The sequence below is a fragment of the Struthio camelus genome, chromosome 10 (assembly GCF_040807025.1).
Source record: "Struthio camelus isolate bStrCam1 chromosome 10, bStrCam1.hap1, whole genome shotgun sequence".
NCBI lineage: Eukaryota > Metazoa > Chordata > Aves > Struthioniformes > Struthionidae > Struthio > Struthio camelus.
The window spans coordinates 9,894,085-9,966,173 of NC_090951.1; positions in this window are offsets into that span (position 1 = coordinate 9,894,085).

A 72,089-nucleotide genomic window follows, 5' to 3' on the forward strand; every position below is an offset into this window, starting at 1 on the left:
GATGTGTTAATTTGGAAAAAAAAAAAAAAAAAAAAAGGAAAGCAGGAGGGAGAAACCTCTGCCAACTAAGAAGATCAGGGAATTAGAGAAGCAACTCAGCTGGCTGCACAGTGTTTGCTGGCTGCATTGATTCCTTGATTGATTCAGTTAGTAGCTCTGACTCCACAGTCACGCATTACTAACTGGGTTTTTTTAATGTTATCACTTACAGCATCCACATCTGTTGGTACCTAGTTCATCAATACTGCATTACTTGAAGAGGAAGAGGTAGAAATAAGGTGTTTTCAGTCATGATGACCATCTCAGATGAGATAATCTGAGGTCCATCTCACATGCAGTCCCAATTTTGATTGTGAACTGTTAGATTAGAAAAATTCTGCAAGTCTTTCCCTTCCTCGTTAGATTCTTCGGAAGTTTACAGAGTTTTGCTGTTGGTCTAATTCAAATACTGCTTTCAAATCTAGCTATTTTTAGTGATTTTGTGGTTTGGGGTAGATTTTATTGTAGCTCCAATTCAGTAAAACTTACTTCACTCAACGTGAGGATCGTCGTACTGAATGTGGTTAAAAAACAAAGAATTTCACAATGTGTAACCCCAAATACTTCATTAATCCGTGGTAAATAGTCTGCCTGTAGGAGTACTTCCATTAAATCCTTATGTTGTTGCAAGCATCTTAAAACTGAAGGTGAGTCCATCAGTATAAGTTCGTTTTTCCAACCTTGTTTATATTTTCCAGGAAATACTATTCCAATATGCTGCAAAACTTGAACTCTCTCAGAAGCTTGTTTAAAAATACTTCATAAGATGCAAAATTAACCTGCAGAGTTCATTGTTACAAGTTACAATTCACTTCTGGGAAGTGCTGTGATTTAAAGAAGAATATGATGTCTATATGACTGAGAATATCTGTGTTACACATGAAAAATACTAATTTTCTAAAATACTAAATACTAATAGAAATATAAGATTAAAGGAAAAAATAAAGCTAGAATAAGACATCAAAACTGTACCTGTTATAACTTGCTTTATATATGCATACAGCTGCCATCTGATTGAGCTATATCTAAAATAAATAGTTGAAACTTTCCTGACACCTCTGATGTGAAAGTCCTAACAACCTATAATATATGTGCATGTGCGTTCACATATGTAGGCACATATTTGCAGGCCTATTTCTGTACATATAAAATGTATGTGAACTTCACTGGTCTTGATGCATCTGTTTTGAATTGGGAATAATGAAGACTGGGTATGATTTGAATGTTGATGTTAAAGTGCTTTCAGTATTTGTCTTCTTGGAGAATAGTGATTCAACTAAAGTGTTCAGGTCATTCTCCCCAGAGGTTTATAATTAGGTTAGAACACAGCAGCACGTAGGCTTTTCAGATGGTTTTCCTCCAGAATGACTTTTGTTGTATTTGTCAACTTTACCGTGATAAGCTACCTGTAGGAACAGGGATTTAATTACATTTCTAGATTTTTACACTGCATAGTTTTACATTGTAGATATAACTGCATTTCAGAATTGATTTCAAATGAAACTTTCTGTCTCCTACCATCCGTGGTAAAAAAAAAAAAAAAAAAAAAAAGTTTCACATCAAGCTGGTGCTCAGTACAGAGTTCAAGAACTTCAGTTCTGATTTGGGTTATAAAATGAGATCTGAAAGCAGGTGTGTTTCAAGTGGTTTGAGGCTTCCTTTACAAATCCACAGCGCTAAGCAGTTTCACCTCAGAACTCTGGCAAAGGATTTGCACATATCCTCTGACAGAAATACAAGCATCTAAAGACACTGTATGTGTTTATGTGCCTCGGGTCATTCAGCATTTAGCAAATCCTGCGAGAGGACAACCCTATGGATTATACTGGTTATTGTTTTGCATTATTCATTGGTGTACTTGGAACAGTATGAATCTAGATATGCTAGACACAGGTAATTTGAGGAGAAACCTTTGTATTAATGTATCTAATATTTGTTACAGGTTTGCATTCTCATGAGATGTATTCTCATCCACATGAGAATAAACTAAAGAGGGCTCTGAAGAAGGATATGGAGTATGTGTAGGAAACGATTCAAATTACAGACCTAATAGCTCTCCTGACCTTGATAGAACCGCACAAGTATTTACACTTAAAATAACATTATGTTTTTTCCTAGCTTATTTGTAGTTTCTTAGTATGTGAGCTCCTTGATAGTATTTTACCTGAAAGATTGTTACGTTAGGATAGATCACATATGAGTAAAGGCAAATTGTTGTTTCATTTCAAATGAAGCACGCTTTGTGCTCTTTGTAGCATGCTGGTTTTAAAGGGTAGCTTCATCTATATGAAGGGAAGCAGAGCAGCAGGAAGTGCTCGCTCAGGATGGATAAGATCTGAGTTTATTCCTGTTGGTGCCCCAGATTGCTCAATAACCAATGATAATGGGGAGTTTCGGTTGTTTATGAGATGGACTCAGTGCGCTGGAACGTTTGCTTCCTTGTGGCAAATGTACCTGAATTGCTCAGTTTTGCTCTTTGAGCATGAGAAGATGTGTTAGTGATTGTGCTGTCATGTCTCCTGTAATCCTTGAATTCTCTTGGGTTATGTCTCTCAGCAGATGTGTGCCTCAGTATTTGATATTCCTAGTTTACAGTCTAACCCTCTACATGTATTTTCCATATTTTTTTTCGTTAAATTCTCTTAACACTTAAAACACTCAGCTATTATACTAATATTTCATTTGGTAGTTTGTTATTATTATTGTTACCACACAGAAAGAAACAGTGAAGATGTGGATAAAAAGATAAACAGATACAAATCTGATAGTCAGCAGGGTTTTCATCCTATATATTCCTTTGACCATTTTCTTTGAGTATGTAGGTCTTTTAACAAATCAGGAGATACAGCTTTTAGTATCAGAAGAAAAAAGTCTCAGGGCATTGGAGAATGAAAAGTTTTATAAAGGCTTCCAGATTTTATTTTCAGGAATAATCTTATTGGGAAATAAAAAAAGAAACAAAGAAAACCCTTTCCCATAGCTAGGTAAGCTGAGAATGGAAGATTTAATGAAATTAAAGTAGTATTTCTAGATCTGGATTACATACAATTTTAATAAAAGACTGTTACGGGGAACCTGAGGCTGCAGCACAGCATGGCTCTCAATTTTATATATAAAGATGCCAGGTAGGTATCCAAGACAGGCAGACTAAGTAGATACGAGTCCTGCCTCAACTAAAAGCTCTTTACATTGCACTATGTAAGATGGAAAGGAACGTAATGATATTTACATCAATTTTAAGGCTTCTTTTTCTAAGAACATTTGTTATGTATTTATATTTTCATGGAACATGAAGTCCCACCAATAAGTCATGCAGCTGAAAGAACAGAACAAAAAAAAAAAAGCCAAACATTTGAGGAACATTCTCCTCACATGAGCAATTTACACGCCAAATATGTGCCCACGTTTCTTCATGCAGCTACAGCTCTAGCTGCTTGATATTAGAAAGTGCAGCTGCTTACATTTTTTCTATGCATCTTACCAGTTGAGGGGAAAAGCAGAACCTTGTAGAGGCAAAATGGATCTTCCCCATTTTGAAGACCACATTTCAGTATTAAAGAATTTCCAAATCCCTAAAAATGATTTTGTTTTAACTTTCTGTTGGTGAGTTTATTTTCATTTATAAACATAACAAATAGAACAGGAATTGTCAGTGCATCACCATCCTTAAAATAAAGAATTTATAACCCTATTTAAGTGATTCAACTACTTGTCACTATCACAGGGAATACTCAGATTATACTGACAAAAAAGTAGTTTTTTGTTTTTTTTTTTTTTACAACAGAGAAAAACAAAAAAAACATGGCAGTAGAGTATTCCCACTCATCTCCACTTAGATGCAATCTGCCCTTCACTGTTTTTTGTCTACAGTAGTTTCTTAGAGCTGCTATTGGATTATATAATTCTCTGGACTAATCAGTGCATCAGAGGGATGCAGGTGCATCTCTTTCTTCTTTTATACATTCCACAGTAGACCAAGAATATTTCCATTTCACTGAAGGTTATCTTCAGTCATCACATATGCATGAAATGCAGTTGGGGTAAAAATCACAGAATAGTTCAGGTTGGAAGGGACCTCTGGAGATCATCTAGTCCAAATCCTCCTGTGCTCAAAGCAGGGTCAACTACAGTAGGGTTACTCAGGGCTACATGTAATTGGGTTTTGGATATCTCCAAGGATTGAGGCTCCACAACCTCTCCGGACAGCCTGTTCCAGTGTTTGACCGTTCTCATGGTTAAAAAAAAGTTCTTTTCTCATGATTAAGTGGAATTTCCTGTATTTCAGTCTGTGCCAATTGCCTCTTTGCTTGTCACAGGGTGCCACTGAGAAGAGTCTGGTACCATCTTCCTTCCATCTCCCAGCAGGTATTTATACATGTTGATAAGATTCCCCTGGGTCCTTAGCCCCTTTCGAAGCAAGCAAAGTAATCATAGCTCTCTCAGCTGGGATGTAATGTAGCCTGGTTACCTTTTAAAGAAGGAAGATAAAAGTGTAGGGAGAAAATGTAAAACCAGGAGAAAATTATTTACATCAGTTGATTTTTTTTTGTGCAGTAGCTATTTGTTCTGTCTTAATTAAATGCCCAAATATATACGTTTATAATCTTCAAATCAACATTCAGGTGAGGAAGTTACCCTCTGTTCTCACACCAGTAGGCATTGCCAATACACAATAATATTTTTTTTTCTTAAGCAGGGACCCATGAGAGAGATGATTTTTTAGTTGCACGTTTTCACGGTTTTGAAAGTTTTCATACGTTTTTGGCCCTATATTTAAGGTTGGTTATATCATACTTTGTCACACATCATCTTGACATCCTGCTGCGACTTAAAAGAAGTCTATTACCAAAAATGAAGTCTCTGTAATCAATATTTTATCTTATTGTAAAGATCTTCGGTCTCTTTTGGCTTTCCTGAAACTGAAATACATTTCAGAAATCTTGTTAGACCGAAGTATTACTATTTTACAAAGTTTTATTACTTTGAAATGCAAGACTACTGAATCTTGATTTACGAAGAAGTTTTATAATGCATATATCGACTCAAAATACCAATAAAAATGCCTGAAAAATAATCAATATAAGCAATTACAAGGAAAATGAATTTTCTGAATTTATTAAAAAATCAGCTCTTAGCACACTGATTTCTCCCAATAGGTAGATATTGACAATATTAGTTTATAGGCAATGTTTTTCCCCTTCTCCTTTAACAGAAATCATCTCTAATAACTATGTTTTTAACTGGGTATAAATCTGTGGCCTGTGACTTGTGATGCTGCTTGCATTTTCATTGGCTGGAAGTGCACAAAGTGAGAAGGTTTATCTTTATTTACTCTATGAGCTATGTTAATCTGTCAGCTAGGCTGGCTTTATCATCGTAAGGGACAGCTGACAGAGACACTTCTATGGGTTTCTTAGCCCTGTATTACTGATTTCTAAACTCCTTAAAGCTTTTCTGTGTATTTATGCCCTTAAAAGTTGGTTTTAAAAAGGTTAGGAATGTTCCATATTCATACTAATGAATGAAATTTGTTAACTCTTGTAATGCTGAAAAACACTATAGGAAAAAGGGAAAGATTCTGTCATCAGTTCATACTTACAGCTGAAAAGAAGGAGCTACTTTAATTACTGATGGCAGAGGGTCAGTGTGATACAAGAAGGTGAGTTGTCATTAGTAGAAATGCAGGTTTCAGTCAGAGGTGAAATCCTGGCCCCACTTCAAAGCTTCCACCAACTCACTGGAGCAGGTTTTTATTGACAGTGTCTGGGGTTATCAAAGACATCATTGTATGTCTGGGGTTATCAAAGACATCATTGTATTTATTTGAATTACGACTTTTAAAAGTCCCAGCTAAATGTTTGAAAACATACCATGTGCTCTTTCAATCTGAAGACTGCATGGTGTCAGATCAAGTAGAAGGTCACTACATGCCATCACTATCTTTTTAGCAGCTGCGCAAAATGAATCCAACCCAAAATATCTAGTGTATCCTCAGAAAACAGGCTATAGATTGCATGTGATTTGAATGCCAGAAAAGTTTCAACTTGATGCTTAGTTATCCTAAAGAATGAGACATATTTTTGAAAGATTAGGGTGCTGAAAGTAAGTGTATGGTGCATATCCTTGAGTAGAGCAGTCTTTTTTTAAACTTGCTGCTGATTGAGGAACCTTTGATCTTTCTGGCTGCGCAATAGCTTGACAAATGAATCTTTTTAATTTTCAGAAGCAAGAATAAATTGTTAATGAGACAACAACAATGGCAATGCTCATGTGATAGCTTAAAAAGAAATTTCAGAGAGAAATTTGTGCTGAAGATTCTGGCTTTTGTGTCTTGATTCCCATGAGATAAGAAATCCTTTCTGCCTTTATTTCTTCTGACTGCTAGCCTCTGAATGATTTAAACCAGAAGCAATGATGTTTTTGAAGGTACACTGTGAACCCTCTTGAAATACACTGAGCAGGTTTTTTGAAAAAAGGAAGAGTTGCAGAGCTGCGGAATACTAAAACTTAGGTCCCTTCTCATCAATGTTGCTTGCACTACTTTTCACCAAAAAAAGAATTAATATATCCTGCAGTATTTCTAAAGCATATTTGTGCAATAATAATCCTCACATTAATAATGTTTTTATTTCTTTCAATTTTACTGCAATGGTACAGCTTATGTAATTTATTAATTATTATTCCATATTAGAAAATATGTGTAGGCTTAGTTTATGTGATCTTTAATCTGTCATTCTCTAAACTAACTTGTAAAAGCAAATAAAAAAGTAGAGATGACATTTACAGTTGTTTTAGAAGATGGAGTAGGTCTATCGCCTTGATGAAATCCACTTTGAATAAATATGATCCTTGCACCTGTTGGGAACATGGTTTTCTCATGAAGTACTGAGTGGTAAATCTTTCTGCCTACCCTGGGCTTGAAGCGCTTACCGTAATGATGGTCTTTTAAAAGGTAGAACAGGTCAGTAGCATAAGTAGCAGGGGCTCTGTGAAAAGAGATGAAACATAATTGCGATGACAAATTTTACTTTAGTAGGAGACCGTTAGCTCTGGTTATGAGGAAGAGTGCAACCAGCAGAACGCAGTGTATGTTGAGGGTTTGGTGAGGTAACTGGTTGTCATGATGCTCTCCAGCTGTAAGGCAGGGTAAGGGCTGTTTTCACTGAACGCCTCCTCGCTCTGCATGTGTGTTTCATGCTCCGTTTTGCATGCTTATTTTAACATGTCACTGGCTCACATCAGCAATTTCAGAAATTATTATACTAAAGCCAGATGTGTGGCACAGTAGAGCAAACTGTGACTGCAGTGTACGCCCAGTGAGTACACAGCGTGGGTCTCCTGCGTGTAGTCACTCTCCATATGTGAGAAGCACAAATATCCTACAGTGTGGGTTTTCCTGGGACATTGTTTTTGTCTCTTCCTCTTGAAAGAGAGTTTATGACTTTGAACTCTTCACCCTATCCCAGAACTTTATTGATGCCATCTGTGAGCTGCAGGAAACTATGCTTTCAAGATTACTTAAAAATTGGTACGTAACACTTGATGCAGATATCAGTGTCCACTCTCTGTTCCTTTCAACCCTCCCGATGTGACTGTGCAGGTGCAGGGTTGGAGCCATAATAAGACATAGTGGAGATCTTCCATCTAAACTGGAAAAGAAGCGAGCTTTTTGTCAATAAAGGAGGGGAAATGATCCCATACATCTGCCTCTGGGTTTGCCATCTCCATGCCTTTCTTTAGCCAACTATCTTTAAATGAGAGGTAGTGACTCCCTTCCAAAAGTGATGCAGTGTATTTGAATTATATTGTCAAGTACCTCACTCAAAATTTTGCTTGATATTTTGCTATATATTTGAATGTATATTAAAAGTCCAGCAGGGAATTACGGAAGATAAATAAGAGTTAATGTGGTTGCAGGCACTCTAATTCAAATTATACTCTCTAAAAGAAAGGTAATAAAATTCTATTGTCACAATAATCTGATGGGAATATTGAGGTGGTTGTGACACATTTATTACCTCTAAAATGACCTTTGTGTCAAGTCCTATGCATTGATTAATTTTTAAGCAAGATTCTTTGGTTTTATTTACCAGATTACTCAGGAGTTCCACTGTACCGCTCATTCTCTTTTATTCAGTTAAACCGACACCCGAAGGGTTGTCTTACTTCTGTGTAGCTTTCACCTTTTGAACGTAAATACAAAGCAAAAACTGGCAGACTTAAAAAGCTGTGGTAGCAGATGGACTTATCAACATCCCTTTGCCTTTTTTCATTTGAACCGTGGCAACAACCATCTAAATTGAGGCTAATTACATAAAATATTTCTGCATAATTATGTGATAAAGATTTCTAGTGGCAGAGTCTGTGCAGTTTTGTATAGTTGTCTAGAATTTCTTGGTTAAGAGGGCAATTTATTCTCAGTGCTAATTGATGATGAGCAAATTATTAGAGTTGGATTGTATGACATTTTTCCTGTGTTCTATTTCATTTTAAATAAGACTGGAACAATTCTGAATGGGAGCTTGGCCCCAGCATTATAAAAGGATGGTGTATAAAACTGCAGACCTTTTCTTACCCTGTTGATTGATAACCACTGATAAAATTACAGCAGTGCCATAAACGTTTTAGTGTGTGTCATAAAGTTTTTCTGTGTATAGCATTAGCCACATGGTATAGCCAGTTTAAGACTGTAGTTTCAAAAACAGTCATCAGATATTAACTTTAATAATAAGTTCTAGATGTTTTAAAAGCTGAAACTAATGAAAGCTACAATGTTATTCATTTATATTCTTTAAGAAATTCTGTTAAGATGTTCTGACTTGACCTTTATTTTATGTCAAGATATATCTGAAAGGTTGATTTGTATGAGTCATACCCATAATTATTAAGCTGTATGAAAAAAAGGGAAGATAATGGATTTTTCAGAAATATTTTGTTTAAAAAAAAAAGGAATTAGAAATACTCTAAAGAATCTTTATCCTTCACTACCTAAAATGTTTCTTACAAGGTCAGCCACTCTATCAATCTATACTTTAAAATGAATTGAAAATGAAATGCGGTATAAATGTATCTTTGCTGAATATACAGTAACTGTAAGTTTCAAATAGCAATTCAATGCGTGCAGTTATGTAGGTACATAGTGGAGATGCATAATAACCATATGAATTGGGCAGATTTACTTAAGTATGAAATGTAGAAACATCTATTCCTGTTCAGAAGTTGACGTTAATGGGATTTCTGGTTGCCTATAGAAAATTTGCCTGCGTTATTTTAATCCTAAAGTCAACACACCCTTTTTTCAGTACTTTTGCGGGATATAGGATTCCAAGCGTTTGATGGATGAAAGGGCTCTTCTAAAGAAACATGTTATTATTTATGCTATATTCTTTTCCTCTTGAGATGTTTGGTTTGGGTTTTCCAAGGAACCTAAATGCGTTAGATTCTGTCTCCCACTCAGAGCTTAAGGATTTTATTCTTATTTATACTAAAAGACTACAGGCTGTCCTTGTAGTAGAAATGAACATTAATTGAAATGTGAATCTTATCCGATAGGTTTTGTATCCCTGCGTTATTTAGGCTCCTTTGAAAAGTCAGCCTAATGCAAGCAAATCTTATTCGTACAAAGAGACGTCCCATTGAAGAAGGCGAGGCTGCTGAAGGTATAAACCAGGTCTATTCATGTAGAATGAGATACTATCTGTCCCTCTTGAGATTTATAATTTGCGGAGTTTTAGCTTTTGCATTTGAGGACTAACTATCTTGCTCTCCTCATTTTCTTCTCAATATACTTAACAACGTTTAAGCTGGTTTGTTCTTTTGAAGCACATTTGAGCACAAAGGAGAGTTGATTTACAGATGAATCTGGATGGTTCTCACCAGCTCTTATTTCTAGGAGCCCTGTTTTTTGTTACGTTTATAAGAAAGATGCAGTTACTCTTGCCGTAGGCTCCTGCCATTCAGTGCAGTCTTAAGGTGTGGGGTTACTCAAGGGGAAATTGCCCATGTGTGGTAGATCCCATGTCAGACTCATTTCATTTCTATGAATGATCTGTGCATGTGATGAAAGTCCTCTTCATGCGCATGCATGCTAGTTACCTGTGGTTAACATGGCTCTGATTCACAAGGATGTATGTGACTCAGTAATTCCAAATTTAGTAACTCTCTTAAATTCTGTGAAGAAGTTGCTAAAGCAAGGAAAATATGGAGCAGACAAGTTTGAGAATTATGGTCTGCTCTTCAGCTTGTGAGCTGAAAAGGACCTTTTTTATAAAGTAAAATAGTTATTTTTATACTAATGCAGACTAAACAGATGCCCATTAGGAATAATGATCTTATTTATGTCATTATTCTTAGAAGGATGTAAGCATGTGTTTGCTGTAAGGATTTATTTGTGCTTCAGGACTGTGGACCATTGATTTCTTAAAGGACTTTTGGATCCTTTTGGGATGAACGTATATGTATACCGGTATTTATTTTTGTTCAGTTTCCAGGAGTCCACATGTTTAGAGAACATCTACTAACTATTCATGCTTTGGCTCTGTTACAATTTAAACAAGGTCAAGACTAGCAGCAGTGGTTTTCCTATTTTATAAAATCATTTTGTGAAGTAAATCACTCAAGGCTTGAGGGTTTTTTATTCTGAGTTTCATCCCTTAGGGAGTCTTTCATACCCATTTTGTAACTTCCTGAAAATAGGGAGATTATGCACAAAATAAATAGCAGACAGCTGTGAGCTATGAGTCTGTAATACCAGTGAATGGATTTGGTGATCTCATAAACCAGAAAAGCAAAGTTTGAGTATCTTGAACCCTGTTCAGCCCCTCACAGTGGAATGAGTATTCTGTAGTTTAGCTCAATTTTTATTTGGTTTAACGTGAATCCGAGTCAATGATTCATACCGACAAGATGGAACCCTGTGATCTTACAGCAGTTCCTGTATCATCTCTAGGCTAGTAGCACTGACCGTTTTCTTTATATTTTCCGCTTCATTCCCTCTCCTCTTTTACCTGCCCTTCATTTTCTAGTACTATTCTCTCATGCAGTCCTTTGTCATGTATTTGCTTTCTGAATGCGTTTCGCATGCTGCTGCTGAGCTGGAGGCAAAATGTCTTGCCATACCTACACTGACTGTGGAGTAACAACGTGAGTTTCCCCACAGAGCACTCGCCAGCAGGCTGGGTTTGAGAGGGACATGATGCCTACAGAGTGCAAGCAGCTAGCTGGGTCTGAGTGAGTGCTGTAGCTGAATGAATAAACTCTCATGGGATCCAGAGTGCTTGAGAGCATGATACAGAGATGCCTTTATTGCCCTGTTAGACCCAGTATCCATTGGCACTTATTAGCCCTGGCTCAGCTTTGTGATGTGGACCGAGGCTAGAATCAGAGTTAGTCAGATTTTTCTGCGTTATGCTTCCAACTCTCTATAATACTCATTTTTTTCCATTTTCTGAAGTTTCAGAGTCTCTCAACTGTCAGTTAAGCAGCTAAAATGCTGGAGATACCGTTTCTCCAAAAAGATATAAAAACAAAAGCCCAGCTGTATGTATTTGTAATAATTTCAGTTAAGTCTAGAAATGATAAAAACATATATATGATGTTGCAGTAATATTTCAGTTCTGAAATGTATATTATTTCTATCTGAATTTCTATTTGTATCTTCATTTTGCAAATGTTTGTGAATGATAGCGAGGTATTGGACAGTTATAAGGTATCACTGAAATGGTAGAGAGAGGAAGCTCTAAACTTTTGGATAAGTTAATAAAGAGTTTGAAAGTAAAAGGCATAAATAAATACTGAATTGTAATTCCCATCAGTTGCAATTCAGACAGATGATTACTTGATATGATGTTAAGTAGTGCCTTGGTTATAATTTGTTATCTCGCATGAGGCATTTGCATAGAATTGTTTCATGCTTGTAAAACTAAGCTTGCGTCTAACTGTGAGAACTTCTTCATAGAAATGCTGCGACTGTATTTGTCATTCTGAGTGAGTACACAGTTTTTTTTTCTTGAGAGCTTTACCCAGATTCTCTGAAGTTTTATGTATTCAGCTGGAATTCTAAGATAAGACAGAAGAAAGGATTGCTAGTTTTTAAATGAAACGTTTTAATACTCTGTGTATCTTAGTAAGTTTATTCTTATTAGGGTTATGATCTGGAATATCCCACTGACCTAAATGAAGCCAAATATGCTCAGCTTCAGGCAGGATTATGGTTTTCAAAGAGGAACACAGTAACCTAAGTTAATTTTTACGAATCTGCCATTTCAATATATTATGCTTGTCTAGGGTAACATTTGATAAGCATTTTATAAATTTCCATCAAATTGTACTATTGTTTCTCACACAAAACATGAACACAGTCACTACTTTGTCTGCTGGGCTCTTGGAAAAAGGACAATTGCTTATTTATAGTATCGTAGTTCACTATAGTAAAAACTATCTTCTGACAGCTGAACAGGGAAATCCTATTCTACTCTTAAGCCAGTTATAAGTAGTACCGGATGGAGATTTTCCAAGAGAACAATTGTATCATCTGAAAGTGTGGAGTCTGTGAAACCCTTTTGAACATGCATGTTGATTTTTAACAGTTAGAATAGCATAGCGCTCTGCTGGAATCGTGCTTGCCAGGCAGGTCTCAGTCCACCACCTGGTTGCTTCAGTAGTGCTAGTGAGTTGGGGAAAAGTCATGAAACATGTAAGAATTTCCTTAATTTCAGCTACCTGCCACCAGAGATTTCCAGGAACACTTTCTCCTTAAAAACACTATTATTTGCTATTATTTCTAAAGCAAAATGCTGTAGGAATTTCATTTTGGCAGTTGAGACCATCTTAGTTGGGGGTGATTTTTTTTTATTTGTCTGTAAACCCCCCCCCCCCAAAAAAAATGTATCACTAAGGAAAAACACCTTTTCTGGGCAGCTTTTGTCATCAATCAATTATGTCTAAACCCACAATTTTATATGCCTCTGTCCTTTGAAACGAATACAGTAATCTTACTAATCCTGTCAGGGAAAGTAAGGATAAGGCAAATCTCTCCTCAGTGGGACTGTTAATTCTGGAACTGTGTTATTCTTGTCAAGGGGTGTCGCGGGAGGCCCGGGAGAGGCAGCTGAGCCCACCTCAGAGCACCCTCGCGCTCGGGTCCCCGCAGTGCTCCACGCTGCAGGAAGGGTTCGGGTGGCGGTAGAGGTGTCCCTGTCGCTTGTGAACGGGTTCACAGTTAACGGCGAAAAGTGAGTGACAAAGTTTAATACATATCACTGGTAACGATAACAATTAAAAGCTAGGGATGACAACAATAGTAGCAATACACCGTTAATCAGTCAGTAACCACACACTGAATTCCCCACACAACACAGAACAGGAACAATTACAGTCATGGCAAACACAAACATGAGCTCAAACCGGTGCGGTGAAGGTACCTGACGGTCACGCCGGAAGGCGCGGGGGGAACAAGCAGGCTGTGCCCAGGGTTGGGGGGGGTTGGTGCCGCTCACGCCCGAGCATTACTGAGCAGGCCGCAGCGGGCGCAGTGTGCCGCCACCATGGGCGCTCTACGAGTAAGCAGGGCACAGCTGAGCCGGCATGCTGCTTCGGTCACCGCTCCCCAGAGCGGGGAGGAGGGGAGTGCTCACGTGCCCGCCAACGTTAGTAGCGGCAGAGGATCCCCAGCTGCCTGACCCGGCGTCCCGGATCAGGGGGCACGGCGGTGCTGCCTGCCCGCAGCCTGCCGGGGCGGAGAGCTTCCCTCGGCGGGGCGGGGAAGCCTTGGACAAGGCTGCCTGGCGTCCTGGAGCCTTGCAAGAGGCCGTCGAGGCTGCTGCTTCTCTGCCGGCTTCAGTGATTTCAGCTCTCGGTGGCTTCGTCGCCGCCGCTTCTTCAGTGAATCCAGCTCTCTTCTCTCCACCACAAAAGCCGCTGCTGGGCTCGCATGTGCCCCTTTTATCCCTGTCCTACTGCGGGACCGCAGGCAAGCGATTGGTTAAATTTGTCTAGACCCCTGCTCTTAGTGGTCTGGTTTCGATCCCTAATTTTAATGCGGACCTGTTTGCAGACGGCTGTGTAGACTCGCCTTCCTTCTGGAACATTCTGCCTGACTGACCGGTCCGGGCTGCTAGGTGACATGTTAGCCCTTCACTAATGGTCTTAGACTGTGGCAGTGGGAGATTTCTGCAGGCTAACCAGGGTTACAAAAGGACAGGGTGATGGGCACCTCATGCCCATTGTTCAGTAAAAACCCATTTTCTTAACTTCCCCTAAACCAAACCTGCCCGTGACAAGGGGTTCTGTGTAGCCTGTCCTGCTGTTGTGAATACCAGCCACAGTATTCCACCAGGTTGTGGAGGCTTCTGACCATAACGTGTGAACTTTGGAAAGCATGCTGCCTAAGTTGTAGAGCGGATGCTCTAATGACCGCGCAGGCGGGCCTCGTGTCCTCTACTTCGTGCTCTCTTAAGCATGAGGAAAAGGCTGGGCTGGAAAGGGAGAAGGCCTTAAAATATTAGTGTATAAGAATGGAGATCTAATCCCTAAATAGCATCTTGCACATATTGCTGTGCTTTAGCTCCAATGAAGTCACTGGCAGCCAGTGTCATGAACAAGGCTCATAGTGGAATACCTTCAGTTCTGCCAGTGAAGGGTCACTCGTGCAAACATTTGTGGGAAGAGTCTAATTTCATTACCCCTAACATGGTAATTAATATATGAGATGGAGGCAAACTTATCTCATAAGACATGTGATTCTGAATCTTGCAATTATTTCTAGCTTGTAATGTGGAAGATCTTTCCAGCTGTTTAAGGGTATAGAAAACATTAAGCCACATGGTTTTGAGTAGCCTGTACCTATACAGGAAAGATGAAATTATGCTGAGTTTTCAGTTACAGGGTATAACATTACGTACTATTTGAGAATCATTGCATCTTCGGCAGGGGTTTCAGGAAGTTGGTGGCCAGAAGCTGTCTTAATGAGACAGCTGGGTTGAAGAGTACAGTAAAAATGACGAGGGAAATAAACAAACATTTAAACAAAATGAAACTCAGATGAAAGCGTAGTATAAACTTGCACAAACTGAAAACTGAGGAGGTTGTTAAACCCCTTTTTAAAGGCACAAGGTCAAGAGAATTCTAATTTCTCACAGAACCTTTAACTATGTCCTTTATAGTGTCTCTTATCAGGTGTTAAGACATCCAGACCACCACACAGGTTAACTAGATTACCACTGAAATATTTTGGCGCAATAAAGCTATGAGAGAGATTGAGTGGAAAAAAAAGTGGCAAAAATCACTGCTCAGCCTCACTGTATTCTTATTCACAAGTATGATAGAGCAGTCACTTAAAATAGTGTGCTGTTTTCCATTAAATATAACTATATACAGCTTTTTGGCTAATTAAAGAAAAAAATGACTGGGAAAGAAACCTGAAACATAGTTCTTAGATTATGTCTGGATGAGAATTATGCCTGCAGTATGTCTGTTTCTTACAAGTATGTATTTTGGTTGGGACGAGACAGTTTGTTGCTGTCCATGTGGTGGAATTTCTTCATTATTTTTTAAATTATACAGACAAATACTCTATATTCTACTCAAAACATTAAGGCTTTGCAATAACATGCTCACAAGCAAGAAAAATTAAGACTGACCGTAGTTATTTTTGGCTCATAGTATGTCATCATGTTGTCTTTATTTTTATGAACGCTTGCACACATACACACATGTATATAGCATTTTTTTTTTTACATAAATTCTACCACACTCAGGGTCAAATCCAGGATTCCTATTGATTTCAGTGAACTTTAACTCAGTTTGTCAGTTAACAGTTACTGGTATGTTCTTATGGCATGTAGTAAGTGACAGAGATACGTGAGATTGCAGGTTAGTTTGTTGTATACATACCTATGTTTGTATTTATTCCATTTACATATTTAATTTACAAATAATTCTCTTTCTCTTCAAATTTGTACTGAGCATATAGTTAGACCTTTGGGAGACGGGATGGACCAAAACAGTGACTGTAGAAGGATTTTGAAGGAAAATGTAAAACCTATCTGTTCAGTTCGGTTGTCAGTGATGAGGTTTGATATATCCATATGAGGTTTTTTATATATATATATAACCTCATATGGATATATCCATATATATATCCATATATATATATATATATATATCTCCATATGAGGATATAGCCACATGAGGTTTGATATGTCCATACATATCACATCATTCATAGCTGCACATTAGTGTGAATATTCAAAAATAATAATTAAGATACTAAAGATACAGGGTGTGGATTTTTAAAGCAGGTCTTATCCTTTTTAGTGCAAAAATGTAATTGGCTGATGTGTGGAAATAGTTGAGTGGGTAGACATCGTAGTTGCAAATTGCTTTAGCAAAAGACGCAAAACATGATTGCAAAAGAAAACAAGACTAGGGACCGAGCCCTTCTGTCTTCAAAATACGATAAAGCAGTGACAGAGAAAGAAATATGGTAATACAACCTAGAAATATTACAAGTTAGGGCATGCCCACAACCTTAGGAAGATAGGACTGAAGGTCTGTCCTGTTTATAGATAGTATTACTCCACAGAGGCATATTTGTAGCAGGTCTGAATCCTTCCTGCTCTGCTCTGTCACCATGAAGACCTGGAGTTCTCTGGGCGGGGGAGTGTTGTGGACAGAGGACTTTGATCTGATGAGCATACCATGCTAGAGAGATTTCCTCTATTGAGGAACTCTGCCAATAATGAATTTCAGCATGGAATCACAGTAATAGCAGGCATAAAAGTCGTGAGTAGGCCAGTGAGACAGCATGAATTACAGCATAAAAAGAGCTTTGAAATAGTGGGAGGACAGGTTCACCATCTGATTTATTTGAATCTTTAAAGATCATGGACAAAAATGACAGGCTGAATTCAGAAGTGACTTGTATGTTAGTGTTAGTTACACGACAAAGGAGCAAAATTTAGAGTAGTTAACAGATACTAATGGGACAAAGCAGAATTCTGCTGCTCTCTGGCAGTCTTCTATCAGTTGCTGCCTTTTAAACACAGAAAACCTTTTTTCTCTGTCCTGCCAGTTGCATTCACTTTGCAATATCGCACTGTTTCACAACATCTCTGATGGCTGCAAATGGAAGAAAATAGCAGCTCCTGGTAAGAGAAACTGCAATGGAAAGAGAGACGGAAAAAAAGAAGCCTCAACAAGAAGTTGCACCCTTATGAAATAATAATGCTTTGCTAACAGTTTGCATTTAAGGAGTTTTTTTTCTTTCAAAGTGCATTTAATTTGAAGGTGATGTGTTTTGCTGACCTCTGCATTACAGATGGGGAATATGAAATTCAAGAAAGATTGCAGCCATATTCTTCAAAATTTATTGATTGTATTTTTTTAATGCCTTAATTCTGCGGTTTTAATGCCTTAATTCTGCGGAATGCCTGATTTTCAGGAGGAATCTTGATACCCGATGAAGTATATTTGTTGTTACTGAGTTTCAAAATACTGACTGTTGCTCAGTGAACCTACAAAGGCTTTCCTCATTGCAAGGTGGGAGCGTGTTGTAGAACAAAAGATGACTTGAAGATTTATAAATAATGGTTTTCTAAATATTGTATTGAATTGTCAATCAAAAGAAAATCTGGCCAGGCAATACACACTGGATACTATTACAGAATTAGTGGAGTACGGGAATACTGTGTGCTGAATTCATTCTCTAACTCTGCTGAGGTCTGGGAGAGGAATTTGTACATCCAAAAGTGAAACTTGACGTTACGTTATACTGCAGAGAATTACAGACATTAAGATAAAAGATAAAATCTTCCTTCTAATCCAAAGCGGATCTATCCTGCGTATCTATTACATATTCTGTGCTTGTCCCAAATACAGGCTCTATTAGAAGGAAAGATACAGCTTGGACTTTCAAAACTGGAACAGGGACTCATTTGGGACTTAGCAGGATATGGAGCAGCAGCTCGTTGCAGACCCCAGTGGAAGGTCTGTGTGCAAAAGAGCTCAGGTTACGCTGACACAGAGACGTGTTCTGGAGTCAGACGTGAGTGGCTGTGAGATCAAGAGAAAACAAGTTTCAGCTGAGAAAATGTTTACTTGGTTTTAAAGACTGACTCTCAAACTTGTTTTTACACAGCCTGTCACCATTTTGACATGTATTTCTGAATTTACACTGAGCGTTGCGTTTGGTGTACAAATATTTATATTTTGATTTTCAGTGGAGTATTTTATGAAATAATTGATGTAGGTATTAAAATCAAATAGTTGGATATTTAAGCAGGTTTTTTTAGCATGATTATTCTAAAGCACAGTACATTACATTAAACATGTACATTACATTAAAACAAAAGTCTGAATACAGGATTTATAAATGACTTAATTTAATCCATTAGTAATTTACATTAAAGCGATGTCATTTATGTGCGAAAAAAGGCCTAGCAGTAGGTTGTAGGACCTTAAAAGACTGCATGCCGTAGATGGCTTTAATTAGTTCATCGTATATGCGCTTTTTAAAACTGAATCCTCCATAGACAGCTAATAAATACATAAGGTTAACAAGAAGCACTGGAACTGAAAAGAAATTATTATATAGGTTATTTCTGAGCTTCACTGTGGGTGTGGAGTTTAGGGGTAGAGATAGGGACAGCTCAGAATATTTTTCCCCACATCAAAGACCCAGAGATGAAGAGTTATCGTTCTCATCACAGGTTTATCTCGAGTGAAACGTATTCTCTCTCACTCTTACCGTATGTAACATAAATATTTTAGACTAATGAATTAAATACATTAGATGCTACATAAGAATAGCCCTTAAACTTGCTCAGCTTGAGATGAATCTTTTGAATTATTTGGTCTTTTCAGTGATACCTCTGTGTCAAAGTCTATCAAATTTTTTATAATTTCGGATTCATCTAGGGTTTGACCTTCAGTACGTTCTTACCTTTGAATATCAAAGTTCTAAAGCATCTGGCATCATAAAATAAATGATACTAAATCAAAAGGAAGAGTTGTGCACAAAAAAAATGTATCTCAGATTGCTAAAAGCTACTTATTTTGTTATTCATTTCTCTAATGCCTTGAAAGCAAGTTCATACCTTTTAAGCGTCAGTCCCAAAATGGCACAGGTAAACTGCAAATCAGATAGAATTTTATTTCTTCAGACCAAAATGCATTTCTCTTAGCAAGACTAAGAGCAGGTTTTTTTCGTAGGTCAGTGATATTCGAATGAAATGCAAATGCACAACTAAGCTGTGTAACACAAATCCTTCTGTTTACTCTCTTGGGCATTACTCTGTGTTTGGTGTAATGTTTTTCTAACATTTTATGAAGTTTTCCAATTAAATATTAATATAAGTTCTTCAAAGAGAAACAAAGATTTATAACCCTAAAGTGAAAGAAAGAGGATGAGAGAATTGATAGCCCAGTTGGGCAGGAGAATTCTGCATCAGTTCTGAACACTCTTTCCTCATTTATTTGAAAAACTCCATATAGGACATAAACCAAAATATGTATCTGTATAAGCTATGCTCTAACTGCATGTGGTGCATGATCATGCGTGTTAAAGGAGAATCTTTGCACTCTAGCTAATCAAACTGTGCTCTTTGTTTTATTTTTAAACCCTTGTTCAAGGTTCTTCTTTTTGATTGCTTATGTTTTAAATTTCTCGAACATTTATAAAAAAACAACTAAATTAGAATCTAAAGCTAAGGCAACTAATATATTTTAGTATTTTAAAATTCAGTTGAACTTGTACTAAATAATTTACTTAAGTAATGCAGAGAGGAAGTGATAACCACTCTTGCCTTTTGGCAAGAGCTGGTATGTGGTAGTGCTGATTCATCAGCACTAGACAGCAGTAACTCATGTATATGGAACAGGCTGTAAGGTTTTCGCGTTTACTTGAGGGAATGAGAAATAGTTAAGATTCTGCATACTCCTAGATATTCTTCAAGGTTACCAGTAGGTACAAAGACACGTTCTGAACCTCAGGTCGAATTCATAGGGAAAAAATGCAGAGAGAAGACCCATTATTTGTAAAGTTCTCATGTATTCCATTGTGAAGAGAGGAAGGGCAGGGATCTGTGACAGTGTCAGCCTGCACTTAAATATTTTGCTTCTTCTATCCTCTTGAAAAAGTATCTACACATGTTAGCAGAGCTAGGAAAAATATGTTAGAGCAATACAAAGGAATTGCTCTGTAGGACTGTTGGCTAAGATGCTGCAGTGTGAAAAATGCTGCCTCCCTGTAGGTCCAATTGAGGCATTGTATGTAAAAAAAGTCATAGAAGCTCTGGTAATGAGCAGTGCTTCTGCCTGTTTTCTTGGGTTTCTTTATATTCATCATTGTTTATTACTTGTATCTATTTAGGTGCAGTTCTCGTATTCTGAGGTTCTCCTGCCAGAGACAGCGGTGACTGTAGCAGTAAAATTCAGTTCTTTCGCAGCCACGCATTGCCTGTTCCACACTTAAGGTAACAGGAGCAGTGGTGAATCCTTGCCTGTCTTGCACTGCTGCCATCATGATTTACTTTCACTCCCTTAATTTTGAACTGGAAAGGAATCATCAGTGCCAAGTGATGTTTGCTCCATGAGATATGTGTATTATAGGAGGAGAACAGCACTGGAACCAATCTAGCACACGTCCATCAAATCCATCTTTATGGGCAGTTGCTTATGGCTGACTCAGCACATTCGCACAACTTGTGTGAAGAGAATGCTAAAAGTGAAACATTTCATAGATACTTGCCTTCAGATGCATTCCCATAAATGGTGGCAGTCATCGGATTTGTGTATTTTGTTACTGTGTTTGCAAAATTTTTAATATTAAATGCATTCTTTCCTTGAGTAGAACAGCAGGAGGACAAGAATGGCTGATGACTTTAACTTCTTTCCCGACATAGGAAGAAACCGTCTGAAAAATAAGTGGATAGAAGTGCTAATTAAAATGGCAGGAAAGTATCACTGTATACTCTATTCAGAGACAGAGTGGGGAAATTATACATTGAGTACATCATTAGATGGGATAGAATTCATTTAGAGGATGGGCCTCTACTCAAAAGTGCAAGAAGAATGGCAGCAGAATCCTAACGATTATTTCTCCAGCCAGTGATTTTTCTGTGTAGTCTTTAGCAATGTTAGAAAAGCAAAACTTTTTAAAGATTTACTAAAAATAAGTCGTTGCAAAATGGCAGAGTGTTTGAGACAGTGCCTCGCTCAGCGCAGAATGATAGGAGTAAAACGTTAGCTGGCTGACAACTAGTGAAATAAGCAGCAGCGGTTTCTAACGTAGCAGAGAAAACATTCCTTCCTCTGCCTTTACTGAAAAATACCAGAGGAGCAGCAGCCACACTACATGTTAAGGAGTCATGCCCAGATCCAGCCCAGGGCTTGGAATGGAAACAAGGTTGCTTCCAGGGATGAAGAGACGGTTCACTTGTTAGTATCTCTTTGACATTATGACCTTTATGGGCAAAGCTCGTCATCGGTAGGGTTATTTTTGCTTCTGCAGGGGAGAAAAAAATTGTTTGAGCAGCATTGCTGACAGCAAGACTGTCATTTTAAAAATTAGGTTATAATGAATATGAGTTTCAGAAGAAGACTGCAGAGTGGGTCCCATCTGCTTCCCTCTGGACTGCAGCATGAAAGGGAACAGATGGGCATGAATTGTGCCAAAATGGCTGGGAGAGGCTCGGCAGCTCCATAGTCCTATTCCACGTTATCATCAGCCTTTCTAAGATGCCGTTTCCTAGACACATCTCACGGAGTGCTGCTGCTATTTGGAGGAGTGTGGGGAGGATGGATATGAATGAAAGGAGGGGGGGATTTGGAACAGGTCATGCGACAAATACAATTCTGCAATATTCAGTCGTAGCTCAGGCTTCTATAAATTAGTACTAATTTAATTGCTAATGCTAGTTTTCCCTCTGGTTCTGTCCTAGAGTTCACATAAACACCTTAATATTCTGAAGAGACATGAGAAAGATACCGTCTTTTTCCTGCAGAGCTGTGCAAAAGGTGAGTGCTCCAGTTAAAAGCTTAGCCTGCAAAATCAATGTCATCTTAACCTACCCTCATGTTAAGTCAGGAGAGCGTACTTTCTGAAGATGTCTTCTAGGGGTTTATCAAACCCAGTCTAGAATGGAGTGAAACTCCATTGCATATGGCAGCCTCAGGAAGATGTCCCATCTCAAAAGCTTCTGCAGATGAGGAGTGCAATTAGTTGCTTGCCAGCTCTGACGCAGGCACATTCAGTATCAAAAGCTTCTTAGAATGTTTTCATATGGTTGGTTTGTGTTTCTCCAAATAAAAAAGCACATTTAGATAGCGTGCATTTCATTTTGGAAAGCTCTGTTTTTGTGATGTGGTGTTACGTTATTAAATATCTGTGCCTGAAGTTTAGCCGTTCAGATGTTGTTTGGGGAAGCGCATCTATTACTACTTACAGAAAGACTGGAGCTCCCATTAAAATTTTGTCTCAGTCTAAATACACACTTTACAATGATGGCTGCTAATGCTGTAAAAGTGTAATAAAATTCCGTTTCCTCCATTTTGGAAAAGAGAAGGACTGTTCTGTACCAATGTTTTGACAGAACTTAATGGGTACTTACGGTGTGGATTTCTGTACTCAGCAAAACAGCGTTTTGAGCTGTAGTTTATTCTATGAAAAATGGGAGGGAAATTATCTTCAGTGTTTCATGTGATGCTTTGTTGGTTGTTTGCTGATCTGTTTTTTGAAAAACTCATGGTAATCTCAGGAGCCCGTTGTGTTCTAGAGAAAGCAAAACTAGGCTTGGGACAGAAATGTTAGTTAATGAACATTTAACAAGTGGGGCCCACGTTCTACATTTCTGTATTTGTATATATGAGAAGTTTGCTCTCTGTAAAGAATACTATTGTACCATGCACCTTTTTTATTTGGAAAAACTGTGATCGGGGGACAGTTTTTCAGGAAGCAATGGGCAGCTGCAATAATTAATCAGTCTTCTTGCTTCTTGTCTTCTGCAGGGTGTGAAGTCAGCATTTTATGCTTTGGCTGCGTCAACGTCTACATGTACTTCAGGGCTTCATTGGACTTGCAGTACGCTAGTGTAGAAAAATAACCCATTTGGGTTTTTGCCATGAAAAATGTGAAGTCAGTCTTTGAACATTGACCAAAATCTCATTACTTTGGTGGCAAATGAGGCATGAAACATATTGTCAAAAATATAGAGCCCAAAATATAGTGGCACTAAATATTTTATCTTCATGGAATGTACTACAAAAGGTTTGAACTCTAAATCAGCCAGTGCACTTAGGCATACAGCGTCATTCGTCAAGTGCGTGGTCTTCGTTGCAAAATTTGTCCATGATGGCAGCTTTAATGAAGTTCCATAATTTCTCTCAACCTCAGAAAACTATTATTTCAGCTGTATGAAGGCATAAATCCACAACCAGCACTCAACTCTGGCCTTGCTCAAGGCTTAGGCTATTGACTCTGTGGGTGAGAATTTCATGGTAATCTTTCATGTTCTCCTCATTTCATCTTAAGTGTTAGATGTGTAATACCGGTTTGCTGTTCACAGACGTGAGTGAGTTGGAGAAAGTATAGTTCCAGAAGTGGAACTGAAAAGACAGTCTTGGTTATTTGAGGCTTCGTGACATGTCAGCAAAGGCTTCCCCAAGTTTTGAGAGTATCTATGTTCCTTTTGATCTCCACAGTAGAACAGAATTGTGTTACTACATGACTAAACCAACTTAACAGGACAATTGTATTTGTTACATTAGATATTGAAGAGTTGTGGACCTGGGAAACAAGTGATATTTGTAGTCAGAGAACAAAATGGCCAACTGAAGAACATAAACAAAGGTAAAACGTTCATTTTCCATGGACCGTGCACTTTGAAGAGTAATGTTTGGTTTATACGGAGCACCCTTCCTCTCCATAGGGGAGTATTAAGATTTACTGCATTCATGCACGTATCGTAGTGCTCAACATACAGTAATTTGTAGAAAACCATACCATCTCACAAGCATAACGTTGACTTTTTTCCACTCTTTTTGAAATCAGGTATGCTGTGAATGGGAACCAGAAATCAGTGTAAAATATATGTGCTTTGGAGAGGGAAAAAATGACATTCTCAACCTCCTGAATGATAATGAATGCATAAAGCCATTTTGCTGTCATGATAAGGAAATAATCTCTTTAACTGTCTTGAAATATGTGTGTTGTTATTTCTCTGTGCTGTTTGTACTCTTCTTACTGTACAGATATTCGTCTTCAAGCATCGTGCGTTACATTTTAAGGGGAAATAGTGTAAATAAAAGGCAAAGGGCTTGCAGCCAACAGAAATTGAAATGATGTACTGGAAATGCAAAAAGCAACTGGAGATGGATGGACTAAGAGGATTTCAGTATGAATAGAAAGTTACAGCTCCTGAAACTGTTAAACTTCTAAAAATTGCAAACTTTTAAGTTAGACAGCTGTATGTAATGTTTAAGTGAACAGACCATTGCTTAGTATTCAAAACTAAAAAAAACCCCTCCATTTGACATGCTTTAGGACAGGCTTCATGCCCAATAATTTAAGGAGGAGTGCTTAATTAAAATATATCTGCTTTCATTTTAAGTGGTGACTGATCTGCAAACTGTAAAGAAGATTCAAACAAATCATCTTAAGCTAAAAAAGAGAACTTGTACTGTTCGTGAAACGGTGCAGCTTTGCGAGGGAAATTGTTATGCTCTTAAGAACTGGTGTTGTCGTAGTGCTGGCATATTTCCCTTTCTCCTTATCTGTAGAAAGACTGAGAATCGTCACTTTTATCACACCTATTTTACAAACCAATTGTATATGTTCTCATAGTAGCTCCTAAGTAGTGGTATTGTTGGGATTGATTACATTCATTTGCCCACCTGACTATGAAGAGGTCAGCCAAATCTAGCTTTTTATGTTAGATCACTTAGCTAATGGCTTTGGAGATACTCCCTCCTGCTGTTTCCAAGAATTATGTCATCCATTCAAGTATGAAGGCCTAACAGTAATTTGAAATGTGAACTGGTGCAAGTCATCTGGAATTGTTCATTTGTCCATGGTAAAAAAGAATGTTGTGCCAGAATTAACTTCCTTATATGTAGTGTGAATTCTTGCATAAAATACTTGTTTTTACTCTGCTTCCTGATATAAGTCAAAACTGCCCTGACTATTCAAGTCAAACGTGTTCAGGTTCATTCCACCTACTGAAGCCACTTCTCTGAGACTCCTATATTAAAAGCTTACTCAACCTGAAGGAGTACCTTAGACAACAGAGAGAGATTAGCACCTCCAGAGAGCAGTCACAGTATATGAGGGCTGAAGGGTTTTGGGAAGTAGCTGTCTTCACTTACTGTGAAGAGGGACTATCAAAGTGACTGTCTTGAGACTTCAGCAATCTAAAGTTAGGTGGGACAACCTAGCTAGGTGATCCAGTGTAACCACGTATGTGATGAAGAGACAAGCAGGTACGTGGTTAGGCCTTATATCTTCACTCTGTACAGCAAAACAAGTATACTTGCCCTTCCACATCTAAAAATGTAACTCTGAGTTTTCAAATGCAAAATACACAGGCAATATGGAAAGATCTGTATTGGACTGAAGAGCAGTTCATTTATATATTGTTCAATATTGCTTTCAGTAAATGTGCATGCAGCTGTCTTGTGTTATTCCAGTTAATTCAAATGTATGTAGGGAATAATTAAAGGAAAATCTATGTCAGGAACAATAAAAGTGAAACAAAAAAAATAGAAGTGAAACAAAAAAAAAATCACAAAAGTAATTTTTTCCTTCCCAACTGAGAAGAAAAGTTGCTGTTTTGGAAAGATAAATTTAACCTATGCAATAAAATTACTGCTGAGATTTCTGTAAAAAACTGCTGTAAAAAAGACAAGTCTATACAAACGGTACATGTTGTGTCCCAGTATTAGCTGAATGGAAAAGATAATTGCTGATTTCTGTTTATCCCGTTTAATATCTTACACTGAAACATTCTCTCTAGAAAGCCAACCCTGCTGTTTGCCTTCTCCCCATAAGGTAATGGGGAGATACAAGTAATCCAAGTAGCCAGCTTTGATTCCAGGAAAGGCAAGCTAGTTATTTGACATCCGTAACTATGATTGTAGAACATAAGCAACGGGTGACATTTCATCTCTGTCTAATCTCTACTCAGCAGTGCTATATTTTGCTCTTTATGCTTTCCTTGGTGTCTAGATACTATACTGATGTAAGGACTCTTTTGTTTTACCTGTATTTTTGTTCACTAATAGGTTTAAAGCAGTATTTCAGCTTTTTATGCAAATACTTAAATTGCTACCAAAGGAAAAGCTTTTTTTCCCTCTTTTCTCTTAGCATGAATAAAATATTCTTCCACTTCCTAGGGTCAACAGATTTAAGTTAATATGCCCTTTAGCATACATGATATATATGGTGCTGCTGTGAAATAATTGGAAGCGATCGTTACAAATGTCAAAAAAAGATAATCTTGATCTCAGATTATTGTGTAGTATTACTGATTGGCATAATAAATTGCCCACTTTTTAAATCTGTCCTGATGCAAACATTCTTCTAATGATGAAACTGCACTGATGAGAAAGGTGCGGTTATAAAGGCAACTAAATTGAGTTCAGACTAGGCCAAAGTTGCCATAAAAATAGTCTCTTGCCATATGTCAATATATTGAATCTGACATAAGCCAGTGTGGAAGGTGGGGAATCAGAAGATACAAGAGCAAGTGTGAAGGGAGAGAATTGGAAAATACAACCAAGGCAGCAGGGAGATCTATGAGCCACTATATTGGCAGCATTTACTTACTGAAAAGCTGTTTCCTGTAGGTTCTGTGGTGCATTTGTAAGACAGAAGTGTTGATATTCCTGTATCAGTGTAACTCTCTGATCTGTACTGGCTAGATACTTACAATGACTCTGTAAGGATCATGGTTAAAGTGTGTTAGGATTGTATGTAAACCGTAGACGGGATGGTGGGAGTTGTTTTTTGGACTGAAGGCCAGGTCCACGCGTTCGGTTGTCCCTTTAAGCGATCAGACCACTGCAGTGGTTTGAAGGCTTTATAAATGTGACCTAGTAAAATATAGCTTAGAATTTGTTCCTGTATTTTTTCACCAAATTCTGTCCAAATGGTGAGGAAGAGTAATATGTCTTAAGTATCTACGGTAATATGTTTCTCTTGGATAATAACCAAACCAGGACAGAGGGCAAAAGTTTGCTCTTTCTCAGTAAAAGAAATATTTAACTGCTTATCACAGTGCTGGGGAAGTTACCAGCTTGGATATGCAAGCCAGCTTTGGTAATGCAAATGCTTCACCTTGTGTGCTTGTACCTGGTAGGATTTCTTTCTTTGTTTCCTGCAGTGCTTTGAGGTTTAAGCACTGAACTGCAATTAGGAAGTATGTGTCCAGTTCTTAACTGTGTAGCATTATATTCATGGGACCTTGGACAAATCCCTCTGGTTTTCACTTTCTTCGGAAAATGTGGCTAAGATTTCTCACAGCCTTTGCCCATCCTGTGTCTTCGGTGCTTAGTCCCAACTTTGTCACAAAACGTGAATAAGTGGCAGTGCAACGTCATGCTTCCATAGGAGCAGTGCGGGGACTATTTTCTGATTCAGAGTCACGGTGTGGTTCTGAGTAATTTTCTTATTTCTGAAAGGAATTATCCACACCACCTCTTTATATGATCCACACTTCACACTTAAGGTGGAGGTGTGTGGAGGTGTTCATCTGCTTTCTACTCTGTGTGTCTGTCTGTCTGTATGCAAGAAGGAACAGTAGCTGCTTGACCTAAGTTTTTGTCTTTTTCTGGTTCACGGTCAGTGGATCCTGCCTGCCAGACAGAGAAGTGGACAAGCCAGACTCTAGAGGTTCCTTCAAGCCTATTTTCAATGGTTTATATGATCATACTGTGATAGGTAGGGATAGTTTATGAGCCTGAAAAAAGGTGCTTTATGAGATAGAGTCCACATTAGCTTGTAAGGTATTTAGCTAGTCTTGTTTTACCGTTATGCCAGTCATCTGCACTTAGTTCAGGAAGGCTGTATTCCAGCTGAAGCCGCTACATATCACTTAATTGCAAACCAAAATAAAAGGAAGTGTAAATGCTGTCTTATAAATTAAGTATTGAAGGCATTATTTTTTAAAGAGGCCTTAAAACCAGTCACTCTGGAGTTGCAATTTTGCATCTTTAGATTTTGTGCTGAGATACGTGCTTTGGCATCTTCCTGGAGGTGTGAGTTTCTGTGTGAGAAAGCAAAAGAGGGAGCACTTAGATGCGGGCTCCCCCCATTCATTTAAAATATTCCATATTTACTGCTAGAAGGTGCATGTTAAAATGGCCCAAGAACGTTCGGAAGGCACAGGCTTCCCCGATCCAGTGCTTCACGCCTGCTGACACCTCGGAGGTGTAAGAGCCTGTACATCCCTTCTGCTGCATATGCAAGAGGGAAAGTTCCTTTTCTGACTTGTAGTTTTTGTATTTTGTGTGTTCTCTTTTGCAATGATAATTATTTATTAATTTAAAGCTCAAATTGCTGTAAACAAGTTTTGCATGATTTTATTCTCTCTTTCAAATGCTGAAAAATACATATGCAATCCATAATAATGCATATTTTGAACAATTAATTATGTATGTCTGAGAAATTGTACAGGATGAAAAAATTTTATGACGCAAATAACCTGTTAAAGGTCGTAGATCATCCCTTGGCAACACTAATACCTTGTTAAGCTCAAGCGTAGGACTATTTAAATGAGACATATTATCAGTAAATGTTAAATGTGCTGACTTTTCAAACAGAAATAATGTACAGACTGGTCTGTTTTTCAGACTAAAACTTTGTGACAAAGATAATTTTTCCCTTCTGAGTGATCTAAAATAACAGTATAAGGCACATGAATATAAATATTGTATTTAATTATAAGCGTAGGCAAGGCTCTGTGTGTGATACAAACCTTAACTCTTATTTTTAATTTGCTATTATCTCTGCCTAATTACTACAGTAAAAAGGCTGTTGCATAAATCACTGTGTGACCCCAATGCAGTTTTCCTAATATCCCTATATCCAATAGATCTTGTTCAATAATTCCCCTGGAAGAAGTGGGGCATGTCAGATAAATTAAATGAAAAGAACAGATGTAGATTAAGAGTGATGTAAATTTCAAGCCTGCACTTTTAATTTCACTAAATATTATTTTCCATCTTCATGATCACATTACATTGAAATGTTGGAACTTCAATTTCCTCTACTATTTCATTTAATAAAACCTTTGTCTCATCTGAGTTCTTGAAGAGATGTTAGCTTTAAATCACATTGACTTCACCCTATCCAATTTACATATGCTGAAGAAATAAAAGTCTTTTCAAGAGTTGCCATGGGGCTTCAGAAGCCTCAAAGGAGTATTAAGACCTTGAGTTTAATGTGAACTGCCTCAAACACAAAACACAAAGCCTCCCAACAGAATACTAATGGTTTAGTGTACAGTTCCATTTTGCATGCAAGTTTGTAAAGTAAATAAACAGTCCACATACAGGGAAAAAACAACTAAATTATGTCTCAGTGTTTGAATATAGAACTGTGCCAGCTGGAAATAAAAAATGCTTTCTGTAGGCCTGTATTACATAAGAAATGTTATGTTGTTTGGCAGATGTGCAAAATAGAACACAGACTAGATTAAAGGTGGAATTCAGAGCTTCTCCATTTTCTCTCTAAGGACTATATACCTGCAGAATAGCATTAGAAGTTTCTCAAAGTCACTGCAAATATGCACATAAAATGTTTTGCTTTAGAACTATATAAACGAAAAGTCTTCCATGCCAGATTTACTTTGTTTGACTTGTGTGAACGTTTTGTATTTATTTTGGTTTTTAAAAATCTCGGTCTGTTTTAAAAGATAAACGGACTTCATTATGTACAATAACAAAGGGGGGAGATGTTTTCCTAATATGACCTCAATCCCGACTCTGTAATGGATTTCTCATTATAATAATTATATCCCATTAAAATGTCAGAACTGGTTTAAAAGATAGCTAAGAAGACATGTCTCTCAGCAAACTAGCAGGCAGAAACCTTGATGTTAATTTACTTGGCATCATTTAAGGGAAATGGAGAAGTGCAGTACATAAAATGAGAATCCTTGTGTGACACAAAACGCAAGCAGATTGACTCTATATAGTATTAACTTAACACTTAAATAATTGGTCAGTCGTAAGTAATTAGAGAGCATTTCAATTACAGAAAGAGAAGGTTCATTTCAAGTGGAGAGCGGGGTGAATGATTCAGAGTGAATACTCCTGCATGACAAATCTAGCCCTGTTTTCTGCTTAGGAATTATCTGCAAGCAGGCAGACTTTTATTAATTTGTTTGGGTGAGACTGCAAACCTCTCCTCTTGCTGGAGTACCTCTCCTCGTACTCCTGGGCTGCTGTTAAGTGCAAGAGCAGTTGCTCAGTGGGAATAGGAGGTTCTCAGTCCCACCCTTGGTTAATAAATAGCATTGGAGCTATTTGGGCCAGAGTCTGACAACCTCTCTGTACAAAGGATCAGCGGCTACCACAAATGATCCCGGTTGCGTCAGTTCAGTAATCTCGTCCTGGGCTGGCTCTTTATTTAGAACAATTACCGTTCCTTGAATGTTCATGCAACAAGTCACCGTGATGGAGCTTCCCGCCTTTTGTTGCCCATTGTGTTGGTGTGCAGCAGACCCTGATTCAGCAAGTTATTTCAGGAAGAACTGAAAGGAGTGCTGTGAGTGGAGTGGGGAGCGAGAGGCACATGCACTGTGCTTTGTTCAGTTAGGGCAAAGATCGCTTTCTGAAATTTCACTTTCCTCACCCATGCTGCTTTACTGTTCTCAGGTCTTCTCTAGTATAATGTCCCTTAGAAAGCACTTTATAAATGGTAAATCAAAACAGACTGCAATAACCAGAAAACACTCAATTGGCTTATATACGTTGATCATTGACAAGTCAAGGCTTTTAATTTTTGTCTGTATACGAGCAGGTTACAAATACAGTTTAAACATATTTGTGCATATTTTTGTAGTAAATTCGTAAGTTGCAGTTGGATGAATACAGATGAAAAGAGTGCCGTTTCCTATCAATATAATTCTGGGGTTTATATTTAAAAAACCCACCTCCTGTGGAACCCGGTCTGAGTTCTCAGGAAATCGCTACTCCCCGTGCGTGTGCTATAGGTGTAGACTATTAGAAAGTAACTTCAGTTTTAAAATATATTGCACACAAGCTGATTTACCGAAGATTAATTGGTAGTAGAGCCAGAACTCATACTTCTGCAGGCAAACCTACTGTTGACTTGAAGTGTATTTCCCTGAATGAATGGCATGTTGAAACTACTGGAAGGAAGCCATGCTGCCAAGATCTAAATTGAATGGGGTCAGAAACAGTCCCAGAAAGCCCCTATAAGCTTGGAAAGCACCCTACTGAATTACATGCCAAATGCATTCTTTGCTATCCCGTTATGTGAAGAGTAGCCTGCTCTCCTACAGAACTGGCTTATTAGTATTTGCCAGTCTGCAGGGTGTAGGCCATGTAAACGGCATCATTGATCCATCCGTCTTGCATAGGCGCATCACATCCAGCTTGTCCCAATATCCTGACCATGCTAGATGCCATCGATCTCTGCAAAGTGTTCTTTGCTTGAATGGGACCACAGACAGACTTCTTGGTCTGTCAGTGTGTCCATCTTGAAACACATCTAATTCTTCCCTCTATTAGGACTTTGGGATCCTACAGTGGAGCATAGTAGGGTGGTGAATGTATGTAGTGTGTTCATATATTTCCTGATACTGAAAACCTGTTGCCTTCTTAGGGTGCCGGATAAAGTTAATAGAACAAACCTCAGTAAACAAGGCTAATTTCCTTGGCAATTTGGATTCAATCCTAGAAATAGATTATCAGAAATTAGTTTATTTATGTTACCAGGTTAAGATTCCATTTCTCTGTCAGATATTTCAGCTACTCTAAAGTTATCTTTCTGCTGGTTAGCACAACCTGCTGGACACATTTGTTTCTCTTTTCCCTGCATATGCTTAAATGGACTTGTAAGTTGTTCTCAATTAATGGCTTGAATTTGAGATTTTTGTCTTGAAATTTCTTATTAATGCTGCTATTGTGTTTGCTAGTTTTTCTAGTTAGATTTTCTCCTGTTTTTTTCAGTTCCATTCTCTTGAAAGATTTTAGTTTTCACACCTAAGCAGATAACCAATAGGTGGTGACAGCAGTACACTTCTTAATTTAACCTAGTTATGCATGGCTTAGCAGAGTGGGCCTTCTTTTAATGGCATCATTTTTTTATAGTGTGAGCCTTAGTGAAAAGAAAGAAACTACATTTGCTTCTAGAATTCAAAGATACTTGTACTGGTGTAAGTCCAGAATGGCTCAGAGTTAGTAGTAGTACGCACAAGAAACTAGCACAGGAGAGAGAAGGATAATGACCCAAGATTTTAAAGACTCAAAGTAATTATTAGAGAATAAACTCTAGAGAGCAAGAGATATGGTGGTACAACTTTCAAATCAATCATTTCTCCAGCCCAAGATTCTGCATCTGCAAAATGAAATTGGCACTTACTAATTTACATATACAAATCAGAAGAGCCGTTTGGGTATTTTATTAGGAGAATATTATTGTGAAGCAGTGTAATGAAGGTCTCACCCTTCAGCCTGTACAGACCTAGATATATAAATCTTCTGTGAAAATTAAAGATTCATTCTATGTTGAAAATATTATCTACATCTATGACACTGCACAGGCACTACGTGAGTTAAGTGTTACTGTCCTCACAAGTTAACCCCATCTGCTTTCCATTTTCCTTAGGCAGAATTAGTAACTTCTCTGAATTTGAAAAATATAACCTAATATACAAATATAATTCCTTTCTGTAGCTTCTGACATGACAAAATTGATTGTTTCTATTTGATGCAACACCCTTCACCTAGAGCTTTGTTAACTTAGGACAAAATTCTGCCCCCAAATGAGGTCGGTGGGAATTTTGCCATGGACTTTAATGGGCCACAGTATTAAATTCTTCATTAAGATTTTACATTATGTCATCTTACATTATGTCATTTTTCATTACTGAAAATCATTTTTGCAGCTATTTGTGAAGAAGCATACATAGTAATTTGAAAAAATCCCTTTGTGTTTGAAGTGTTAAATTTTAGCTACTTAAGAAGCGGGAAATTTTACAGATATACCATCTCAATCCCGTTTTTTCACATTTTGAAGCGTAAATTTTGGTGAAGATTTTGAAATGCCCAAACTATCACCAGTCCACTTACAGTTTTGTATGCTTTATTTGAAAATACAGAGGAGTTTACAGACTCTTACAATGTCTCAGTTGCTCTGATCTGCAGAACTGTGCATACCAAACACATTTCCCACGTTCCAGAAAAAAAGCACAAGAAAAATCACAGCTGGCCATTGGATCTACAGGATAAACACAAGTCGGTGTTTGCTTGGAGCTCCATTTCTGTATTTGATCAAAAAGAGAAACTTGAGGAGCCTGGTAATACAGAAAGAGAGAAGAAAACAAAGACACAGCCATGACTGACGACAAAAATCGGTCCAGGATTTCAGCAGATAAAAAGCAACATTTTAGCTGCTGTAAAAGGATTCTGAATATTCATCAAGATCAGTGTTAAGCTATGAATTTGAGATGTGGTGTATTACCTTTGACTAAGAGCTGTGGCATTTCAGCAGATTTTGTACTGAGGTATGTGGTTAGGCCGATTCAGCAAGGGCGTCAGAAACTTCTGCATGAGTGACTGGAGCTGGTTACAATCTCAGAATTTCCATCCTGCATGAAACATTTCTTTTGAGTTATTTGATATGTTTCATTCCAGTTTTGACTTTTTATATTAAAATCAAACATTTACAATTCAGTAGGCCTTATCAAGAGACTTAATGAAATTGTTTTTAAAGAAGTATGGTCAAATTGATACATCTCTGGAAAAAGTTTCCTGTGAAAGAGTGTTCTCTCTTTTTTTTTTTTCTTTTATTTTACCTGTTCTGGCCGAATATTTTCTAAAACACTGACCAGTAACATAGAATACTTATATAGGGAGAATGAAGGTCAATGGTTAAAAGTGGAGCCGAGGAAAAATGATATTCCCCTCTAACAAAAGAGAGAGATACATGGGTAGAAGACAAAGGAGACGATATAAAGATTTTAGAGCCATTATTAGTAGAATTTACTGTAATATGTATCCCACTCCATTTTGTCATAGTTTTACTGGCTATTTTTAGATCTGCTGATAGAAACAATTCAGGCATTTATACACACTGGAAACGTGTTCTAAGAGGTGTCTTTTTACCATAATATAAAATATTTCTTGCTTATGTTTTGGAACATAATCTTCTAAGTCTCTCTCTTTCTCTCTCTCTCTTTTGTCGCAAAGGATGTAATATCTGCCCTTCAGTGTTCAGTATACATCACACTTCAAAAAATCCTTTAGTATGATCCTGACAAGTATGAAGTACCTCCTGCTTATAAGCCATGAATGGAACCTCCAAAGTGCTAATAATTTGGGAGCAACACTGCAATTAACACTGCAGTGCTTGAAGGTTTAGCATGGGTACTTGCCAGATGTTGTTTCTTAATATATTATTAGAGTGCTATTCCTGCTGGCCAGTACATTGTTAATACATCATGTGAGCAATAATCCCGCTGGCCATTACTGTGTTAATGCATCACTTAATGTCATTCACTTGATTCATTAAAATAGCAGCAGCTACCAGGAACCCATTAAAAAGCTTCAAAGTCTGTGTGTTTTATTCCAAACAACCGCACATTTCTTGAAAGAATGATTGGAGGTAATGGAAGAAAAAGAAAATCTAAAGAATAGGACTGGATGCTAGCTATGGACCTAATCCAATATCTGTTGAATGGAACTGGAGTCCTTTCATTGACATCAGCGGCCTTCAGAATTGGGCTACGTGTCTCTTAATTAACAGAAATGTCACAATATTATTTTTGTTAGCCTTTGGAAGCCGGATTAAATGCAGGAGATTTCTGGAAACTAGGAGATTCTTCTGTTTTTAATGTGATTGCGAAAAATTGTGGCTGAATATTCATCTGAATATTCATGTGAGTAAAATTTTGTATACAAAGCTTGCAGGATTATGTTCAAAGTTGACAGAAGCGTAGTCCTGGATTTTATTGTTTTTGTGCAGTTTTGAGGGGAAGTATGTTTAATATCAGTAGAGTACTTTGACAAATGAAGATGAAAAAGTTTAGGCAGTGGAGTGTTACAAGTCAACATCAGGTACATCATGTGAGAACAATTCTCCTAAACGTTAAAATGAATAGGGAATAAATTATTATAGACAGTTGTAGTAAATACAGTGTAAAGTTAAGTCACCTTTAACCGTACCAAGACTGCAAGACTGAATTATTATTTCTGTTTTATTGCCTTGTTTTTACACGTGGCTTTCATGTTACTTAGACGTAGATTTTGGACTCTGGAACATTTATATCTGTAGATAGTCCAGTTGCAAAATCTTGCTCAGAAGCTGATGGATGTTGGAGGAAGGGGATCTGAAGTTACTTGGAGCAAATATAGTCTCCTTACGTAATGAATTTAAAGCTAATATATTAGCATACAAACCAAGTGTCAGTCCTGATAAGATTAAGAAAATGGGCTTTAACTAATGCTTGCTAGACATATTTAAAAAAATATTATTTTCAGGAAAAAAAAAAAGAGTAAGATTGTAATTAAGTCAAACTTTCAGAAACCTATACAAACCTGCAAAGGTCAAATTGACTTTTGCCGGATGAGTATGTTTTATTGATAGCATCTTTTAGAGATTTCTTAGGTGTAAAATTGATTCACGATCTTAATGTAGTAGCATAGAAGAAACCTTCCTAGGAAGAACTGTGAAAAGGACAGTATTGGAACTCCACCAGGGATTGATATATTATAAATCATTATGTCTTCACCACGTCTGAGGCAGCGCTTTCCTAACCTTTGAAAACTGTGATTGACTGAAGCCGTGGCTAATGTGCCTGCTGCTGACTGAGCATTTAGGTAGCTCATATGTAACCTTAAGAGTGAGCCTGCACTTTTAAGGCTCTGCTCTACCCTGAGTACGTCTCAAGAGAATTTCTGCTTTGGAGACTTTGCGTAGACATTAACAAGAATATGGTCTTTGCACCCTAAGGTTGTTACTTGGCATACTCTCTTTCACTATTTGTAGCCTGATCCATAAGGGAGATCTAAACAGTCATTTGATCTCCTGCCACCTTTCACTTTCTGAGGAATTAATTTCACCATCTGGTCAAGAATGGGCTGGAACTGCTTTTGTGCAGAGAGAAAAGAGGATATGGGAAACAGAAGGTCTGCTTGCTCTTTCTGTTTTTGTACATGTACATGGAGGCCAGTAATAGTCTCTCCTTTAACATCAGTAATCCAGGTAACTGTATTTCTGTGCCTGCCGTCGCGGAGTTTTTCATACATAACAGAAAGTAATTGTATCCACAAAGCTGTTGGATAAATACATACATAAAGGTCTAGACTGGTCTGCACTACAGCTGTAGGCATTCGCCTGAAATCCTTAGACAGCAAGAAGCCGAATTTGTGCAACAATAAACAAGCAAATGCTGTATTAACTCTGCAGGGAAGAAAACAAATATGGAGTAAATTAATACATGCCGCTAGGATACCTTTTTTGACATGTATTGTGTTCTCCGTGATAGGTGCTGGAACTGCTCAGCTTTTCTTCTCTCTTTTTCTCTTGCATGTATGAAAATAAGTCAGAAATTTCTCATGAAATAACAAAATGCTTTGTATTTATACCTTTCGGTCACTGTCAGTCTAGGAAACATAGATCACCTCACAAACAGTAATACATTACTTCGACAAATGGTCCTACTGGACAGCTAGCGTAAATTTTTCAAACTGGGGGACTGAAGCAGAGAACGGCTATCCCAGTGAGAAAAGAGTTGGTCTGTGAAACCAAGCGTTCTACCAGATGCGTGCTTAAAGAGCAGAAATGCAAACGGGAAATCCTTGAGACTGCATCAGGAATTAGGAAACTTAAGGACATGGTCATCACTAATACCTAAAGAATCAAACATCAGTTTAATTGATCAAACATACAAGGTAGGCCAATAGCTTAAAATGATGCCTGCTCCTAACTGAGCATACATGGTTGTGATTTACCCAGTCAGTGAAAGGGCTGGACTAAATAATCTCCAGTAAGAAAAGGAGTGTCTGTGAAGTGGGAATTCTGAAACACAGAAATAAGAAACTCTGAGAGTCTTTCTTTGATATATAAAGTATCTCTGATAACTTGGTATAAATCTGGGTATATAATGAAGTTATATAGTGCTCTATACTGCGTGCCTCTTCTCTGTTAACAATTGTGTAATTTGATTTCTTTAAAAATGCTTCAGTCTGATAAATGTTTCTCTCTCTCCTGGAAGCATGAGGCAAGAGTGGGTGGAGTGGAGCGGCTGAACAGAAGACCTGTAGCCCTGGACTCACGTGAGGGTAGTCCCTTTGATTTCTAGGAAAATGTGAAAGCAGTGACAAACCTAGTGACCTTCGTGTAGGTCAGAGGAAATGCTTCATTTTTGGAGCATGGAAGAATAATTCTTTAGACTTCCACCTATCACCTGTGGTAGCAGAGGTCAAAAAAGATGTTTCCTGTGGTGAAAATGCTAGGACAAATCATTTTAACCTCTTTCATAGCATCGGTGAAGCAGAAGCTGTGCTAGAAGAGAAGCTGTCTGGACGGCTAAGGGTGAATGGGGTTCAGGGCAGGGGGATGTAGAGCTTCTTTGTAGGAAGCATTTTGAAGCTCTGTGTAGGACTTTCTCTCCCTTTTTCAGTTCTGCGGCGCTTTCCGCAGTCCTTTTGTGAGCATCCTCCCTCCTGATACCCTGCATCTCCCTCCCAGGCTTGGTCAGATCCCTGCAGCCTCTTACCCGGGGACCCATCCTCCTGGAGGAGATGTAGGAATGCCAGATGATGGACCTTGGCCTTTTTTGACAGGGATGGGTGACTTTAGACTTCATCCCCTAACTTAAGAGTCTGGCACACAGTTCCTTAATAAATCGGAGGATTTAGGTCTCCCTCGTTTGTGGATCGTAGGAACTGCACATTCTGTGGACAAAGCCTGTGCTTTGTTAGGGGTATATGTGTGTATCATAATGTGGTGTTCCCGCTTTATATTTTAATACCATATCCGGTCTGTGTGTATGCAAATGTATTTACATAACCCTGCTGTGTAAACAAGACTGCATGATTAACAGCCTGAAATTATCTAGCATCTCCTGTACATTCTAGCTTTGATAATAAATTGCTCTAACGCTTTTGCTAAACCAAAATCTGTGCCTTTAAGCCAATGAAGCAGCTGCTGTTAACCTCCTTTCCTTTTTGTTAAAAGGAAGAGGAATTTTTATTGCGATATATTCATCATGCACATTCTGGCAATGCACTCTAACAAGGCTAACTGCACATGGGTCTGAGTATACAAACCCTTGTTCTAACAAGTAATCCTGTTTGCTTCACGCTGCATGAATAGTGTTTATCTGTTGTTTGACTTTTCATTGATAGTAGCCTGCTACTATCATGTATTTGGTCACAAGAAAGCATGCTTTATCTGCGTTAGTCTCTCAACATAAGTACACTTGCTTTTTTTTTTGCTTCTGTGATGACAAATTCTTCATGCCTTGTAAGATTGGTTTCATCATTAATATGCAAAGAAGATACATAGATTAATTCTTTTATCTTTAAAATCAGTAGCTGGGCCAGGTCTTAATTTTATTTCTGGTTCTTGGAACATGAAGCCACATAAGAGTTGTTACATTATGATTTTATCCTTACATTTTGCAAATATGCAAAATCTGTGTTAAAACAGTAGAAGTCAACAGTATATCTTTATAGATTTGTTTTAAACGCGGTATTAGAAACTCTGATGGAACATTAATTCGTTTTGTTTGCTTTTTAATTAACCATGTAACTTAGTATTTCAAGGAAGCACAGTCCGTTGATAACAAGAGTGTGCTGATTCCTTAACTGTAATAAATTCTAGTTGGTTAGTAATAAATCTTTAATTTCTTGCATGTTTATTTAATGTGGAGTAATGGTTTATGTCTCACTGAGCTTCACAATCTGTATTAAAATAAATTTAGCTTTAGAAAAATCAGAAATCTTTGCATTTCGTATTAAACCAGTACATAGTTTAAAGATTAACAGACTTGAGATTGTGTTTATAGGGTAAGAGAAATAAGTCAATGATGTGTTTTTAAACAGATGATTGTTACACATTTGCAGAGCCTGTTGAGACAATATACCGTAAACAGCATGAAAAGAATACGATGTCTGCGGTGTTTACTTTATCTATAGTAAGAGCAGTATTTTACAGTTCAGTATGTCTGTATGGTAAGCTAAGAACAGTGGTCTACACAACTGCGTTAAATATTTTTCAGAAATTCAATTTATGCAATCCAAAGAGACACTCATAAATTAACATTTTAAATGAACTCATAAATTAGTTTAGCAAAAATGTTATGATAATTTATTGCCAAAGGTAGACGGTACATGGGATGCAGTCATAAGGGTAAATAATTTTGTGCTTTCAATCATGCAATGTTACTTAAACAGCAGGGTTAAACAATAATGTTTGTTATGATTATGTTTCTATTAACCACCCACTGATGGTCCCAGCTGGGTTTTTATAAAATCTGAGTCACTACTATCTGCAGAGATCTGTTGACAGTGACAAACCTTTCACTGTAGGTATGCCGTAAGTATCCGTGTTCCCCCGGCAACCGTGACCCTCTTCATTCTGATGATGTTCTCAGTCTTTCTAATACTCTAGCTTTACAGGCTCCTGAATTTATAGAGACGTGCTTTATAATGGAGAAATCTTGATGCCTTACTTGGATAAGCATTAACCAGAACAGTAAGCTGACCTTAAAACATTCCAACTTTGTGGCTGGTGATGCTAACTTTAAATCTATTCCACATCATAGTAACAATATCCTACAAAAAGGAATCTGTAGAACCCAGATTTGAGATTTGCATACCAGACATTTTACATGCAAAGAACTGTGAATTTAAAGGACTTTAGCACGTGCTTTGCACCATCACCGCCAAAAAAAACACACAACTCTGGATATTTGCTTGTGCAAATTTATGATTTTAGACTTGTTCCTCTCAGGGGCTCAGAATTTCTGAGTTCAGATTAGTTTTATGTGCAAATGGGTCTCCATACATTTTTGTAGGTTTGTGGGAGTGCCACAGTTTACCCCGCAGTTCAACTAGTACATTTTAAAGCTGAGATGCTACACCTACTGAGAGACCTACTTAGGAAAAATCCTATTTCTCCAAGATGGTCTTCTCATGAACTCAGGAAAAGATAAATATGCAAACAATACTTTACAGTGTATTGTGTACACAAAGTTTAATAGCTAATTAATTATCCATTTTTTTCCAGATGGAAGATAATGTGTAATGAACTGAATCATTCTTATCAAATAACGTGTTCTTTTTCAAAGGCAATGTTGGGGTGTTCACTCTTTAGGAAGCAATATATCTTGTGCTCACCGCGCTGCAAGGTTGAAGGTCAGTTGGTTCATTAACCCCAAATGGCTGTATAACCTCTTAAACACAAAGCATGTCTGAATTATTAATCAATATTGCTATTTTGTAATGTGCTTTGTCCTCTTATGTGTTCCAGCCCATGTCGTTCCCACTCCTGCCTAGCCCAAGGGACTGTTTAAGGTGGTTTACAAACTCACATCCCAGTGTATAATTAATTCTGTTACTTGGTTTGTTTTAAAAGAGATGGCATTGGCAATGAAAGTGTGAATGGGAATTTCTGGATTTCTTTTCTGACTCTAGCATGAACTCATGGGGTGAATGACTCCCTTCTTTCCTTTTGTTCCTCGTCCATACAGTACGGATGGTAACAGGCACATTTTTCAGAGTTGTTTGAATGACCGGTTAATTATAGTGTTTTGATTGTAGGCTGCTCTATTGTTAGTCCCTGGGTACATGTTTTACCTGCTGACTAATGTACCTGGCACTCTTGGGAGCAGGTGACAGTGGCATCAAAATATTATCTGTAAGAATCATAGTATTTTATCAGTTGTCATGCCACTGAAGCTGTGCATAAATTCTTCCACAGAGGAAAATTACAGGCATATCAGTCAGTGATCCCATAAAATTGAAATGTGCTAGAACTGTCAGAGGGTACCTAAGAAACAATGAATCACTAAAAAGTAAAACCAAAGAATTTGTAGTGCGCTTTGACAGTGTTTTAGAGTATTTAAGTCATCTTTTTCGAGATACAGAGTGTATTCAGGCCAAGTTTTTAAGAGCTCTAGTGAGTTGAGGGGTAGTTTAGGATTTTTGGACTACATACGGCTTTCAGTTGTTTAGATTTTGTGTGTTCCAAAAATACAATAATTGTAACAGTTATGTTGTCTGATATCTGTGACCTAGTGAGATCATAGTACGGTAATGAGGTGTAATAACTTGATACTATTGCTTTATACTTTCATATTACGTCATTTGCTGTTATATTCATACTTCTGCCACAGGAGCAATATAATTGACAGAAGTTTTTTGCCTTTAGGCCTGAGTTTTTTGGCTTTAAGTTATTAGGCCTGGTAAATGTTGGTTGATATTCTATGGATTACTACTGTGGTTCGTTACTAAGGAAATGGTACAGCATGTGACTCTGCTTCCTTCCACATTTATTGAAAATTGCCGCCTCATTATCGACTATTTCATGCTAAGAAACTATGATGCCTAAAATATTCTTTCTGTGACTCTCAGTCCTGTGAGGCAGGTCTGTGAGTGAGGCAGAGCCCTTTCAAGAACTGCTGCTTTGCTGCTCTTCTTTCAAGTGAGCTTACCAAAAACCCAGTATTTAAGGCTAAGCTTGGTTAGAAAATAGTAAATTAGATTAAAATAGTAAACTCCAACATGGTAAATTAGATTAAAATACCTTGGAAAATTCTAGGTAAAACAGAAGAAACAGAAGGCTAGAAAATAAATCTCAACTTTGTCCAAAGGATCCTGCGGTCCTAGTGAGCAGTTCAGCAGCTTGGGTTGGGAGAAAGGGTTGCTGAGTTATGCAGTCTCCTAGCAGTTTTGCCCAAGTCCTGAGAAATGACTCTTCTTTTCCATCCCTTTTGAAGGTTGGCTTTAGCTTTCCTCCCTGAGGTACGCAGGCTCTTTGCTCTCCTCATGAAAATTCATCTTCACACCCCAAGTCATGGGAGAGACGCATTTCTTCTTGCTTTCTAACAATACCTTTTTCCCCCAAACAAACCTATGTAGTAGACTGAGAAGTAAATGACAGAAATGCTTGTCGTTTATGGAAGACTCCTGAATACAAATGTACACTATGATCATTAACTTCTCTTCTATGTTTCCTGATCTTGATTTGTAGAGCAAGTACTTTCAGAGCTACCAAAGGAAACGGTGTACTGTTTGTTTCTGGGATCCTTTGTTCTTTATACACTATTTTTGCCATAATGTGGTTTTATATATCTATTTTGGATACATAAGTATCCAGTAATTTCCGCACTCTGAAGGTGTATTGATTTCTATCATTATTTATCCATTTATTACTTGTATTGAAAAGGTACTTGATATTACTTTTATTATTCTAATTGCTTTTCCTTCTTATTGTTGCCTTTACTTCATTGGATTCTTGAGCAACGTTACACTTTTTTATAAGGGAAGAATTGAATTTTTTACATCAAAAACTCCATGAATTTCCAATGTTTCTTCATCTTTTTCTGTTTATATTTTTCCCTGTTGTCAGTTTTGCTTGTAATTTTCCTTGGCCTTTTCTCATCAGAGGTTTCTACCATGCGGTCATATTCAGAGGAGCTCCAGTTTCTTGATTACTTCTCATATCTTATTATCTGAATTATCCAGTTTGAAATATGTGGACTCCCGCAAGAGGTGGGTTCAGTCCTGACACAACCGCAGCAGAGGGTTGTCCTTCTGGGACTAATAAATGGTGTTCTGTGAAGTTCACAGTGTGTGTTGCGGAGAGGTTGGCTGAAACTTTTAAGAATCAAAACCTGTCTACTCGATTTAATTACTGGAAATAACGTAATCTTTTTGTAGGATTTGGGATTTATTCCTGTGACTTGATTTTTTTCCCCCCAGCAAACTGGAGCTGGCTATCCAGTTAGTTACTACCTCACCATACCAATAATAGTCCCATTTCAGTGATGCTGTATGTAAGAAAAATACTTGTTTGGTGCGGTTTATAGCAGAGCTGTAGGACTATTTGACTAATTATAAAATAAACTTTCTCAGGTTGTTGTCCTTAATGATAATTTTTAATAAATCATGCTTTTTCGCACTCTTGCTTTTAACTTCAAATTGATACCACAAATTAGATGTAATGTTAGAACAGCCACTACTGAATTTCTATGCTTGTCATGTTTCCCTGCGTGTTTGAATGTAGAGGGGTTGTATAAGACAGCAGGTAATGTTTATATGGTACAGCTGAGGTCAGTAATTAGTCCTACTTTAAACTCTCTCACTATTGCAGTGGCATTTAAATTGTGCAGCCAAGAAGTTTTAATAAAGGCGGCACAGAAAAATAGCACGACACTTAAGCTTTTTAATGATACACACTAAAGCAATGCTACTGATTAAATTCTTTGCTAATTACCTTCTGTTACTTCTATTAAGTATATTTCAACAGAACAGAAACACTTATTTACAAATAGTATTGCTTTTTAAGATGTTCCTCATTGCTCTATTCCTATAAGCTCAAGACGGAACAAAAGCTTCTGAAACATCATTTTAGCAACTTCCAGGAACATAAAAACAATATTTTTTATAAGACTATCAGAGGATTTATAATAACTAGAAATTTCTCTTCTCTTTTTCCATAATTTGCTTTTATTTTATTCCTATAGTGAAGTTAAGTAAGAACCAGTATGATGTGGTATTGTTTTTACAGCAGCTTGGCAGCTGCTGAAATGAACCTCTCTGATGGATTTTCATCCTTAAACCTGCAGCCTGTAAACCTGCAGCCTGGTTTTACCTTAGGGTACCTCATGTTACCTTGACTTGGATTCAGGCCTTTGCCCTTTCTGAGAGAAAATTTTAATGTCCTTTTGACTGAGAAGGGACCACAGATATCTCCCTAATTGACAGAGGTTATTTTGTAGCATGATGTGTGGGAAATCCGAAACAATTCTTGAAAACCCAATTAAAGGAAAATTAGGTTCTGTAAGAACAGAGACACAGGCCTTAATATATGAACATTACTGGTATAGCTGTGTCGTTTTTATTAGTATAATGCCAGCTCTTACCAGAAGATTTCAAAGGATGAAGATCATTTTGAAAAAATTGCCAAAAAATTGCCAAGAAGTTACACACTGACAGAGCTCTTGCAGCTTGGGGTCCTGTTGCCCTACTTTGCTGCTTTTATCCTCACCCAATTGCTAGGCAAATGCCTTTTACATGTTGTGCAGTCCTCTGTTCTTAACCTAACCCGATATGCTCCAGTCGTGCCTTTCAGATTTCTTTGCTGGCAAAGGCATTGACCCAGAAATTCTTTCCAAGGAGAAAATGATGTTCATACAGTAGTTCTCACACACACTGGATCTCCAGTGGAATAGATGAGATAGGGATGTTTCACGTTTTCCACATGCTTCTGTCCTTAGCGTAACAAAAGTGTAGAACAATCAACCGGAGGGAAGTAGCACATGCATTGTGAATGCTGGACTAGATGCATGGCTCATGAGAGACCAAAGAATGGCCACTTCATAAAAAAAAAAGTCCAGATTTGTGAAGTGGCCTTTTGAGATTACGCCTGTGCAAATATGTGTGTGGGAGGTTTATTACCATTTTTGCACTGAATTAGATCCTTGATGATGAATCCGTCATAGCATAATGCTTTTAATAGAATCAGACATCAAAACGTAAGAAAGCTTTAACCTCGGCAAAAGGAATACATACTGTTCCAGTACACCTCTCTTCTTCCCGGGCTTTGTTAGCCATTTTTAGTAACTGAAGAAATCTCCAGCATCATCCTTCATTATTGATCTCTTCTCTTCTGTGGTTCATGGTCATCCTACAAATTGTGCAGTACTGTGTTGATAAAAACTGTTTATTCTGTAATAACTGCCAGACTTGGCATTAAGTGGTGGACAGAGAAGATCTTTGTTCAGTAGACATGATCCTAGAAGCATTAAAAATACTGTAAGAAAGTACGTGTCAGTTTTGGCAGCTCAGTACTTCCTCTCAGTAGCTGTAAGCTAGGGCCTGAAAGAGCTGAAATGAAAAGAATTGCATTGTTTTTTGGAGGAGCAGGATTTTCTTCTTTTTAGGTGATTGCTCTGGTTATTTAGTACAAGTATGAACAGGCAAAGGAAACACCAAGATGATGCCTACACAGACAATATTACTTATGATCACTCTTAACTCAGAGGTAGTGGAGCTTATTGAACCTTGAGGTCTCCGTTTTAATTATGGGGCAGGACCATAGCACGGATAATGATAATTTTCTGAACATAGCAGACCCATGGACTATGAAGAAGTGGCCTTTGGCTATTTCAGAGTGAGCATTTTTCATGAATACTCAGAAGGGTTTACACCTTAAGACTGAACTGAATCTGGTTGCAGTCTAATTTCAAATCGATTGGTTTTTCAATATATAGTATTACCTTGTAATCTGAATTCCAGTGATCTTAAGAGAACATGAGAGAAGATGGCAGAAAACCTAATATTTAATTTAAAAATAATGAAGTACAAGAAAGAAGAGGGGAGACGTTTTCTTATGGAAAGTTATCTTAAAATACAGTAAAGTGACTATAGTAGGTACGAAGAGAAATCTTTCTCCAGAAGACAGTGCTCTGTTGATTTTTATATATATTAGTAATTTACATATATATATTTTTTCTGACTTGATTACATTTCTGAGAAACATAATCAATTGCAGGAAATTTTTCCTAAAATTAGATATTTTTATATCTGATTAGCTTGTGTGAGTATATAATTATTTCTTGATGTTTCAATGTAGTACACAAGATTTTTTTTTTTTTGAATTTTTAAATCATTAAAGAAAAGTCTCCTTGTAAAGATTTAAATTCTTTCTTACTTTCTAGGTCAGAGATTCTACCAGTGAAGACGGTTTAATGCTCAGGGTACTAATTAGAAGACCAGCTGCTCTCAACACCCTTTGATTTTGCAACTGGAGTGATCAGGTATTACTTAAGAGTTATGTCAGCAAAGGCTAGCCTTTCCTCTAACTCTAGAGTAGTGATCCATGCATTATGGTTTTGTGGCTGTCCTATTGCATCTCTTGTGTGGAGTCCTGCAATAAGGCAAAAATATTACAGAGGTAAATGATAAAGCAAATACTTGTGAAGTAAATATTTCTAAATCAAATGTAAATGATTAAGTAGATGTTTCTCAGTTAAAGTGTGGTTACTTGAGAATTTTCAAGTTGAAATTTTTGTCTAAATGAGAAATTCAGATTATCTTTTCTTCTTTGGCTTTTTTTCATGCATCAAGATAGGAGTTTTCCCTTTGAGTTTTGAGAAAAAGCAAATTTTAAAATGTGTAAGTGATTTGAAAAATAAAAATTTTAAATTCTAACTAACGTAATTCTTGGATTCCCCTCTCGTACACTGTGGATGACTTCAGCAGCTGACGTGAGAAATGTGTTTGCTTGATCTCTTTTTCACTTATATTTTCTTTCTTGCTTTTGACCCCCTGAAATCCCTAGGGTAAAGTCAAGGCTTCCAGATTTTAGAAAGCAGACAAGGAAGGGGCTAGAAGAGGCTGACCGTTTGTCTTTGAACAAATGGTTTTTCAATACTAATGTGATTTTGGATGTTTTAACCCCTAATTGCATTTGTGAAATAAGGGATGCTGGTATTGCATCCTTCTTAATAGTTTGGTTTTGCTTAGCTTGTGTATGTTGGTTCTCAAAAGGCTCTATAACAGCGAATGATTTTCTGTTGTTACCCGTCTTGGGGTTCTGCCCAATTTCCTGGGTGAATGACAGTCAGAGAAAAGTCACTAGGCTGGATCAGGCTGTGTTTTTGGGAGTCACAGCAAGCTTTATGATGTGTCAGTTCCTCCTAATGCATGGTGAGAGTCACCTGCATTTCCTTCTTATAAACCGAAGCCTGCCTTGAGTGGAATGTTTTAAACATAAGGCATCCATACTTTCCCGTTCTGAAAAGTATTAAGGACAAGGTGGACGTAACAGCTGTTGGTCAAGCAAAGCTTTGCATTATCTGTAGGTTGATAGAAGTGGATAGAGTATATACCATGAGGTATCTTTGTATGCATCTGCTATTCTTACAGCCTTTTCCCAAGTGCCTCCTTTGGGCCACTGTTTGAAGGTGTGTACTGGGATGGAAGGACTCTTGGGCTAACCCAGTATGATTGGTGTTATGGTCACTGAAGCCAGTTAAGAAAACGGTTGTTTTGCTGGATCTGGACCCCTATGAGAAAAAAGGGAGTAAAAAGTGTGTGAGAGTTTGAGAAACTTGGAAAATTTTGAAGAGTTTCTCACCAACGTCCATCTTGAATGTATAATATCAAATGTTTATTCTTATGTTCTACACTGATATAAATTATGAATATCCACCTCGGTACTGTCCCTTGACCTGCATATTTGTGACTCTTCTTCTAAATAAAGCTTATCATTCTTTGGATAAATTGGCAATGAATCTAAATCTAAATGAATCTAGATTTAAATCATGAGAGAAGTTGTTGTTTTTTTTTTTTTTTTCCTTCTAGCTCTTTTATAGCTTAATACAATACGCACTGAACCATAGCAGTTTATCAAAGAACAAGCCTGTCATGAGGACGTATATTGATTGACAGATGGGAGTTAGGTTAACTTATTGTAACCTTCTTTAAAAAGTTCTGTTGAGTAAGTAAAAGCCATTATCACACCACTGACCTTTGGCAACAAAATATTAATCTTTCACCAACTCTGTTTGTTAGTACATGTGTATCAAACCAACTGTTCTCAGAAATGTCAAAAATCTAAAATAAGCATACAACATGTTGCACATCAGAAACACAACAAAGTGACAAAAAGAGTGTGTTACTGAAGATGCAAAATTAACTAAAGATTGAAGAAGCGTCCATATGGAAGGATATTTAATAGGCATGTGTAAAGGTTTCCCTCTGCATTTACCAGCTTATCATTCCCAGTTATTAATTTAATTAAATAGTTCTTACATAAAATCAATAATACGTCTTTTGTTAGACAAATGATGTATTTGAAGGTTAATGCGGATCATAAAGAGGGCTGTTTTTACAGAGTCCCATATTCCAGCTGAATAAATTAAAAGAGAAATAAAGATTTTTGAGTATAAAAAAAAAAATTTTTTTTTTTCTTCTGGTCAGTGTCATAGACGGGATCATGAGCTGTTTGGTTATGTATTCGTATTTCAGTACAGTTCTTCAGCTTCTTATTACCTGAAAGACACGTTAATGAAACCAAAACATCTTAGGACCATTAGTAGACGTTCTGCAGAACTCTAGAAGCTATATAATGTTAAGAGGATCAATGGCATTATAAAAGTTATGAAATGTTTCTTTGGATGGTGAGTTTGATTTATGCGTCATCTGACATTATCTCTTTCCAAGATAAATGCAAAACATGCCTTTCCATTTCAGCTTTTTTTTTTCTTTAATTATCTTCCATTGCAATGCATTCAGAAGTACTTTGAAATGAAACAATAAACGCTTACATAAGGGTATAATGCTGTGCGTATGCCGACCTAGGTGCATTGACTGTGGAAATCTGTTTCTAGATTTGCATATGCCATTCTCAGTACTGAATCACTTGTCTCTGTGCAAAAACTTGTCTCTTATGCAAAAACTAATACACTGCTGCCAGCCATGCAAGGTAGTATCTGAAGAAACATGGTTCTGTATTAAAGTCATGAAATTTGTAGCTTTTATGAACATCTTGACATCAAGGTTCATATCAGGCCAGTAGAAACAGCTCTTTTGATTCAGGATCAGCAGATCGGATTTAAAACTGCATTAAACTTTTATTGCAACATATCCATATTGGAATATATCAAATAGAATGCTCTATGAGTCACTTCATAAAAACTAGAATATTTGAAAATGTTGTGGCTTGCTATTATTTCAAAGTTGCAAAAAGCTGTTCTGAAAGTGTCACTATGCTGAACATGTTTGTTGTTGGAGCAGAAGGAGGCTTTCAGAACCGTTTTACTTTTCCTTAGGAAAAAAGGTGGGGGGGGGGAGAGGGGAGTTCTTCTTTCTTTCCAGGAGCTCTTGAGCATGTGCGGTGTAGCAGAGGTGTATAGATCACGGTGTGGGCTAGGACACTGCCATGAGGAAATAGGGAGCGGGCAGCCATGCTGCAGAGGAGGTGGAAAGAATTTCTTGGGGACTGGAGGAGACTGCACAGAGTTTGCTTTTGTTCGTAGTTTTTTGAGTGGAACAGAATAAAGCCTGGAAACGATAGTCTGCAAGCACACAGTGGATGGGGAGAGAGAGGTGTATGAAACCTCTTTATTTCTGTTTGGCATCTCTGGTTGCTCTATTATTACAGTAAAACCTGGTTTTCTAAGCTGAAGGTTGAGAAAGTTGAGTCGTCTTTGGAGGACTATTGATTGATCTAGATAGGTCCGTGTCAAATCTCTGGCAACTCGGGGTCTTGTTAGAGACCCTGGTGTGTACAAAGACATGCTATGCAGAGGTCACAAAGCAAGACTTTCCTGTAAATGAGAAACCTAGAAAGCTAGGAAGAAAAATCTTAAAGACTATTTTTAAAAATACATCTTTATTGAAAGGTAAAACAGACCAGATTAGTAGTTAATATGTCTAGCATACATGTGAAGTTTAAGACAGTGAAAATAGCTCAATGTTCAGCTGTCTTCATTGTCCTTTTCCTTCCAGTAGGCAGCTTCTCATTGTGGTCTTGCTTCATTTTGATACTTGTGGTTTGAAACTAAAGAAGTCAAATAGTGTTTTGGGGAAAAGTTTGGAAGTAGTTCTCGGTTAACAGTTCTTCAGCAGAGAGCGAGATTGCCAAGCTTCATTTTTATAATTATTGCATATCCTTTTTACTTCCAGTTTGGGGAGAACAGGAATGGCTATTTTGAAGGCTGTTCTTGGTGCAGTCTTGGTGTATGCATAAAGGAGATTTCAAGTCACATGGAAATGCATACTCCAGACAGCTCATGCATAAAAAGCTAAGATACAGCTGCAGGTACGGAAAGCTGATCATGAACTTCCACAGGTACTTCCACTCCTCCAGCTTTGACCTCTTATTCAAAGAATAAATTAAATGAAAAACCAATGCTAAATTTGCACTAGCATTCCAAAGGTTTTAATTTAACAATGGTAAAGATGCTTCCCCCCTTCCCCCCCCCCCGAGCTTTTTCTGGCTGTTAGAAATGAGAGATCACTGTGTGGGTGGAAAGCTATTGTTAGAGCTTAAACTTTGTGATTTCAGCTGGGCAGCCTTAGTGCTGCATTCATGTAATCTTAATTATTTGGGGAACAAAGTAAGGTTCTTCAAGAAATTTAAATGAACAGATGGGAATGAGCTGATGGTTCCTTTAAAACACATTGCCCTTACAGTTCTTACATAGTCCAAGTGGATGGTCCATATGCCTTGTCTCTCCTCAGAAGAACAGATGGACCCTTTTCTTCTGGTAGTCTAACACCTTTTATGAGGGAAAACTCTGGAAATGTTCCAAATAGCCCAAAGAAAAGATTTCAGTGGGATTCTGCATGCCATGTGCATCCACCATCTTTTTTTTTTTTTTCCTTCAGAACACCCTGCATTTTCCTCTTATTTTCTGCCCTTTAGTCCTCATACTTTCATACCTTCCAGGATGCTGCTTTCACTTTCTGCCCCTTTCTTCTGTGTGGGAGGACTCTCAAAAATCTCAAGGGAGAAAATTAGTGTACAGCATTAAAGGGACTTCTCTTTTCTTAAGAGTTAGCTTCTTACTAAGTGAGTTGATCATTACAGTCATGGTTGTGTTTTTAACAGAAGGCTATGTGTGGACAAATAGCAGATATCCAAGGTACCTTTAATTTATATGAGTGTAGCACATGCTAGACAATACTGCAACCATCTGTGCTAGACAGTGGGCTAGTGTAAAGATGGAATTATTTCATGAGCTAAATTCATCTAAGCATTTTGTATCCTGTTTGTTCTAATGTAATTGTTATGTTAATTTTTGTATGCTTTGCATATTAAGCTGTGTACTTCCTAAGATGCTAATGACCACTCTGTCAGCTTTTTATTAAACAGGAAATAAACATGTAAAATCCTTCTGCAGAAGCTAATTAGTTTACTATTCCTATCAAAGAAAGTGAGACTCTGTTTCTCCATGTTATAATTGAATGTATTTGTATTATTTGCTAAATTTCCATTTCTTGAATTAGGCAGGTGACTCTGGTTGGGGAAAAGAGAGAGATTGCAGCTTTATTAGAATGACATGTTGCTTATAATGCATTGCATTAATATGCAGCAGTAATAATCACTACATAATAAGCCATTAATATTTTGGCAATCCTGGGAGGTGTTGTGTAGTTAAGAGCTCTTTCTGGTTACTTTGAACTCTCATCCTAGGTCTTTCCTTACACTGGTCCTCTTGTACCAGTTGATGATGTTCATAATTTCATGCGTATATTCCTCTTCTTTCTGAATCATCAAGGTTTTTTCGGTACGTGCTTTACCGCTATCTCATCTTCATATCCTGATGTAGCCCTGAGAATCACCTGTCAACCCACTTACAAACACGTGAAAGCTTTAAGCTGTATTGTCTTTTGAGCCTTGATATCCTGCAGTTCAAAATCAATTTACTGTCGCTAGCTAGTAAAAGCTGATAAAATATTACATTTGGTTATTGATGACATCTTATGATGCTGGGTGAAAGTAAAGACTGATTCACTACTGTATGTCAGACATTGCACAGAGAAGTTAAGGGACTGGCCGACACCCTACCTGTATGTGAGATGTTACCAATTAGGCTTGTCTGTTTGATTACAAAGGGCAATGGGTGTAAATTTAAAAATCTTCCAAACAGTGATCAGAGACAACCCTCGAGTAGTCTAGGTGATACATAAATCATCTTAAAGCCAGGGAAAGAGGAGGGGGAGGGGGGAAGTAATGAGCTCATTTTGGTGGAAATAAGCCCATTACAATGTCAGTTTGCGATTGTTTCTGACAGAAGTATCCTTGCCAACAAATAATTGCCGGCTGCCCACCTATGGCATACAGCCAGTAGACTCAGCAGCCCCACACTAGAGAAAGATTGAGCATCAGTCATTTCAGGCTGTGTCCAGAACTACAACTACTAGTAGCCAGGAGCAAGGAAAACCTGTGGCAATGTGTAAAGAAAAAAGTGTTGAAAATTCTCAGTTTCTTAAATCATATAAAATTTGAGCAGGATTCTGGGGAGAGGGGTTGCAGGAATAAATGAAACAGACTAGCTGAAGAAGTTGTGGAAGATCTTGCAGTGCGATGAAGGAAAAAGTAACCAAGAAAAGGGGAAGGCTGTAAATAATTGCTGCAATCTGCAGGTGTGAGATCAGTGCTGAAAGCTATGATGCATCCAAAAGTATTCATGACAATAGCATGTGATACTACTGTTTTTCCAAGACATCACGAAATCCTCAAATGAGTGATTTGGCTATGACTAGTGTACTAGAATTATGTCTGTGTGCACTTTGAGCGATGGTAATGGTTATGAGAATAATAAAGTTTAGGTCCCATACTTCACTATATTTATCTACCTACCTACAAATAAATTCAAACAAAATATATTTTCATAGTTGATCTAAGTGTTATTACACAGTTAAAGCAGTTCTCAGGCGCTGGAAACCTGTGATGCAATTCTCTTTCTGTCCAGGGTCAAAAGGATTTATAATACTGAATCTAGCAGCATTCATTCATTGATCAACCCAGAAGAAATTCATCTGATCAAACTTATGAGCACAGTCTCTACTTGAAAATTTTAGTGTATCAAATATGTCAGTAAGAAGAGTTTTGCCCTGTTCCCACCAATAAAATAAGAATTGAATATAATTATTCACACCACTGACAGGAGGGAATATCAGTGAGGCTTATCGAGCCAGTGTTAAGAAACCTCGGCGAGTGATGACTGAAGAAGAGGATGAAAGCAACAGTAGAGATACTGAACATGGCTTAAGCAGTCATGGTTTTTACAGATTGTTTACTTCAGGTTATTTGGACACTGATCACTGTAGGGGAAAGGCCTTGCCTTGCATTTTGCTAAGTATGGTGCTTGCTACTCCAGGACCGTCAGGTTTATAGAGTTTAAATTGTTACGCAGTTAGAGCGGAGAAGCTTAGTATTTTCAAATGACGTTACAGATGCAAATAAATTATCGCTTTTCGTCTGTTGCTGACAGCATTCACGTTTCTTGCTGCTTCCACAATCATGAAATAAGTTCTGTCCTACATATGGTATTTCTTCTTCATCCTTGTCCAATGAAAAGCAGACAAACAGAAAAGTTGCTACTTGTTTTAGTGTTTTTTGCTGTTCCTTTGTTAATCTTAACGATCTTTAGTATGTGATTAGGTTTATTAAAATCTCTGTTGAGCACAGCAGTACACAATACTGTAAGTTGAATTTAGGCTGTTAAATTGTTCCCAGATTTTTTCTGTTCAGTGAGCCTGTATTGTTAGAACAAATACTTACGTCTATCAGTTCACAAGTCCCAAAATGTAAGCTGGTGTCTGAAAATATGGCTTAGCAAATACAAGATTTCTCTGCGATCAGCCACCAGAAAACAATTCTCAAGGGAATTAGACATTGATGTTGTCCAGAGGATCTTGCAGCTTATTGAGTTGGATAACAGAGACTGCCCTTTGGGGGAAGGGGAATCAAAAAAACAAAAGAAACCCCAGAAGATGATTATTTGTAGAGAGGCTTAATGCTGCATATAAAATGATCTTATTTAAAACATGATTATTTTTTCCCCGTAGCCATTGAAGACATCGTGTACAGTTAAGTAGAATATTGCATTGATACAGACTCAAAGTGATTAAGAGTATGCTTGTAAAGGTTAAAATCTTACTGGTGTTGTGATTATGAGAATAACATAATGACTAGTAATTCCTGCAGTCTCAGTCTTGTAAGATCTGGAGTTATGCCCCATAACACAACATCCGTTTGTTAATTCTTTGCTTCCTTTCATCACCCACTGGAGTCGTAGGCCAGTTAGCGGAAGCAGTAAACGATATATCGAATTTTTGGCTCTATTGGATACTCCGAACTAAAAAAAGAGGAAAAAAAATTAAAAATATAGCAGAAGTACACATAAAATGATACAGGGAAATAACATTACACTGAATATATGAAGAATACATTATATATATTAAATGTACAATGAAAATGCCTCATGACTCTCAAGGTCAATAGCTTCTTTATTTAGATGTATCCTCCTTTTATGCTTGGGTAGAGCTGAGGAATTTCTCAGTGGAGTCATTGGGAATTTTTCCACTGACACTTGTAGGAGTTCAGGAGGTCGATGTTGTATAGTGACAATTGCTAGAATCTAATGCTTATCAAATATATTCTTTAAGAAAATACCAGTTTGAGTGGCATTTTGTAAGTGTAAAGAATAATGGAATAAACTACTAGTCCTGGAAAGGAAATGGACATGCTTTATCAGCATTCTGTGCCCTTTTCTATCTAGGTAGCTACATTGCAGCATAAATGATTGTGATTTTTTTTAAAACTACTTTGGTTTGAAAACCCATTTTTTCTGTTGTTTTTAGAGACATTCTCTCTATTGATGTTTCACACAGACATGAATAGTATTTTTTCACCTACTTCACCATGTGAGAAAGCTTAACTTAAAAACACCTTCCTTTTAGCATGAATGCCTAGGCCTTAGGTGTTCTTCGCCTGGATTGTGAGAGGAACGTCAGTTAAGTTAGGGGAAAATCAGGTTTAAGTATTATCATATATCATAACTTACAGCATGCAGCTGAAGTGAGCTAAGGAGCATCCAACCTTTTTTGGATTTTTTTTATTGCTTTCTCTTGTTCCCTGTGTCTCTACAGAAAGCTGCAGATATTTACAGCTCTGAAGCTAAGCACCTCTTAGAAAGATTTAACAGGTTTATTATAGCCTCATTATTTAAATCATTAAGTAATGCTTTGTGTAAATGTTGTTGCTTTTTATTTTGCAGATATACTTTGATTTTTCTTGCATGAAATTTTAGTTCAAACATACATGCAGACTTTCTTTGCAAAGACATATGTGAAAACACAGACAGTGTTAATTGGGGGAGCCTGTCCACTAACATACTGCAGAAACTATTATTGTTTACTCTAGATGTTGCTAACTGACACAAATGTATGTATTTTTCTTCTTTCATTTGTTCAAACTGATATTAAGAGCAAAATATTTGCGCTAGGTGCAGCCTTGGCCGTGATCCAGGAGTCGGATCCCTGTTGGTTAACTCTTGAGCATGAGTGGAGATCTGCTGAAATCAGTGCTAGCTCTTGATATCCTTCTGCTGTGGTTAACTGATTGCCAAATGAGAGATTGAAAACTGGAAGAAAAAAGTGATTTAAAGATGGAGCTTTCCTACAAGCTTTTACTTATTTACTCTTTAGATTGCAAGGAGAAATTGCTTTGTTGTGTGTGACATGTTCAGCCCAACTGAATTATGAGTATCATCTTTTACATTTTACACCAATTTATCTTGTGAGTCAGCAGGATATGCACAGACTGGGAGCCGAACTCATAATTCAGTTGGTCTAAACATATCATAGACACGAAAAAATCACTTTCTCCAGCACTGAAAATCTCTGGAAAAAGAGGGTGCAACGATGTTATATATTTGTTTCTAGTATGTTGTTGTTTACCTGCTTCAACAATTACAGTTATTTTGTTTCTTAGTTTTCTTAATTTAAGTAGCAACATAATCCAAAAGCTGCTAATTTTTTTTTTTTTTTTACCAAAAACTCATATTCTCTTTGTAATTCAGAGGTTTTTTTCCTGCATTTCATGGTTCTTTCTTATACTTCTATGCTGAACATTAGTATTAAAAAACAAAGTGAAGGAAAACAGTAGTGGGTATGAGCTGATCCAGCTGTCACAGTCAATGGTTTACCAGGAGCTCATTAATTTAAGGAGGACTTGGCCCAGGATCCAGTCTTGTAGGCTGCGCTACTGATTTTAATAAGAACTGGGTCACTCAGTGAATCGCAGAAGTTTTTGGCATATTTCTGGACATATATCCTAGTAGGAAAAGACAGAAGAAAACCTACTCGAATTGGGACTTTTTTGCAGTCAGTTCAGGGTACCATTTTGGCTGGCACTGAGTTCTGTTGATCTCTTCCTCAAGACGTTACAAAGAACAAGAATTCAGCACTCCAGTAGGATATGACATGGCCAGCAACGTTAGGAGATAGTCGGTTCGACACTTGCGCTTGATGAGGAAGGAAGAATGGAAAACAGGCCTTCAAAACCCAGAAGAGTTAAGGAAGCTAATTATGTAATTATGTTTCTCTTTAAGAGAGTTCTTAAAACTTAGACTCAGCCTTGCAGAGCCTTCTGATGTATTATGAATATGAAGCACAAGGTGCTATAAATGCCATACTTAATTCTCCTTTCCTAGATCAGAGCTAGAGTTAGAACTGAGAAAGCTCAAACATTACTGTTACCACGTCCTACATTCCTCTTAGCTCTGTTTCTGTATTTTTGGGGAGGATAAAAGGTTTTTTTTTTTATTGGTTTTATATTTAAAAAACAAGAATAGAAAAGGCTTATTGTACAGGAATTGGAAATTTGTGAGACTACATCCTCACCTAGAATAAGTAGTTGTAAGTAACGACACTAGGAAATCCGATCTGTTGAAGCTAGAATATCTGCATCCTTCGTTTTTGCTTAAAATTAGCTTGTTACTTTTACTGTTCCATAATATGCCAAATGTAAAACTTTTTATTATACTTCTATTGAAATTTCTGGATATCCTCATAAAAGTCTAAATGTTAAAGGAACAATATTAATAAGTCATCTAGTTCTTTTTGCATTCACACATATTTCTTGGCAGTAAAAGAATATTATATTGCACCAGCTGTGCAGAACAGTTTTGATTCTTGTTCTGGGTCAGTTAAAATGTGCTTATAGCAAAATTTGAGTCTGGCATATGAGGCTGGATCTAAGTGTTATTGCATGCTGCATAGGCTTTTAGGGTTTGTTGTTGGCTTGTTTTTTGTTTGTTTTCTGTGCCCCTCATTTAGCAAACATTGTGAAGACTTCAAATAAAAAGCTGGTCATTTGTAGCTCTCTTTTCAGATGAAGTACAATATACCTATATTCCAACGACCTAACTTTATGTAGCTGATGTTAATAATATAAAACTTGGTTTCATGTCTATTCTTACAAATACATTACATGTTTAAGTTAAAAGGAAATCTCTGAAGTGATATGCTTGATAGATAGATGTAGTCTGACATCTTTAGTGCTTACTTCACTGGAACAGATAGTGAACAAATATTGTACAAATTTACAATACTCTGTAGCATTCTATCAACTTCAGTAGTAAACACTTTCAGAATTATGTGGCTACTTTAAAAATATGAGTAGTAATACTCATTTGAAATTGCATCCGGAAATACTCTCCGCATGCATCTCTTTTGTACGTTGTTCTCAGGGCAAGTGATTCCAATATGGTTACATCAATGGGATTGTAATGGGAACGAAGATCAAAAAAATCTTCTGTCGTTCACCTCAGCTTTCCAGACCTCTGATAATTTCACTGTGGTCATTACTTTTGCTGTCTAATAGTTAGCGAGCAAGACCTCTTATGAAAGATCCGTCAAAGTAAATATAAAGTCATTTTCAGTGCTGCAGAATTCTTGTGGCCTCAGACAGCTTCACAAAATTCAAATTCGTTCTTCCAGAAAGTCCAGAAAAATAGTGTGACTGGTATTAGGCTGTCCTGCAACATCCTCTAGTGTATGGGAATGATGAGTTTACACTTAGAACTCCATCTCTAGCTCTCTGTGAAGCTTCAGCTAACTCTTGTGTTCATCAGAGTTTATAACATTTTCATAAATGGATCTAGATGTTAACACATGAAATGAAAAAGGAATTGTAACTTTAAGAAATAGCACAGGATGAAATGTCTTTTTGAAGTTTTAGATTAATTCAAAAAAATCCTCACTTATGAGCTTGCCATTGCTTTTGAGAGGTGGTTTTGTGTGTGTGTGTGTGTGTGTGTGTGTGTGTGTGTGTGCGTGTGTGTGACATTTTTTCTAATCTAGATGGGTTTCTGGTCTTGTATCCATTTTCATTATCTAATATACTTTAGTTGGCTTTACCTTAAAGTCTTTCACTTCACATTGTTTTTTCATCACATATAGTTAAATACTTGACTTATAAGTAGTGGGTTCTTTTAAGTGGGTATCGTTTATGAACGTAGTCTCCTATCAAGAAAACTTTCTTTTACTAAGTTTCTGCATTTCGAGGGGACTGTGTCCAAACTGCTGTGTCTAGAGTACATGATACAGGCTCCAATTTGGAAAAGCAGGTATGAGTAATCCCACTTATATCCAGAAAACATTTAGGCCTGTATTTCAGCCTGTTTTAAACCAGTATTGGTTTTCCATGCTTAACTGCTTTGTTGAATCAGGGTCATGATGTCTTAAAGTTGCTCAGAACTTTGTCTATGAATGTAACTTCTGTGACTCTAGAAAAACAACTGTGTTTTACTGCATCAGGTGTTCATACTCAAGATCAGCTTGTGTACTCAATGCTTAGACTGATCTTCTAGATACTGTTTTAGGAACGTCATTATCATCTAATCTGCCCTGCATTCTTGGTACTAAATACAATAAACTGATAACTTTAAAAAAATTGCTTTTGAGAGAGGGTAAAAGGCCTAGTCATTCATATGGTCTTACATTTAGCATGCTCAGATCCTAATGTGAGAATTCTTGCAATGTAGCAATCAAAACATTATTCATATGCAAATGAATATGAACTTTTTTCCATTCTTGTGGAAGGCAAGTACCTATTATTTTCCAATTTAATATTTTAAATGTTTCACTCATATTGATCTTTAAATAGACCTATTTTTAACAATCCTAAAACTGCATTCTTTATTTATTTGGATAAGTTAGATACCACTCTGCTTTTTTTCCTCATACCTTCTTGTTCATCTTAGCCCTTAAATTTATAATGACTATGCGTACGTCTTTAAAGGTTGTGTTACATGTCCAAAATATTACAAATTTATATGAGTTACCTCTTCGATCGCTTTTGAAAATGGTATCTTTTAAGCCGGTGAGATTTTTAGGTGCTTAAAAACTCTTAAGAACCCTATTGTCTATCTTCATCTTTAGGCATCTCAATGACTCAGTAATTTTGTCTCTGTGATTTGCTTAAGGCTGCATAGAAAGACGATCTTGACTAGAACTGGACAGAGATGTCCAGAGTCCACTGGGAGTACTTTTACAACTAAACTCTTGTCCCATATTTAAATGATTATATTGGTAAAAATGCCAAAAGTCATTGATTCATCTTAATGAAAGTGTGTGATTTGGAACATAAAATTTAACTATTACCAGATGGATTATTATTGCTGTTCTTTGACACATACATAAAAGGCCTGGTGTTTCAGGTAGCCTAAAACTACAGAATTCTTCAGCTTTCCGAAAGAGCTAAAGCAATTTTTTAAAAGAGTAACGGCAGCTGTCATTCCAAGATCGTAAATCCTTTAGCATAACAAATACTGGTTTCCTTGAAAGAGCAGCTCAGAACAGTTTCAATATTGAAGGAGGTTTGGTACATCAGAGGTGGCCTTGACGCTTGTGTCTTCTTCAAATTCACTGCTTAAAAAATATTTTCTCTAATCACACCTCTCTCCTCATGACAGATCCTTCATTGACCTTTGGCTTTGTCACTACAACCCTGTGTAACTCTTCAGGGCTTAAAGATTCTTTCACAGGATTTAAATGAATATTTCTAAAGAATGGTTCATTTCTGATTCTGCATCTAGCTAATCTATCATTAGTAGATTCAGTAAGTGTGGTAATTCCAGGTCAGTGTTCTCATCTTTATTTGCAAATTGTTATTTTTGCTGTTAACTATTTATTCTGACGTTTAAGGGAATAAGTCCTTGATGACTAATTCTGTACCTCTAGGTTGTTTTACTGGCACCATCCTATGTGGACTGTATTGTGAGTTTTGTCCTTTGTGCTTTTTTCTTAAACAAGTCTCTATCGTCTAAACCCATTACTTTTGCTGACTTTCCTAACTAAAGATAATAAGTGACCAAATGTTTCATAGAAGAACTGATAACCGTAAGTTTATCTTATTGTAAATAAATAGCTTTTATAACTTGGGAACCATAACGTTCCTGTAACAGACTCATGCCATGGTAGGAGACATGAGGAGCAGTTGAATGAGAGTCTTGGGTTCTGCTCTCAGAATTTTGTATTCTTTGTATATAATGCAAATAGCCATGAATTAAAACCAGAAATAATGTTGAGAATATTTTCCGGTAAGTGCTGTAACCACAGGGCACTTCACAGGGAGATTTGCTTTCCTCTGGTCCTATTAGTCTTCCATGATGTATGGCACAGAAGACCAGGAGAATGGCTCCCATGTTGTGCAAGAGCTTGGGAAGACATGTTGACCAGTTCTGAGTATGTCTGCTATAGTCTTCCTAAGTTTTCTTTTAGATATGTGGATGTTCTGTGGATCAAACAGCCTGCTAGATGCGTTCAGAGACTTTCTTGAAAATGCAGCAGTGACTGAGCTGTGTTTAAAAGTGTGTTTAAATGCTAGGGCCTAAGTCTAAGTCAAATTCAATACTATAGCTGAAAAATTTTCTAAACCGTGTAAGCATTATAGCTATTCTCAATTGGTTAGAAGCTAGGCAGTGACATAAAATGGCCAGCCAGACATTCAGCACTACGCTTCTTGGGCAGTAAGGAGAGGATTTTTTCTTTTTTTTTTTTTTTTTTTTTCCTCAGAAGAAACACTGTCAGTGAAGGAAAATGTTCATTTTTACTTCATTAATGAAGTGGAGTTGTTATGGGAGGTGTTATGAACAACCCTCATCTTTTCTTGTTTTCCTACCATATGGCTCCCTGAGGAGAAAATACTAAAAATGACTGTGATGACTGTCACGCCTAAAAGAAAACTGTGTCCTTTTTTTGGTCCGCATAAATAGAAGAGGTTTATTTGGACATAGGTGCTGCCTGGGCATTCATGAACAGTTCTATGAGTGGATTAGTGTAAGAGGTCTCAATTCACCGTTTTCCCAGGAAATGTTTTCTCCTGAATTAATGCTTTAGGCATTTGCATTTCAGCTTCCCTCTTCTCAGATTTTTGATGCACACAGAAGTTTCCTAATGTAAATTCATTTATGACATAGGGTGATATCGGGCATAAATTGCTGAGTTTTGGAGATACATAAGGAGAGACATAGGGAGATGTTTGAGGAGCCATGTGGAGGCAGACTGCTGAGAAGATATGTGACTGGAGACGTGCTGTTGGGAAGAGGCACTTCATACCACAGGGGTGCACCCCTGAGGGACTGTGGCCCATGGGGACCCACGCTGTCGCCACGGGGACCTACGCTGTAGTGGAGGTCCACGCTGAGGACCCATGGCCTGGCAGATGACCCACACCAAAGTAAGAGGTGCCCTTGAGGGACCGTGGCCTGGAGAGCAACCGTGCTGGAGCAGTGACAGTAAGGAGCATGTTGCTGCCTGTCATGCCATGGGGGAGGAAAGGTATTCACTTAGGTGTTTGTTTGTTTGTTTATTTATTTTTTTTATTCTTAGTACCTGAAGCAGTGATTAGAAGTTTGTATTAGTTGACAATAAATTATATTACATAAACATTTCTCAAGTCAATATTGTTCTGCGCATGACAGGTGGGAAAGAAGTTTTAAAAAGAAGGTATTTCAAACCATACATTTCAATACGAATATGAAGAAGGTATGAGGCTGTGATTGTTAATCCCTTTTTGAGTCTAGAAATTGAAGCATGGAGCATGGAGGTTTTTTGTTTTATTTTTTAACTTTCAGTATTCAGCAAGCCATAAAGTCCTCCTGTCTTTTGAGGAACATCAGAGGGAAATGTTGGAGGAGCAGACTCTTAAATTGCTATGCCTCATAAAGAGAGATGAAATGCAAGCCCCTTACTGGGCAGTGCCTTTGTAGACCCTTTATTAATGGCAGATAGTCAGGATCAATGATGTCCAGCCCCTTGCAGAAGGTGTTTTGGCTGCCTGTGATGACACATCCCTCCCCTGTGACCACGCAAATGAATAGCTCTTTTCTCTAGATACAGAGATATTCCTTTAATATCACACTGGTAATTTATCCCTCACTGTTTTGTCTTTTGACTATTTGAGCATGAGAGCTCTTAACCCAAATAATGAAAAGAACAGTAGAGAGTTGGGCTTTTTTCTTAAATATCCTTACTTGTCAAGTAAGGCTAGTCAGCTGTTAGGATTTGTATGCATTATATTAAATGTCAGTAACATTAATCACTTTATCAGATTAGATAGGTAGGTGTGGTGATAAGTGGAGATCTGAGTATAATCAAAATGAATGAACTGCTCTGCTTAATGAAAAGTATTTGTAAAGACAATAGGGAAAACACTCGCAATACAAATAAGTCTGTAAAGGAGCAGTAAAAAGCAAAATCTCATTTTGACTGTTTATTTCTAAGCAGCTTTCTTGAACTTGTTTCTGCAAACTGTGTATTACAGAATATTCAAAATAGCAGTAACTTTCAGAGGAGGCTACCTAAATTAGGATACCTGTATGTTTTTCTATACTGAAATAAATGTCCATGCATGTGCACTTTGTCTGCGCGGCCTGTTAACTGCTGAAGTCAATTGTTTCCAGTGTTGAACCCTCTGAGGTTCTTGGGTATTCACCTTGCTGCTGCTGTGCACTCCTGCAACTTCCGGGTGTAGCTGAAGGGCTTGGTGCCTGGATAGTGGAGCCAGTCAAAATCCACTGTGCCACAGTGCTTAAAATGTAACTCGTACAAATGAGCTCCACACAGATCACCTATATGAGACGTTTATCCATTTGGCCTCTGTGGAAGAAATGCAGACTTTCAGGCGACCAGGGAAAATAATCCATAATAAACTCAGTTTCAAAGCAGATACTTTCATAGCTGGTATAGCAAGGTCTGAATAGTTTTGCACCTCCTCTCTGGCAGGTGTAGGGTTGAAGACTTTCTCCTCTCTAGTATACCTTAGTAGCTGATTGATCTGCTAGTATGGTGTTTTAAATCCCAGCTTACAACTTCTGTGAAAGATGTAAAATGATTCACTTCAGGCCATGGGTTTAATTGTCTCGAATTATCAGTTGTCTAAATTTGCCCACCTCTTTGTATGGCTCTAGTCTCTGTTTGATGCTGATCCCCTTCTCACACTCCGCTTTAGGATTTGAGGACTCCGTACATTACCAATCTGTTATTTTTTAGATAAAATTCTGATATTTTCAACATATGCGTAATTTACAATGTTTGTTCATTCTGAAAACGTTATTGATTGTGATAAATTTGCATACATGCATTAAGTAATTGCAGCTTTAAGCTAAGGACTAAGAAAGTCAGAAGTAGCGCATACACATGTGAAAAATAACAAGCAGACGCAGCTAAGGAAATGAATTTGCGGAGCATAACAAAAATTTTATTTTGGGAACTGGACAAGTTTTTCAGGATATATGCATGCAGTTATTGTAAATTGCATATATTTCTGACAGTGAGTAAATTAAGACAATTATTCTCTCGGTTGTCACCAGTACTGTCAGAGTGCTAATCTGTATTGTTTTCTACATAGCTTTTGTGCCTATTACGATGGTCACGGATACAGCAGCTAGTCAGGGAGGAGAAACAGCAACATAATTATCATAGCACATGATCTACTGAGCTTGGTGCAGGTAGTGTGGAAGTGGAAGTCGTAACAGATAAACTTCATGGCTGGTACTTCTCCTTCACTTCAGTGTATTTGAAGTTAGTGTTTTGTGATAGATACTTGTATCGGTGGGCAGCAAAGGTGGCAGAGAGGAAATAGACTGACAGACAGAAGAACAAAGTTTTGACTGTCCTTGGAGAGGAGCAATGACTCTCAAAGGAGCATAATGCCTACTTATAATACACAGTATTTGCCAGTTATAGTAGCTGTAGAGAAAAGGTGAAACTGATTCAACTTTATGAAAGAGATACAAGCACAGCACTGCTCCTCCTCCTCTTCTATCCTCTGGAGCAGTTAAACAGGATTTCCACTCCCACGCTTCCTGGAGGTCCAAAGTTATTCATAAGCCAAGGAGAATGGAGATCGCGTACTACTGCTGTGTGGCCATCAAAAAAGACACAGCAGTGTTGCAAGGTCTTTTCTGAATGGGAACACAGGTTCCACTATGCAGTGCAGAGCCGCATGTGAATTTATTTTTGAGAGGTGAACAATTCTAGCATAGCCAGTATTTGGACTATTTATAACATGCAGTAGAAATACAGGGATGTGAAAAGTTCTTCCTTAGAGGTCTTCCCCCATCCCTTTTTATTTTAAAGGGAAAGAATTGGTAGGTAATAATTAAAAACTTGTTGATGCCCATACTGTGTTCATCCAAGGTATTGGAAAAACATGCAGAAATAGATTAAAATTGGATACAGAGGCAGACTAAAATTGAATGGCTGCAGTTGTTCCCATCCCTAGCTGTCTGCCTTGCTCTTCTGATGAATGATCCATTTCCCTCCTGAGATGGGTGTGCGGTGATTTCATGAACCAGCTCCTGAGCTAGCATAGATTTTAGCATTGTATATTAAAGTAAATGGAAAGGAATCTTACAGTTACCATTGTAGAATCTATCATTGTCATTTTACACTTCTTAGTTTTGGGGTTTAAACTAAAACGGAGGGAAAGAAGGAGAAAACTTGTTTAGAACTTCATCCCAAAGCGGGTGAAAAGTGGGGGAACGTTCTATATGTGCAAGATTCCTTTGGAGTAACAGGCAATCATCTATTTTCATAGTTTCAGTATATGTGACAGGAGGAAACAGTGGCTACATTTGCTCCCAGGCAAGCAATAATTAATAGGAAATTGGACTTGCAGACTTGTTTTTGGAATGGTGGTGCAGGGAGCATCTTTTAAGATAAGGTGGTAGGGGTAACTCTTCTACTGAGGGGCCTGATGGGAATGTTTGTCAAGATGCCTGTTTCCTAGGTTCGATTTTTAGGGATTTCTTCTGTTGTGTACAAGAGATTCACAGAGTATTTGCCAGGGGAGCCTTGAGTATCCTACACAAAGAGGATACAGAGTAAAATAAATTCACTTTTGCAAATGAGGAAAAGATTTTTGAGTTGCTTTCTCTGTGTTATGCTGAATCACTTCACTGGCCATCCTTGTGTGTCAGCTACCTAAAGGTGCGGTACAATAAACAAATGCTCATTCTGTTCACTGGAACATTATCAGAGAGTGTTAACGTGGCCTCAGTGATCATACAGAAGCTAGCAGTTTTGTGTTACCAGTAACTTCTTTCCTTTTTTTTTTTTTTTTTTTTATTGTTGTACAGGCCGGGGACAACAGTTGCCACTGAACTCCCTGCATATGCTGGGTAAGTTGTGGTTCACTGTGTTTTGTTTGTTTTAAGATTGTCATTGTGCACAGTACTGTTGACTGCTACTTTACTGTTTTATTTCTTCAAGATCAGTCAGCCAGATAAAGAAACACTTTGTTTTTAACATATCTTCTTAGGCTTCTCAACTTGCAAGGAGGAAAGAGTAAATTGTGATCATCTTTAAAATAGCTTAGCTTTCACCTGTAAGTGCTGCACACTTGATTCTGTTATCAGCATGTATCTGTCATTGCTCACGTCAGTTTCTGCTAGAGTAAATGCAGACTTTTTTTTTAATTCATATGAGCATCTACAGACAGGCTGAAGTGATTTATTAGAGTCAAGTCAGCAAAAGGAACACCTGGAAGAGGGCAGTAATTAGATTCGTATAGAAAACAAATAGGGGATAGTTTTGGCCCCTCATAGTCCTGTATCTGTGCTTCTTTCTTTTATTGAACACTTCATGTATTTTATGGCTGAGTTATTACCCCTCTAATCGACAGACCTGTTAGTTGCCAGTGGTCTTGGAAGTAAGCAGTTGCAGTAGGCTGCTGCTGTATTTGGCCAGAGAACCTGGTATTTTTTTCCAGGAGGGCTCTGCATTGCTCTAAGGGAAAATGGGAAGTGTGCAGCATCTATTTCTTTTTCTACAAGGCATAAGGGTCTAATATATATGGATGGAGGAAACAGTGAAAATTTTCTTTGAAAAGAAAAAAAGAAAACACTGGCTTCTAGTTTCTTGCACAAAAAAAAATCTCTAGTACTACCACTTATTACAGAATTTAGGTATCAGCCAAAAAAGGGAGAATACAACCGAAATTGTTTTCTGATTCTCTTGTAGAACACTTCTTACATTTCTTATTTTTTCCTGGTTACTTTTCCCCCTTCCCTTCCCCCCCCCCCCCACTAGCTATAGGCTATAATCTTTCCTCCAGGAATATTTTAATCTTGGGGAATATGTTCTCCAACATTATTCATGACTTTTTAATGTTCCTGGTCAGCCCATGAAATAGCTTTGGCATTTAAAAGATCTTTAAGTTTTTAATTATTGTGTTTCCAGATTCCTCCATGAATGTAATTTGTATAATATACTACATACCATTAAAAAGACAGAAAACTTATTGTTGAACTAGAACTTCTAATATACCAGTAAATTTTGATGACAATGCTGTAAAAAGAAAATCTTGCCTTTGCAATAACTTCTTCCACGTGTACCTTACTGAGCTGTTTATGGTACAGCTTCAAAAAGAATAATGATAGCATATTAGACTGAAGTAGCCCAGACTCTTCTCCGGTTTGAAATACTGGCTCTTTAACAAAGGGTTCTTTCAGTTATTGTATCTTGATGGTTTGTAATCATGCTCTGTGCACAAAAAAAGTAGCAGGAATTCAAAATATTACTGATGATATGCTATATTCCTGCATGTTCAAACTGTATCACAGTGTGTGAAATGCTGTTCCTTCTAGTAGAGAAACACAATCCACCCTCTTTTTTTTTTTTTTTTTTTACTATAATAATAATGTGTAGCATTAACTAGTCTGTTGGTCCACCACTGTGACAGGAAAAAGCCAGGGATACTGTGATGTGTTTATACCTGTAACTGAAAGACATTTTAAGGAATATGCACACCTACAGGACTGTTTTTCTGTGCAGCTATAAAGTGGCTCAGTCTTCAAATTGTTTTGGGTCCGATGCCTTTCTTTGAAAGATGAGTTATTGATCTGGATCACAGGAAGACTTTGACTTTTGGAAGTGGAGTAATCTCGTGCAACTAGAGATGTTCATGAAGTAGATGTCACTTGAGAAATAGATGTCATTTGAGCTAGTCCTTCAGACTGCCTTCAGAGTTGAAAACTAGGGACTTCTTTGGCATAATTTGTCTTACCCTAAGAAACCCACTTTGAGGAGAGATGAATCGCACTGTAGAAGATACCTATTTCTCCTCTTTATCTATAAAGCAATCCAAAAGCGTAGCTCAGCTGCAGATGTGTATTTCTTGACCATTAAATCCCAGCGATAGCATTTTGATGGTTTATAGAGCCTAACTTTTCTGCTTGACCTGCTTATGGAAGTGTTTTTGTGTGAAGACTAAGGTCTCTTGGAAAGTAAAGTTGTGCCATTCCTCCAGGCCAGTTACCCCGGTTCTCTAGCAGCCTGGCTCTGTCTGTGGTGCAGTAGGAGTGCAGGAAGCCCAGAACTGGGAATAGGGAATTTCAGAAGAGCACACAAGCTTGTGCGAGGTTGCATTGGTTATAGGAGCAGAGCATCAGCTCGCTGAAGAGGCTTTTCAGGAATGGGAAGGCAAGATATGACCCAAGCTAAAGAAAGGAGACCTGGGCAGGTATCTGCCTAGATAATAAGCGTAGGTATGTCAGTGGAAGAATTGACTTCTTACAGTTAGTGGAAGTAAAGAATGACAGGGCTAGTGGCTGCTCATGATTTTACATCCCCAAAACAGTCACTCGAGTGTTTGAACCCTGTCTAACAGGGGTTGCACTGGCTCACAATGTGGGCTTATCTGAGTAGCACCATGGCACTGTAATTGCAACTCTTTAAATTTTCAGCACCATGATTTGTTTTAGTTTAGTTTCGGCTCTCTTTTGAGTACTTAAGCCTTGCTTATACGTTTTTAATTTCAGTTGCTTCAGTGAATTGTATTATGTACCTACTAAAGATGCAATGTAACAAACTATCGCAGTCATCACTTACAGATGCACAAAATGTAATTACACATTACGTAGCATTTTTGCTTGCTATAAAATTACTGAACTTAGAGGCAACGCTATTAGCAGCAATTCAAATGCCATGAGGCTTTATTTTAACCTTTTTTGTGTGCATTTTACTTGTTCTTTTTGTGTATTATAGCTTAATTGCTGTTAATTACTGGTGTTCCAGTCCTGCAGTTTTAACTGGGGATAAACAGAATTTAATTTATCCTTAGGACCGGTTCTGATATTTGTGATCATGAAATAATAATAAACAAAATGTGGATCCTTCTTAGGAGGAACACTAAGTGGGAGAAAGGTTAAAGCTTATCCGGAACTGTAAAAGTTTATTACATATAGTTGTTCTCCACAGTCATGGAGAACAAATTGTGCCATATCAGTTTATGCAGGATATGCAGCACCTTTCTTTGAAACACCTCTATTCATTTACTCTGAGATGCAGTACCAGCACGTTATAAGATGAGCTTGATCCGATGTGTTGACTTCTTAAACAGCCCAAACCAACACATTTAATATGGACTGTGTCATGAGGGAAATGACGTGTCGGACACAGGTAATGATGTAAAACCACTGGATATTTAGACTGTTTAAGTGCTGAGACACATATATTTGCCTTACATTTGGACCACAATCCAATCCTTGCTGTTGCTGGTTTGGCACTATCCTTTTCTGTATTTAAAAAGGACAGTTTAGAGGGGAAAAAAAATAGCTTGGCTAAAGGTAATGCTTACTATGTAACAGCAGCAAAATTGGAAAGGCATCATTGTTTTCTGAAAACAGTAGAAATGTATAAGGCACAATGAGAGGTAAGAGTTTAATTAAAGAGGCAAAATAGTATAACATGATCTTCTAACTGGCAACTAACCGACTGTATAAATTTAACCTTGAATTAGGTATTTTTAGAATATTAAAAGAAAATATCCATGAGCATATTGATAACATCTGTTACAGTGAGAGGAATGATTGGTCAGTCTTGTTACACTGTAAATAATTGACTCAAATACAATTCCGTATCTAAAGAACTGAAAGAGTTAACTTCCTCGACAAGCCATAGCTATATCAAACATAAATATCATACAGTGCACTTGTAAAATCAACAAGTATTTTTGTATGTGTTTTTTATTATAGAAAGTTCTGAATTTTTGCACTTGTTGGCTTAAACCATTCCGAGGAAGAAAGAAGACATGAAAATAACATGACAATTCTAATATATAAATAATTTCTAAGTTCATAATTGCAGGATGTGCTTAGCAGTATAAAAGTAGGAGACTATCCAGGTTATGCTTTTGTTTGATATCTGGTCCCTGACATTTGATTCCTAAAGTCAAGGATTCTGACCTGCTCTTTGCAGTAAGACAATGCTGCTGCTATAAACAGTGTCATTTGAATATCAAGAGATCTAAAATTTATTTTAAATGTAACCATATGCAGTCTCAAGTCAAATGCTTTTTTTTTTTTTTTTTCCTCCTAGATTTGGTCAATAATAAATGAGCTTTAGAATTTAAATCAAGACACAGTGGATTTCTCATGGTACATTATTGATTAAAGCACACTTATTGTAATAACATTTTCCAAGGGAAAATACATTATTTGCTGGCTATGTTAATGCGAACTCTAACATAAGACTATATTAAGCTTTTAAAAGTAATTTTGAATACATTGGAGGATGCTTTGTAAGCAGTCTTTGAAATAATTAAATGGAATAATGCAATTTATTACCTTAATGAATAAAATATCATTCTTTCAGTAGATCTTCAAATTCACTTACCTGTGTGGCTCCAAAAATCTATGATAATGATGTATTTCAGAATATAATGATCAAAATTATTTCTGTGGAATTTTAGAAAATGTTTTCTCCCTTTCCTAACAGCTTATTGAATATATTTGTGTGGGAAATAAGAACTGTCAGCTATCATAGCATAAAGGAGTTTCACAAAGTTCCACAGTGATAATTCTGAAGATATTTTCATCTGTTGCGATGGGATTTTCTGCATTGCTCAGGGTCAATTTGACTTTCTTCCTTTTTATATTACTATTCATTTTCAAAAATCCTATTCTAAATACCTGAATATCAGCGCATGTATGTTCTTGTGGGGATCCCATTCTCTTACACCTTGTGCCACTTGTATTTTGAAACATAACAGTCCATCTGCTCACTTCCAGATAATTTCTACTAGTAATTTATTAAAAGGAATGTGATAATATAATTTATGAACAATGCAAAAATCATGATCCATCCATACTGCTGAGGTTGGTATGGATTACGTGACCTTGACTTCAGAGCTAGGACAGCAGCAAAATACTAATACTCAGATACTTTTCTGGACATTTTGACCTTTCTTCATCTTAAACCACTTAAGGAAAAAAATTTTTTTTTTCTTTAAATATGCAAACTCTAATGCAGTTTGGGAAATGGTTCAATAATGCAATCCTTCTTCTGGAGTAATACTGTTCTGGTTTACTATGTTTTAACGTAATGTTACTTTGGGAGTAGTTTCTCACTATATTAACCGATTTGTGGTTTTTAATCTGTCTGCCTTCTGTAGTGTTGATAATTAAGATCTTAACTGATAGGACTTTTTGAAATTGGAGCTGTATATTTTAGGAGGAAATCAGGAACAGGTAAGATGTGTGTGTGTGTGTGTATATATATATATGAGTATATTAAGTGAATGTAGCTAGTACTTGAAGTCAAGTGGAAATGTCCTAAAGATGGAAATGAATGAACAAAAACCTGTTTGTTTTCCCTGAATAGGTTGAAAGTAGGGAACACAACTAATATTTCAGACCCAGTTCAGGAAAAAAGATATTTAATTATGTAGTGACAAGCTGTGGGAGTTGGGATCCACAGTTCTCATTCTGCATAAATTAATGTAACTGAATAATCTGAAGAATTTAAGAAAATCACGTGCAAAGCATTACTTATGGGTAGAGGATCAGGCACTAAAACATCTTGGTAACTTTAACTATGAAGACAACAGTAAATTTTTTTTAATCTTTATTTTCTGCCATTTGCGAAGAAGCAATTAATTTTTCAGTTATTTTAACACTAAGCTTGTTTGCTTGAGAAACTTGTAGCGTAAGGTTTTTTGCATGGTGATTGATTGGCTTACTAGTCTACCTCTGCCTGCAGCAAGCCATGGAGAATCTTCAGCTAGGATGAACTGAGAGCTACAATGGAGTTATACAGATTTATACCAGTTGGCTTGTTTTGCAGCCAGATTTTCCGTGGTGTGGATTGTGTATGTATATATAAGTTTTTTAAAATGCTCTTATTCAAACTGAGTATCTAATTTATTTACTATTTTATTTTATTTTGCTGGGGCTGCTCTTTCAGTCTTGCGGCCTGATGCTGCATAGGCAGGGCTGTACGTGGAGTAAGGAAATCACAAGATGTCGTTTATCACCGTTAGAACTTTAAAATTTAACAGTACTTGCACTGTACATGGAAAGAGTTTCCTTGCTTGTTCATTTTAACTGGAGCTTTGTTTAACCACTTCTTTGTGCTGATAGGTGGTTTAATTCTTCATGGGTAGTATGTGTGAGGAGCATTGCTAGCAGGAAGAAGCAATGTTCAGTATTAATCAAAATCCATAATGTTTTCAAATGTCATATTTTTAATTATGAATTTGTCTTTCAAATATACGTGTTCTTCTCATTTATATCAGCGCAAAGTTATGGAAGTCCATGGGCATGTTT